The sequence below is a fragment of the Anolis carolinensis genome, chromosome 1, assembly GCF_035594765.1.
Source record: "Anolis carolinensis isolate JA03-04 chromosome 1, rAnoCar3.1.pri, whole genome shotgun sequence".
Classification (NCBI taxonomy): domain Eukaryota; kingdom Metazoa; phylum Chordata; class Lepidosauria; order Squamata; family Dactyloidae; genus Anolis; species Anolis carolinensis.
The window spans coordinates 313,253,998-313,326,086 of NC_085841.1; the positions used below are offsets into that span (position 1 = coordinate 313,253,998).

Genomic DNA, 72,089 nt, shown 5'->3' on the forward strand with positions numbered 1-72,089 from the left:
CACACATACTGTACCATGATTATAACTGGGTGGCAGGAAATTCCCACCATTAGGGGGCTTGTTGATGTCATTTTCTTTGGAAACTGCCACTTACCAATTGCATCATGACCATGTACATGATACCCCAGCCAAACATGGTATATCTTAGCTGGCACTCATTTGTTTCATGAGGAGTATTGTTCCTCTTTTATTTCAATGACTTTTTTGTTGTTTTTTTTTAACATCCTGGACCAATCAAATATCATGGCTGTGGCTGAGCCCAGAGGTCAGACAATAGCTTATTCCGTCTATTCTATTTGCAAGCCTGTAGGAATGGTCAGGCACTTTGTCATGGGGAGACTGGAGGCTGTTTAAAGCAACTTTTCCCACCATTTAGAAAAAGGCGGAATCCTGAGAGGAAAACCCTGTCATAATAATAATCCAGATCCCATTGAAGTTGTCCCCCCCTGCTTTATGATTTTATGGGTGGGGTAGGAATGCAGTGTGCTCACCAGCTTTTGCACTATTGAAATAGAGAGCTACAGTAAGTGCTGGGAGTGCATTTTGTTTTATTTACATACCTTACAAAATGAAATGATTCTTATGGTAAATTTCCTGGAACTAGGAACTTTACTGTGCTGCTTATTTGCATGAGCTCATTTGCTGTCATGTGGATAAATGACAACTTCAGAGAAGAAGAGCAATGATGACTGGGTATATGTTTGGAGGTGTAATGAAGTGTGGCTTTGACTGTTTTGAAGTAGGGTTTTTTTTTACAAACCCTGCAGAGCTGGTTCTCCCAACCGTTTTTTAAATAAAACGTTAGTCAAGAGATACTATTTTTTATTTAGCAGACCTTTGGAAAATGACTTTTTGGCATTACAGCCTTTATAATCCTAGAACTAGAAAAAGCCTCTGTTCTAGTTGGGGGATTCTGTGATCAGTTTAACTTGTAACTTTCCCAAACTCTGCTCAGAAATAGTGAAGAATTAGGTTGATCCTAAAAGAATCAAGTGAATGATCTTCTTCTAAAGCAATTGACACAGTCTCTACTTTTTTGCATTCTCTATTTGGTTCATCCATTTAGTGAAAACATGTGTACATTGCAAGCATGATTTAGCTGTACTCCCCAAAATTGCTATAGTTAAGTCATACTTGCAGCTTAGGTGTTTATGCACAGATTTTGCTTTTGGTAACTGAAGCACATTTGGGGCTTCTCTGCCACCTTTTGTTGGGAATCCTTAAGGGAGGGGTACATTGGCTATACATGCACTATGACCCAAAATGGCACATTTATGTGGTCATTAACAGATTATTTTCATTATGAATATAAAACCACATTTGCAATGACCCTGAAGTGCAGCAATGCCAGGACCATAACAGTTTTGAATGATAAGGCTGCAGCGCGTGGGCCAATGCATTGCTGTGATGGTGTAACAGTATGGTGTGATAATACCCTGAATGGTTTAAACCAGTACTTCTATCTGATGTGGGGCACTGGGAGATCCCCCACCCACCCCCGGCCAATGTTCCACAGACCAGTATCAAATGTGGGTCCAAATCTATGGCTTGCAATCTATGGCTTGCAGACTGGCACCAATTCATAGATCACCACTTTGAGATGCAGTGACATGAAGAATTCAGTTTATAACTCTCAAATGTCTAAGTCAGAATGTGTCTTTCCAATGACTACATTGTCTTAATTTTAACAACTGACATTGTCTTAATTGATAAAATTAAGACAATGCAAGTTTTGGAAAGATGCCTTTTGACTAAGACAGAAGAGGTATAACTGAATTGTTTATGCTACTGCATCTCAAAGTGGTGGTCTATGAACTCATGTCAGTCAGCAAAACATAGATTACTGGTCTCGGGTTAGCGTCCAGGCAAGACAATTAATACAATATTAACTGCAGTCTTCATGTACATACACTTGGAAGTAAAGCCCACAAGACACAGTGGGGCATACTTTTGCATAAGCATATGGTATATGATATTGGGTTGCACATCTACATCTGCATTTCAAAGTTGTAACAAACCCTTAGACAACACTCTGTCCTTTTAACTAGCTGTGTGATATGAATTCACTGTGTGCAGCCACTTCAGAGGTGAATTGGGACTGCTGATTATCTAGTCTACCTGCTGTTAATTGCATAAAGTCCTAATTTGGAGCAAGATCTTGGGAAGGTTATTTGACGTTAACAAAGTGGTTTCTGTATTGACAGGAGCAAAGATCTTGCCCCTGGTTGTTGTGTGCAGAACAGGAAGAAAGGATGGCTCCTCACTAGCAGTTCTCACCAAGGTCTGCAAATCCAAATGTATCCATAGTGGCACTGGCTGCAAGAACCAGTTAGGCAAAGTATGACTGAGGCAACAGATCCCTCTGAATGAGTCAAAAGGATGCCACCATAAAAGTAGCACATTGTTAGCATCTTGATTAGTACAAGGTTTTTTCCCTCCATAGATTCCTGTCATTTTCCTGTGAGTCTAGTTTGCCAGGTCATGTGCTTAGTGGGAACAATGTAAGCGCAAGTCCACAAGGCCACTTGCACCATGGTATAGAGAAGGAGAACAAAGTGGGGGATGAGGTCAGTATCGCAGCACTTGGTGTGGTGGGAAGTGAAACAGGATGGTGACTTAGCCAGAGGATGTGAATGAAACAGTCATGCAGAGCTGGAGATAGGGGTTGGCATTGCTGGGCACCTGCTGAGACATATGTTCCTATAAGTGCCTCACTGTCAGTCTCTACAGACTCCTGGCCCTGGTGCCTGAAGAATCTGGCCATCCGTGCTCATGTAGCTGCAGTCTGAGAATGTTAGTTTAGGGACCACAGCTCCTAGAATCCCTTGCTGGTATATCTTGCTCTCATATCTTGTGTGTCTTGCTTGCCCCATCCATATGCCTGCAGAACTTGGGGAAATTACATTTGGGGCTACAGCTCTCATAATCCTCCATATTGAGGGTGTCCTCTGACTTGTCCTCTTTGAGCAAGCAAGCCACGAGAAGCACACAGCAACTCAAATTACCTATACTTTGTCTTCTCTCAGCATGAGTTGGTCCACATGGCTCCCAGAAGAAGAGACTGGAAAGCAGCAATGATGGTGAGTGGGTGGCCAGACTCAGCTCCATAGTCTAAATATCAACCTAGCACTGGACCACTTTCCAATATGTTGCAGCAGAACTATAGAGATGTTTGCATTGTTAAATAAATGAATAAAGGAACCTTTCGACCCATGGCTTTTCATAGAGTTCATTGTCTCTTGGAGAAGGGGGTAGTGCTCAAAGGCTGAGAGATCAAGGCAAAAAGAAGAAAAACTTCAATCTGGTTTGGAATGAGGTGGCAGGGGATGCTTTTCTTGGTCATTGAATTGCCATGGCAAGATATCTCTTGGTTAGTTTCTGAACGAAATCAGGCTGGTGGGTTTTAACTCTTCAAACCTGAAATGGCCTGGTTTGAAGATATTTGAGAAGATCGTCAACCATGTCTGCCATTTGAATCTTCTGGCACTAGTGGCATCGTGTTTGTATTGTTTATGTTCACTGTTTTTCTGCTTTGGTCAGAGCCTGGAATGTTACTTTGGAAAGTAATTAGCTGCTGCTCCAAGTCCCCCAAAGCAATTAGTTATCCTCATCACTGTGAGTTTTTTTTTTAAAAAAACCTCTTTATCATTATTCAAAACTTAATGACTTGATCACTTTTAGATAAAAAATCAAAAGACATCATATTGCTGCCCAAGAATAGAAAACACATCCAAGTTGCAAGGCTTATCATGATAAAAGCAGCTGAAACAGTTCCAGTTCCACCCAAATAGAAAAAGGTTGTATCAGAGCTTAGAAAAGTTACTTTATTGTACAAAACTTAACATTTCCAAGTACTGTTACAGTCATAATGCATCTTACTTATGATACACTATGGAATTCATTACAAGTAATACTATGACAAATTATTTCTGAGCTTTTGGGGAACCATGAGTCAAAAAAGAGGCGGTATATAAAGGCTTTAACATTGTTCTTATTCCTGTATGAGCTGGATCTTTGGAAGCTGGCCTGGGCCATTCACAGCCAGTGTTTATCTTGCATCTTTTACGACGGATGTCAGAACATTTCCCTCCTTATTTGTGCTCCATCTTTTTCTCACAGTCCGGTCCCTTATGACATCACCGGCCTTCCCTTCTCAGCCCGAGACACAGAGTGTTTCTGGAGCTAACTGCTTCCTGACCGAGAATTTCTAATTCAGGACAGTGATTGCAGGAGGAACAGAGAACATGGAGTACATGGAGAATTTGTTTCATGCGGAACATTAAATGAGAAATGCAGCCCTGGAAAAAAACACACACACTCACTTGCGCATAGCAACCATCAGCACCAAGGTTGTGGTAATTAATTTCAAATCTGTTTAGAAAGGGTTCCTTTTATGTGAGGTTGGTGCTTTAAGTGGCTCAAGAAGTACAGAAAAACAGGAAATCAAACGGCTTCATTAGGAATTGACTCTGGTCTGTAATTAGTGGCTAGGAAAGAAAACAAGGAAAAGCAGGTGGTGAGTGAACTGAAGGCGGCCATGGAGCTTGGGCTAGAAATGCTCATTAGGGCAACCAACCATGTTGGAGATAGAGAAGAAGCGGGTGGGGTGGGTGGGCAGGAGAGCATTTTTCATGTAAGATCACAAGAACCAGACGGAGTAGACTTAACACATGCTTAGCAAGAAAACAGAGACTGTTGGATGTTACCAGCATGAGATTTAATGAATAATAATGAGGCAGTGGACTGGGATACTTTAAAAGGCATCTTTGTTCTGTTCCGTCCAGGTTCCCCTTCATAAAATCATGTTAAAAGTAATTAGCAAGTGAGGCTGCATTTTGCCAGGACATCCAGAAGAGATGACACCAGTCATTGATATCAATTACATTTAATTAGGCTGAACTAAATTGGGTTGCTGATGCCAGACTGTACAATCTGTGGTGGTAACCAGAGGCGAAAGAAGATGAGGCTCCTTGAACTGTCAATGGTTGGGGAGAAGATGGAATCTCAGTAGAGGCTTCAGAAAGCTGCTTTCTTGCTGAAACAAGAGCGAATTTTCAGCACGAATTCCTTGTCATGCAACTGTGTAACAAGCAACATGCTCTCTACTGTTGTTGTTGTTTCTGAGTTATGGTGATCCTATGGGGTTGTCTGTGTCTGACAGTATGTGACTCACCCAAAGTCACCCACTGGATTTCCATGGCTGAGCGGGAATTGGATCTTGGTCTTCAGGGGCAACACTTAAACAATTGAAGATACAGAAGCCATCCCCAGGTTTCACTCTGGCGACCCTACACCCCAGACAGACATATCAAATTCCATATACTGAAGCCAACCACGGTGGCTATTGAGTTTTATTTTAAAATTAGCCTTGGGTCACTTCCAAAGAGATTCCACCATCCTTGGGGGACCTCTTCACACTTATTTTTGACAGCTTGATGGTATTTTAGGACTTCAGCCACTGAGTCCGATGGCTCACATCACACATCAGATAACTACTTCTGGGGTAGGTCTGTGGCTGAAGTGCTGCTGCCAAAAAAATGGTGACAGTAGACAACAGCAGGTTCCCTGTCTTTCCATAAGGAAAGATGGGTCAAGCTATTGAAAAGGACTTCCCCCCATGTGATGAGAAAGAGAGAATATGCAACGGAGCAGGGCATGGGGTGACAGGTCACCATGATCCAGGACATCTTCGGTGGCAGGTGTGACAAGGTTGCTATCAAAGCCAATGCTGGGGAATTATGGGGTTGCAGTTCACCTAACATCAGGAGTGCCACACAGTTCCCACCCCTATTGTGTAAAGGCAAAGAGCAACTGTACACTTCTGAATCCAATGTTGTGACGGTTCAGTAACTATGTAGAGGAAACACTTAAATAGGGCTCTTCTAGAAGCGCTTTATATTTGTATGCATTTAGAAATGTTTTGTTTTGCTTTTCTGAAAGACACGTGCTTCCATTTGGGCTGTGGGGTTTATATTAACAAATGCATTTGTCCTTGGTGATACAGACTGAAAGTGAATTAAGGCAGAGTGCTAGGGTTTAAACATATACATTGACTAATGAGGATGCAATTTTCAACAACTGCTTGACTAATCAAAATTAAATGCAGTAAGGTCCCTGTATCCACAGAGTGGGATATATTTCTGGATACCCAAAGTCAGCACAATAGTGAAACCCTATTGAAACAGGGGATTTCTGGCCCAACAATATCATAGAGTCATGCCTGGGGACCTAGAAAATCCTAAGAGAGGACAGGGTTTTTAGTATTTGAATAAATGTATTGGTGGATACTGGTCACATGGATACTGGGACTTTCTTGTATATCATAAATTTGGATTGGGAACATAAAGACAAGGGGATTGATGTTGGGCCATGGTATTCCTTTGCCTTATGCAGTCTGTCATTACAACTTTGCAGAATTGGGTTGACAACCTTCAGTTTGTGGGAAAACTTTGCTAGCATTCTTTCCTGCAACAAGTTTCCCTTCAAGCACATCTAGAGAATCCGGCTGAATGGTTTGAAACCTTTGCTCTTGCATCCATGGGGATAAGGGGCAATGTCACCCTTATAAGTGTATGCCACTGTTCTCCCTACCTGTTAGTTTTCTCGATACACTTTGCTGCTGTCATCACAGATGCAGCAACAAAGTTTATCTCTTTAGATGTAGGTAGATCAGGAGGTAGCTAATCTATACACATCTAAATAAACAAACTCTGTAAGCCAGTGGTTCCCAACCTTTTTTGACCATGGACCACTCCAAAATTAGTATCAGAAGGGTTACAAATCTGTTTTTGGTCAACTTTAGATTTGGTTTGGCTATTTGGGGTTCTGGTTCAGAATATTGCATTGGATAGATCACATCAGCTCTAGTTTCTGACACAGAACATATGCCATCCAGTAGTCGCCATCTGCTCACCCACAGAAAACCATATTTAATAATCTAGAGCTGATGTGGTCTATCCAATGCAATGGTCAGCTTTGCAGAAAGGAGTGGAAATAAAATAACTAAAATTAATTAAATAAATAAAGAGGAAAGAAGTTAATGGGGTTGATTTTCGTTCTCATAGTCCACTGCTGGGCCACGGCCCACAAGTTGGGAACCACTGCTGTAAGCAGTTGACATTTAGAAGTTGTATTAGGCAGCAAAAAAGGAGGACAAACAAAGTTACCAGGGACATGGAAACACGGTAAATCCTAGATTTTAGTGATTTTCAGCATCTCAGTCTCGGCAATGCTAGAAATTTGGGGACGTAGGACAAATTTCATTGGGGGAGGCAGAATCTCATTTGCAGGAATAATGCCCTCAATTTGCATCGCCTTCATAGCACCATATCTGATGAACATATATTATGTGTACACATATATTATGTGTGTTGCCAACTAACCAAAAATAGGAAAAAAACCCTAACAAACATGGACTGCCCTTTTTGTCTTTAAAACCAACTTCATGTGCAGCAAGCAGATGGGCAACGCTTGTATTTCTTGAAGATAAACATGATCAGCCAGCTCATAAAGTTGCTGCCATAGCTACAATTGGCCAACAAAAAATTGGCAACCTGGACAGATGTACAGGTACTAAGATAAATAGCACAAAGGAATGATTAAATAGTATAAGTGGTACAATGCTATAAGGCTTTGAAAGAAGTTGGAGCAGAATGCAACCAGATCTTTTCTTAACAAACAGTTTCTGAGGGTTGGATTTAAAATCTAGATTTGCTGGATGTGGCACACCACCCCCTTGTCGGGCAATGGGTGTTTTCCAGGCCCTATTCTTATGCCTTTAACATTAGCTCAACCAGTGGAAATTAAACAAGGCAAATGTTTTCTGATCACTTAGGGCCCTTCCACACATCCATATAACCCGGAATATCAAGGCTGATAATCAACAATATCTGCTTTGAACTAGATTATCTGAGTCCACACTGCCATATAATTCAGTTCAATGTGGATTTTATGCAACTGTGTGGAAGAGGCCTTCTTCCCAAAGCCTACAAAAGCTTTGCCGTGACTACAGCCTACCTGACAGGCTACTAAACTGAACACTGAAACACAGACAAAATAAACAAACTTGGCACTACATTACACAAAACACCAACCAGGAATAATTTGAAAACAGTTTGTAGATTTTTTTTTAAACCCACAGAATGAATAAAATACCTTCTCTGTCCAAGGAAAAACAACGACTCCTCTTTAGTGGGAAAAGTGATTTTGTTCACGGATATCCCCTGGGTAGATAAAGAGAATTAAATTGTTGTGTATTTTTTCTGCAGAGAATTTCTTTTGCGCATCCCAAGCAATAACAAATAATATCTGATCATAAAGGGTGATTATTTACATGCTCTGTATTGTCACGTATCCTCTCAGGATATTGTGCCTTTTGGTAAACAACATTTTTGATTCATTTAGCATGGGGTGACCTTGCAGGACACGAAAGCACATTCTCATAGGCCTTTTTCCTGCTAACGGGAAATAGTTTCACCTGAGGATAGCCATGAAATTGTTATTCCCAATCAGCAATGTGTTTATTTTCAGGGATGTTTCCAGGTTTGTGGAAGATCTTGTGGAGAACTTGGGATTCTGCTGGCGCTTTCCCTGATGGACTTATTGCAGCAGAGTTCTGTATGTCTTTTACTGGGAACAGAAAAACTTACAAATTGTTATGGGAAGCTGTTCCAGCCCAATATTTGGACAGAGCCAGGTTGCAGGAACAGTCCTTCACTGTTCTTACATTCTCCTTTTCACACACAGAAGTTCACTGCTCTTCCCATTCAATGCTTTCCCATTTATTTTTTAGTGCAGATCATGGGATACTATTTTTCATCAATCACACCTGAATATAACAGTTAATGTCAGGGTTCAAGACATGGGCTGCACATGGTTCTGCATCTACACTGCAGAATTAATGCAATTTGACAGCAATTTAACTGATATGGTTTAATGGTATGGAATCATGGGAGTTATAATTTTACATGGTCCACAACCTTCTCTGACAAAAATGTTGGTGACCCACCGAGCTACAAATCCCAGGATTTCATAGCATTGAGCCATGGCAGTTAAAGTAACATCAAACTGTATTAATTCTGCAGTGTTGCTACATCCTTTCTAGACAGAACCATATGTAGCCCAAGTCTTGAACTATGAAATGAACTGTTATATTCAGGCACGATGGATGGAAAATAGTATTCCGTGACCTCAAATTAGGAGACTAGTGAATTTCTATGTATGAAAAGGGGAAATGACACCATCTAGGCAGCCTAATGTTGTGGGTCAACCCTGGTGAGAAGTTAAATAGCAGGCTTGTGGTAGATGGTTCTTGTAGCTTTATTGCTTGTGTAGAAGGAATTTCAGCAGATGTCGCTGGTCGTAAGTAAAAACTGCTGGATATTTTTCCTTTACAGAAGCATTAATGATACAGGACCCACCTCTGGTTTTCATTCTAATTTTAATACATTTTGTACCATGGGTGTCACAAGAAGATGAGTGATGATGAAATAGTGACATGAAGAATGCAACACATTCACACATCATCTATATCAGTGGTTCCCAACCTTTTTTGACCAGGTCCCACTTGACTAGGGACAGGGCCGTAGCCAGAAAAAAATTTTTTGGGGGGGTTTGAAAATTTGGGGGGGGGGAGGGTTGAACCCCTAACACCTCCCTCTGGCTACAGACCTGTCAATATCTGCTTGAGATAGTGCCTGGAGGGACTCTTAATTTTTTGTGTCTCATAGACTTAGCATGGGGATTTGGTTAACCAGTTAAAATTCATGAATAAACCAGGTTTTTTTCGTAACCTGAAAAATTTGGGTTTTTTTGAACCCTTAACCCCCCCCCCCCCCCCCCCCCCCGGCTACAGGCCTGACCAGGGACCACTTTGACCAGGGATCACTTTGACAAAGGACCACTTGAATGGGGACCACTTTGACCAGGGACCACTCTCCAACATTAGTACCAAAAGGGTTACGAATCAGTTTTTGGTCAACTGTAGATTCTGTTTGGTTATTTTGGGTTCTGGTTCAGAAAATGGCATTGGATAGACCATATCAGCTCTAGTTTTTGATACAGAACATATGCCATCCAGTAGTCGCCATCTGCTCGCCTACAGAAAACCATATTTAATAATCTAGAGCTGATGTGGTCTATCCAATGCAATGGGCAGCTTTGCAGAAAGGAGCAGAAATAAAATTAATGAAATAAAGAAGAAGGAGGTTTGCGAACCAGATTTTCGTTCTCACGGCCCACTGCTGGGCTATGGCCCACAGGCTGAGAACCACTGATCTATATGAACAACACCAAAGTTCTTGCTATAGTTTGCACAGAAAACCCAGTGATGAAGGTCAAGTTTCTTCCATAGCAGTCTTATTAACCTAGGTCTCCTCTTTTCTATTGTGTGAGGAACATAGAAGGCCCTTCGCCAGAAGTGGGGAAAGTTACTTTTCGCACTATAACTCCGCAAATTACTCTCTACAACATTGGAAAATCTATGAGACCTAGTACTCCAGCTCTTTTGTGGGCATAGGATCAGAATAGTCTACCAGGTATCTCCAGAAATGTAGCGCTATAATTCCCATCATTTCACAGTCTGGAGGACCACAAGTTGGGGCAGGTGGGTTAAGCTCTGGGTTTTTTAGAAGCTTAGATTGGCTATTCTGGTTACACAATGCGACTCCTGAGGTAATTGAGTCCCCATGTGAAAGATCCCCATGTTCTTTTAAGCCTGGGAAAAGAGAGCTACGCAATATTTCAAGGTTAAAAACAACACATGCTGCCTCCCCTCCCCACCCCTTCCTCATTCCCATGTTTGCATGTTTCTTCCTCCTTGTGTTCCTGACAACCTGAAGAAAACTGGAAGGGATCCCTGTGCTTACTGTGCATACTTAACACACACACACACACTGCTGCACACACAAATAGCTGCATGAAACGTTCTTGATCTCTCCCCCCCCCCTTTTTTTTTTTCTTCTTCTTTCAATTTCAGGAAGTCCCTTGATGCCCTTTGCTTGATTTTGTTTTCCTTGTTATCGGGACAACTAATATTTTTTCCTGTTAGGGGAGAAAAAGATTTTCCCAAGCAGATTAAAGTTTTTTTTAAGAGTATGAATGGTGACATGGTTCACTTTCATTGCTCTGTTTACTTTTCAGAAGAGATGGGGGAGATGGAGGGAACCAGCCACCTTGGTTTGTTGTAATGTTAGAAGATGTCCATCCGTAGATGAAATGCTCTGAATGCAATGGTCTCTGCCTTCATATTTTTTGAAAATTCTATTGTGGTTTCTTATCTAGTAAAATTCTATGGGTTAGTGATGTGGAGGGAAGGAGAATAAGTGATAAATTTATTCTACAGCGTGCACTGATGGCTTTGGGAGGGGGAGGGAGAAGGAACAATAGAGTTCACAGAGAAAAAAAATCCCTGTTAAGTTGTGATAATTGGGACAATGGTCTGCTTGGAACAAAAGCTGAGCAAAACAGTTACTCAGGACATGATTGATGCATCCAAGTCTCCTGCAGAGGACCACTGAAAAATCTCTCTTCTTTACCCAGGTCCTGCTTCTATTATTTTTATTTTGAATGCAATCTGTTAGAAAATGGTAATCATTAAGATTTTGTGGTTTCAATAAAGCAGAATAGCAATTGGCCAGGTCAAAGCTTTTGAGGAAGATAATTTTTACTAGCATTTTTCAGTTCCTGGTTGACCTAGTTTTCCCATTTCTGTCCTGCCTGCAGGACCTATGGGAGGAAAAGACCCACAAAAGTTGTTATAGTTTTATTGTGACTTGTTTTATGCTTATGTACAATTTTACCTGTTGTATGTTGTATGTGGCTTTGTAGGCTGCCCCAGTCCCTTCGGGGAGATGGTGGCAGGATATAAATAAAGATTATTATTATTATTATTATTATTATTATTATTATTATTATTATTATTATTATTATTATTATTACAGTGGGTAGAATAATTTATTAAGAAGTAGTGGTGCTAGGTGTCAGATTAGAAGCCATGGCAATTAAAGTGGATTAAAGTGTTCCAACTGTGTAGTGTGAATGGTCTCTTAGGCAGGTAAAATAAATATTGTATTAATTATTATTAAAAATATTATTGTCAAAGGCTTTCATTGCCGACATCACTGGGTTGCTGTGAGTCTTTTGGGTTGTATGCCCATGTTCCAGAAGCTTTCTCTCTTGACGTTTCATCCACATTTGTGGCAGGTTGTGAGGTATATTAGAAACATACCTCATAACCTCTGAGGATGCCTGCCACAGATGTGAGCGAAACGTCAAGAGAGAAAGCTTCTGGAACATGGCCATACAGCCCGAAAGGCTCACAGTAATCCAAAAATATTATTGTTGATTGTTGGTTATTTCCAAGTAGAGTAGACCTCCTAAATGATTTTTGAATGGTGACTTAACATATTGATTCAACAGTTCTACACTTGAGTAACAAGAGGACATAATCCTTTATGTGTAACTGCTGCCTTCTCTTCCACTTGCAATACATGTCTTCTTATAGTTTCTTCTTCTTGTAGCACTATGATTCCATTTCTACTGCCATGGAAAGGTCCCATTAATTTGAAATTCACGGCCGTAGAGCAATAATGGCCATCATTGTCACTATCGGTAATGGTGCACATGTTCGCCAACATTTACAGATGAAAACTGGGACATGTGTGGCCAGGCAACATCAGAGTGGCATCAAGATACCAAAAGCTATTAATGAAGAGGAACACACAAGGCAGGAAAGTCTGTAGCAATTTGCTTTTCTCTGAGGGCCCTTCCAGACAGGCCCCATATCCCAGGATCTGATCCCAGGTTTTTTATTTATTCCAGATTATCTGACAGTGCGGACTCATATAATCCAGTTTAAAGCAGAAAACCTGGGATCAGATCCTGGGATATAGGGCCTGTCTGCAAGAGCCCTGAGCGTACTGGGAAAGGCAAGATTCTCTTTGCTTCTCTCTTCTGCTCCTTGCTAAGTTGAGCGTAAACTCCTTTGTATATTGAACTCAGTTCGCAAATGTATTCAATTGCTGGGAAGAATTGAGGTAAGCTTAATATAGAGGGGGGAAATGTGTGGAACAGGGAAAAACTGGGACATGCTGAAAAAGTAGGGCCGTAGAAGATTAATTGGGACTGTTCCCAACAAACCATAGTATTGTTGAAGGCTTTCATATCCGGAATCACTGTGTTGTTGTGAGTTTTCCGGGCTATATGGTCATGTTCTTGAAGCATTCTCTCCTGATGTTTCATCCACATCTATGGCAGGCATCCTCAGAGGTTGAGAGGTCTCCTCAATCTCTAAGGATGCCTGCCATAGATGTGGGCAAAATGTCAGGAGAGAATGCTTCTGGGACATGGCCATATAGCCCAGAAAACTCACAACTCAAATCATAGTAATTAGACATGAGAATTATAATTGTATGACGAATAAGTGCCCCTAATCAATCCATCCATCCATCCGTCAATCAACCAATCTCTTTCCTTCACCACATTAATCTCTGATGCACCATGCCTTTTCTGCTTAGCCTCTTTTCTTCCCTTAAAGAATTTTTGAGATGAGGAAGAGCCACAGCTTGAAACAAAAATCCACACAGAGTTGGACGCGAGACAGCAACTATCCCACTTGTCTACTCACTGGTTTGTTGAGAGGAAATGCTTGGAGTTGTCCTGGCCTGCTGGCCTTGCACTGTGGATGAAGCTACAAGGAAATGTTTTTCTTGGCACCGGCCCTGGCATCTAAGAGACTTGCACGTGCCACCTGCTCCCTCTCATCTGCTTCACCAGTTAAGCAGCACACACTTCCTCTTCTTCAGAAGCAGAGTCTGATTCAGTGGGTCTTCAGGGACAGCTTGGTTTGTAGTTTCTTGTTTTCACAGAGAGAAAGAGATTGCTGTTGTGTTAATAAATGTCTTCCCCATCCTACGCCTTTGCTTGGAAGCACGTTGCAGGGGGAGCTATGGGAATTCTTCTGTATATATAGGATAAAGAAATCTGATCCATGCCTTGCAGCTGAAGGCTAAAAGAACAAAAGACAATAGGTAAAATCTCCACAATTCCGATGTACCCTGTTTCCCCTAAAATAAGATATCCCCAAAAAATAAAGACCTAGTAGAGGTTTTGCTGAATTGCTAAATATAAGGCCTCCCCCGAAAGTAAGACCTAGCAAAGGTTTTGTTTGGAAGCATGCCCGGCGCCCACCAAACAAAACACTATAGCATGCAGGATTGGTAAATGTACATATCAGTTGTATATGGAAATAATGGTAGTAACAAGAAATTCTTGACAGAAGTCACAGTTTGTCTGGTTTGGTTATGTTGGTTTGTGATGACAACTACTGTACAGTATAGAATAAATGTTCATTTTTTTGTTCAACAATAAATGTGAATTCTTCTTCATGGAAAAATAAGACATCCCCTGAAAATAAGACCTAGCGCATCTTTGGGATTAAAAAATAATATAAGACACTGTCTTATTTTCAGGGAAACATGGTAGGTCCTTTCTGCAGATTCTGAGGTTGTCTACACCAGAAAAATAATACAGCTGCAATTCAGGATATTCTGCCCTCTTAGCACTACACCTTGTAATACATCACACTGACATTGTTTTGTTCACCACATATTTCCCTCGCCCAAATTCAGATCTGGATCACTTTTCCCCTCTTTCTCCTCAGGGCTGCCACTTGCTCTCCAGCAGAGCCCAGCCGTGAATGAGACCAACAATGATGAGCAGATAGATTGGGACAATCACTGTTGAGAGACAAAGAGTGGCTTGGATAAAGGAGTGGAAGAGGCGCCCAGCAGGTTTTTGGATGGCACCAGACTTGGTGGAGTTGCCAATATAGGGACAAATAGATAGAGAATTCTAGATTCAGTAATTCATTTTAGAACAGAGGTACAGAGTGGAATTGTAGTGTTGTGTGAAGGGGCACTTGATGAAATGGGCTTAAGTTCCAAGAAGACTCTTTCTTGTTACAGAAGCAGAGAAGGAAGAGGGTAATTTTATTTTACTGTTTTTAATCTGTAATTTCTCAGCAGAGGGTTCCTTCTGTACACAAATTGTGATGTAATTATAATATAATAATAACTTTATTCTTACACCCAACCACCATCTTCCCAAAGGGACTTGGGGTTACTTACATATGTGGTGAAATGCCCACAAAACACTAAAAGCAATACAAGCAATCCATTAGAGCCAAAACAGAATTAAAATAAGAACATGATCAAATATAACGATCTAGATAAAACAAAATCAGATAAAACAACAGAATATAAAACAGCAGAAAAAGGTCAATCAAAACAATATTCAACAAACCAATTGCCAGTAGTACAATGGGCATGACCAGGCTATAAAAAGGGCCAGGCATGGGGTAGTGCAAATGAAATGAAATGCAATACATAACATATATGTACAAATGAAATACATGACATATATGTTGGATCTTCCTTTTCATATATTTCTGTGCTCTAGATGAGCTACTGAGGTTTCCATACACTGAGCCAGAAGGTTTCATATTATGTGCTTTGACAGCAGTTCTCAACATTTCAGTCCAGAGTCATTACCAGCCCTAATATCTAAAATTCATTTCATCAACTGAAACCTAGGATCTACTTTGCCTATAACCTACAGCTCCTCCATTGATTTTGATCAGAACTGAAGCATGTTGCTTATGACTGGAAAATACAAAGATGTACTGTATTGAGAAAGAAGTGAGTGAAAAAATGGCAACGTGAAATTAGCATCTTCACAATATGCCCACCAGGTTGTCCTGTTTCATACACTGTGGGGTCTGGCAACATGAACCAATAGAACAAAGTGGAGAAAAGGCACAAGTGGAAAATCTTTTCTCCAGCCTTCACTGGAAAAACAATATGCAAAATAAGAAACACACCTGCGGAAAATTCCATAAAGCCTTGCGTTCCTGTTGCATGATTTCTTGGTCCTAGTAGAGGTTTGGGCAGCTTCGACATGGGAGATAAGAGGTGAGATAAAGCTTTTCGTATTCACTCTCCCTCTCGCCCCCCTCCCAAAGACAAACGTGCCAGATCTCAAGGCCTCTGTCCATAGAATGTCGGCTCTATTGTAAGATGCCCTCCTGGCATCCCTCCTTGTTGGCAGATTGACTCCTGCAGCTGCTGTGAAAAACCCAGGCACAGTTGAGAGAAGAATAGGGCATAATCATTGAAACAACAACCCCCAGCCATGGCTCTGTCTTGAGTGGCGGCTTGAAAGGATGGCATTGCTGCTTCCCTGGGCAACCGCAGGACTGCCAAGGCAGGTGACCTGGTCTGGGGAGAAGAGCTGCCAGGGTGTGTGGAGAGACCGTGGTGTTTGTTTACAATCAACAGAGCAGCCATAAAGGGAAAGGGAGGGAGGCACAGAGGGGGAAAAGAAGGGCTGGAGTCTCCATGGAGACATTTAACCTGCTGCAATGGATGCCTTTGGGGGATTGGCACTGGTCAGGCCCTTAGAAAGAACGCCTGGCACAAGACATGCAGGAGCCTCATTATTACCCACAGGGCACCAACAGAGAAGCAAATGTGTGTGGGAGGCTGCCTCTTGTTTGGCCCACGAGACAAAGGGAGTCGAACACCACAGAATTAATGCAGTTTGACACCACTTTAACGGCCGTGGCTCAATGCCATAAGTTCTGGGATTTGTAGTTCTGTGTGATATTTGGCCTTCTCTTTCAGAGAGTATTGATCTATCTCTTCCAGCAGGCCTATCCAGTCAATTTTAACTTGTGAATTTTAATCTGCATTTTATTGGGAATTTTAATCAGCACTTTACCTGTGTATGTTTGTTATATGTATTTTAATAGTGTTCTGTTTTAACATGCTGTACCTTGCCTCCAGCCATGAGGAGAGGAAGGTAATAAATAAATTATTTAGATAGTATTATTTTTAAACTGCTATAATTATGCAATGTGACTACACTCAGACAGGGCTGGTGTAATGTTTAGATAGGACAATCACTACCTTTAAATGACCAGTGATAGTTACAAAATCTTAGGTGACATACACAAAAAGGGGAGACTTGTGGGACTTCATCCCACTGGTGCAGGGCTCTGTTTCCCTGCACTTTGAAAATGGAGTCCCATGGGAAAACAGAATCCCATGGAGGCCATCACATGATGTAAAGACACTTCTGGTGGGACTCCATGGGGTTCTGGTTCCACAGCGCATGGAAATGGAGCCCTGAACTTACCTGACCCCAAATGGAGAAAAATGGGAGAAAGTGGGGGAAATCTGAGCATTGACAAGAGAAGGAAGTGCTATGGCTGGACATCCCAGAGGATCAGAAAAGATGGGCAGGAAAGGGGTAAGATGGTTCCCTCTGCTTTATCCTGCCCCCCCCCCCCAACTCTATAGATGAAGTTGATAGATACCAGACAGGGTGGTAAGGGAGTAGAAATCTCGGGGTGTCAGATTTAGCCTAAGATCCAGATAGGGCTATTATATGAACAGGAGGACATGGTACATCTGACTGTAATGATAGTACAGAAGTGGGACTTTTAGCTTGCCATGCTGCTGGAATTTGCTCATCTACACATTAAATTAGAACAGGAACAAAAACTCCACCCACATCTCATGGTACAACCTGGCCCCACTTCTCAATTCAGGGTTTTAAAAATGTAAGTTTTTCAAGCTCTTCAATATTCTGGATACAATAGAAAGCCTGGATGTTTGCTCTTGCTGGGGAGTACTGAGTATTGAAAGGACACTTCTAGGAAAGAGAAAATAATAGCAGATCTTTACAATGAAAGCATCTATTGCATACATTTTTTAAATGGGTGTGGAGATTTCTTTCTTTTCCCATTCTGTTGATAAGAAAATTAAGTTGAGAGAACATAACTTGACAGGATGCCAGCTTTAAATTCAGATGGGATTGAAGCAAGTGGCTGGTTTGTATTACTTTCTGGTGTTCAGAAAGAAATTGAAGACCTAGCTCTGCAACCAGGGATTTGAGAAGTGTATTATAAGATCAGCACAATGTCAGCTCCAGCTCCCCATGTGGAGACATGAGAGAAGCCTCTCACAATGATGGTAAAACATCAAACATCTGGGCGTCCTCTGGGCAACGTCCTTACAGACAGCCAATTCTCTCAAACCAGAAGCGACTTGCAGTTTCTCAAGTCGCTCCTGACATGAATAAAAGCACAATGTAGCATGCAAATGATGACCTCAGGACTGGATAATTGTTTTAATGGTTTTATGATATTTACATGTTTTAATTGTTTATTATATTGATGTATTGTTTATTATGTTGTTACATGTGTGGCATTGAATCATTGCCATTTGTACACCGCTCTGAGTCCCCTGCAAGGGTGAGAAGAGCGAAATAGAAATAAAGCTTAATAATAATAATAATAATAATTACATGCTTACCACTTTTGCCCATTTACACTGTTTTGATACAGTGCAAACATCTGCCAGTGAATTTATGCTACACAAACACAAACTCTATGGATCATAGAATCATAGAATCATAGAGATGGAAGAGACCTCGTGGGCCATCCAGTCCAACCCCCTGCCAAGAAGCTGGAAAATCTCATTCAAAGCACCCCTGACAGATGGCCATCCAGCCTCTGTTTAAAAGCCTCCAAAGAAGGGCCTCCACCACACTCTGGGGCAGAGAGTTCCACTGCTGAACAACTCTCACAGTTAAGAGGTTCTTTTATTTATTTTTATTTTATTTGCATCATTTATATTCCACCCTTTTCACCCCGAAGGGGACTCAGGGCGGATCACATTGCACACATAAAGGCAAACATTCAATGCCATAACATAGAACAGAGACAGAGACAAGACGCAGGCACGGGCTGGCCTTGAACTCATGACCTCTTGGTCAGAGTGATTTGTTGCAGCTGGCTGCTAACCAGCCTGCGCCACAGCCTGGCTTCCTAATATTCAGGTTGAATCTCCTTTCCTGTAATTTGTTGGTGGTTTGGAAGTTCATGTTGATGAACTTAAGTACCCAATCTTTAGGATGAAATGCTAAACATGAACAGAGATAAGCAATGGTGTAAATCTTCTGCCAGAATGTGTACACCATGGGAATAAGGTAGAGTTTGATTCCGTTCACAATTTGATATGGCCTTACCAGGTCTGCATGTCCTGGAATATCGCCTTATGGATGGTCTATGAAAAGCTGATGTTAAATTTATTCTTTTAGGATCCAGTGTTATTATTGTAATCTGTTCATGTACATGGGTTAAACAGTGTCAGCTTATTTTAAATTACATGGGTCTAAAGAGACAAAATGCCACCCAACAAGATGACGGACAAGCAAGGTCCTATAGTCAAGGGATGGATCCATCAATTTTGCTTTCTCCCATATTTGCATTTTCTGAATGCTTGTGCATTTAAGTTTTATAAAACTAAATGGAAGAAAATTGTCGCTAATTCCTAGGGATCACAGATTTGCCCCATTCTGTGGCTTATCATGGAATGTACACAGCTAGCACCTCATGCACAAACTATGCAAACTTTTAAGACTATTACTGAAAGGAAAGAAAAAGTAATAAAGTAGAAATTAAGAAGTTATATATTAATATGATTGTGGGATGGTAACTAAATTAGCACTTAAATGTCTTTGAATAGAAAAAGTTGAAAGTTATTTTATTTTTATTTGTTTTAATTAGAGAATGGTAATTTTAGAGGGTAAGTGTAGTAGATTCTCAATTCACCGGAACTCAAGCACTTGGAATTCTCAATAAACTGGCAAAAACTTTAAACAAAAAAGCTGTTTTTATAATATAGTAAAACAGAAAAATTGTGCTCCATATACAACTTCATCAGACAGGTAGTTTTCACCATCTCAGTGCGCTGTCGACATTTATTTATTTATTTATTTATTTATTTATTTATTTACAGCATTATAACATTACTATCAGCATTACAATATAGAGTTTATGGGATGATGTAGTATGGGGTATAGTATTAGTAATCTTATTTTAATAGTAACTCTCAAGCAACCAGAAACTATATTAATCTGCTGTCTACCAAATCCCATGGGTGCTGGTTAACTGAGAGTCTATTTTAATACTAGATACATATACTATAATTGTGAAGAATGTATTATGTAATATGAAATTTATGTTGTAATAAAATAAAAAGAATTAAAAATAAAATAAAATAGCATATGCTGGTTGGGGGATTCTGGGACTACAGACCAAAACACAAACATTTCCAATCTCTTAATTCCTCTGACCTCTCCCATTCTTCTGTAGCTCCTGTTTGTTAAGGGAAGGAAGCTGTTATTTGAGCTGATAATGGAAGCTAGTGTATTGAAAAGTGAAAATATCCCCGATGAAGCCCAGGTCTGATTTCCTGACAACTGGACTACAATAACCCTCTTACTGAAACTGTAATACACATTCCTGTTCTGGTGGTAAACTCTGCATTACTTGTATGTGGAAATCACCGAATCCACCTACAGTAAACAAAGGAAATGAGGAAGTGATTTATTGTAAAATGACATGAACCAATGCATACATCTTAGAAGAAAATGAGTGCCAATAGGATTAAGGACTGGCAACACCGACCAAAAGGAAATCATGTCCAAGGAGAATAGCTTGAGTTGCTCTTCATTGCAGTTTCACTTTCCTGTTGCAGAACTATAGCCTGTAGACATTAACTTCTCCAGGGATAAGGTTATGCAACAACACAGTTTCTTATCTTTTATGGTCTGGTTCTTCGTGTTCATCCTTTACTGCAGGATTAGCTGGAGGCATTAGTATCTCTTGGCAGGTTATAATGCATCTGGGGGTGGCTATGTATGATAACAAATTAATTAAACTCTATTAAACTATCTTATCTTTGCAACTGAATGTAAAGGGGATCTTTGAAAAGTGGAGGATGAAGATCTGCATTATTTCCTAACTGCTGAAAGCATGGAGGGGGGATAGATACATGGCAGACCCTATACGAAAACTGTGGAACTATTGACTCTCCAGACATTTGGATTTCAACTCCCAAAAGTCCTAGGCGCCATGGCTTTTGTGGTCTAAAATATCTGGAGAGGGTTGAAGCTTCCTTACCCTATTGTGGAGCATAGTCAACACAAAAGTTCAATGCACTGAACATCTACCCAAGGGAGCTATTAATAGTTGAAAAATGGTTTTTCAGTCTGGCTGTTAAAAATGTTTTGTTGCAACTGAAGGAAAGATAGATTAAGAACCAATGAGATGGAAAAGGTCTTTATTGTGCATATCTGAGCTTGGCGTGTTATTACAACTCAGCAAATTTAAGCTGCAATCCTTTATCTGGGAGTAAACCTGATGAAACTCAAGGAGGCATAAATAGTCATGAATCCACGCTGAACACAGTAGAACCTACTTCCAATTTAGCTTACATAGTAGTATTTCACTATAGATCATTTATGTAGCTGAACTCTGATTTACGGTGGAGTGTGATAGAAATATGAATGAAGGAACAAATTGTCTACAGTTGATAACTTGAGCTCATACATTTAATGAAAAACCACAAAAGACCACAATGAAGCTGTATTTGTGTAGGCACAATCTATAACTCCATTTCTTCTGAACAGGAAGTTTGTATTTCTCGGTGCTCCACAAATGTGAACCTTGTGCCTTCAAAACTTCCTTCCTGTTCGCAAAATTGTGCTGGCAAACAGAACAATGTTGGTAAGTACTTCTCTACAAACTTTTCAGTATGAAAACAACACTCACTTTAAAAGAAGTGTATGGTATTTTATATATTGCTTAGTAAAAGTAAGTAAAACCTTATTTATATACCGCTCTATCTCCCCGAAGGGACTCAGGGTGGTTTCCAACCATAAATACAAACAGCATACACTACATAAACAGCACAACAAACACATTATTAAAACAAAATAAAACTATACAACTAAGATAATCAATAAATAACAGTTACAACAACCCTTCGATCGAGGAGACGGTGATCATTAACCAAATAGATTAACATGATCCATTTTAGGGATAGATGAGTCTTGTACAGTATATTTTAGGGCCATGAGTCAGCGGTGTACCAGAGTGGATTATTCAAAGACCTGCCAGAACCAGGTCTTACGGAAGGTGGACAGAGTAGGGGCTTGCCTGATTTCCTTTGGGAGGACATTCCAGAGCCGGGGGGCCACTACCAAGAAGGCCCGTTCCCTCGTCTCCACCAATCGCACTTGGGACGGTGGTGGGAGTGACAGGAGGGCCTTCCCTGCTGATCTCAAGGCCCGCACCAGTTCATAGGGAGAGATGCGATCATGGAGATAGGCAGGGCCTGAGCCGTATAGGGCTTTATAGGTCAATACCTGCACCTTGAATTGGGCCCGGCAGTTTATCGGCAGCCAGTGGATGACTGATGTCTCATGTTTTGTATATGGCATCTTCCAAGGCCAGTGGGACTCAAGTTAGGCACACTGGACATACAACACACAAAAGAACAAAAATGTCATGGAAGAACAGTCCCATAACTCAAGTACCACCTCTGAGAAGGGCTTTACACTGTGCAGCATAATGTGTGTGGTGGCTCTGTAAACCATGCTACTCTGAGCCATCACATGAACACATTCAAGCACATGGGCATGCTGTTAAACTTGACCCAAAAATATTTAATACTAATTTATCATATCAGATGGACCCCTTATTGAAATGAGTTTAAAATGTGTAAAGCATTTTTATATCTAATTAAAACTTTTTTCGTGATGGCTCAATGCGTATCTATATATATATAAAAGAGTGATGGCATCACGGCAATTCACAAAACAACAAATGTACAGGCCCCCCAACCTCAAAATTTGACAACACAACCCATCATCCACGTCTCAAGGTTGATACAACAAAAAGAAAAGAAAAATAAAGTCCTAATTAGAGGGAGAGCAATAATTTTTTTTATCCAGTTGCTGCCAGTTTAGAGGGCTAATCTCTGCCCACTCGGTTGCCTAGCAACCAAGGGACAGCCAGGTTTCAGTTAGGGGACAGGCAGATTTAGGCCTCACTTAGACTTCTTCCACAGATTATCTAATTTGCACTGGATTATATGGCAGTGTAAACTCAAGGCCCTTCAACACAGCTATATAACCCATTTATAATCTTATATTATCTGCTTGGCACTGGATTATCTTGACTCCACACTGCCATATAATCCACTTCAGTGTGCATTTTATACAGCTGTGAAGAAGGGGCCTCAGATAATCCAGTTCTAAGCAGATAATTTAAGATTATCAATATACAGTAGACTCTCACTTATCCAACGTAAACAGGCCGGCAGGATAAGTGAATATGTTGGATAATAAGAAGGGATTCAGGAAAAGCCAATTAAACATCAAATTAGGTAATCGTTATACAAATTAAGCACCAAAACATCATGTTATACAACAAATTTGACAGAAAAAGTAGTTCCATGTGTAGTAATGCTATGTAGTATTTACAGTAGAGTCTCACTTATCCAACACTCGCTTATCCAACGTTCTGGATTATCCAACACATTTTTGTAGTCAATGCTTTCAATATATCGTGATATTTTGGTGCTAAATTCATAAATACAGTAATTACTATATAGCATTACTGTGTACTGAACTACTTTTTCTGACAAATTTGTTGTATAACATGATGTTTTGGTGCTTAATTTGTAAAATCATAACTTAATTTGATGTTTAATAGGGTTATCCTTAATTCCTCATTATCCAACATATTCGCTTATCCAACGTTCTGCCGGCCCGTTTATGTTGAATAAGTGAGACTCTACTGTACTGTATTTACAAATTTACCACTAAAATATCACAATGAATTTAAAACACTGACTACAAAAACATTGATTATGAAAAGGCAGACTGCGTTGGATAATCCAGAACATTGTATAAGCGAATGTTGGATAAGTGAGATTCTTCTTTAATATGAAATAATTACTGGGATAGAATAATGCAGAACAATATAATCTCTAAAACCAGGACAGTAAATAAACAGGGGAATTCCACACAGGAAACAATCGGGGCCAGCTAACACCTCCCAACAAAGTATTCCCATCATCAAAGTCTGGCAAATCCTGTTTTCTCAGGGCCACAGACAGTAGAAGCACATAAAATATCGCAAACAACATCACTCTGAAAACAAGGGTATTCCAGACAGGAAACAATCAGGGCCAGCTAACACCTCCCAACAAAGTATTCCCATCATCAAAGTCTGGAAAATCCTCTGTTTTCTCAGGGCCACAGACAGTAGAAGCACATAAAATATCGCAAACAACACCACTCTGAAAACAAGAGAATTCCAGACAGGAAACAATCGGGGCCAGCTAACACCTCCCAACAAAAAATTCACTCAGGGAGGAAACAGCCAGGCTTTAAAGCTGCAAGGCCATTACATCCTAATCATTTTTCCTAATTGCAGCATTCATACTTGCCTCCAACAAACAAAAAAAACCAATCAGAAATATTGTATATTCACAACCTTTAGGAAATAATATCCCCTGATGGCGCAGCGTGTTAAAGCGCTGAGCTGCTGAACTTCTGGACCGAAAGGCCACAGGTTTGAATTGGGGGAGCGGAGAGAGCCCCCACTGTTAGCCCCAGCTTCTGCCAACCCAGAAGTTCGAAAACATGCAAATGTGAGTGCATCAATAGGTACTGCTCCGGCGGGAAGGTAACGCCGCTCCATGTAGTCATCCCACATGACCTTGGAGGAGTCTACGGACAACGCCGGCTCTTCGGCTTAGAAATGGAGATGAGCACCAACCCCCAGAGAAAGACACGACTGAACTTAATGTCTGGGGAAAACCTTTACCCTTGACCTTAACTACCACCAATTCCTCAATACTTTATTTCCCATGCCACCAGACTTCGCCACAGCAACGCGTGGCCGGGCACAGCTAGTAAAATATAGAATACTAGATTTAATTTCTATGAACAGTACTCACAATTTACTCATGTTTGGAAGGTATTCTCGAGAATTTCCAGGAGAAACTTGCGATGCTATGGTAATATTGTGTATGAATAAATATTTGCTTGGCCTTTGATGAAATGGCATATTTTGTATGCCAAGAAGGAAGGCTTCAGATCGTTTCCCAGAAACAAAACTTATGTTCTGGCATGTTTGGGGAAAACCTTGCATTGGTCTCTGGTCACTGTCTGGGTGTTTCTCTCTAATCCTAATTCTCTCACAGTGTGGAAGTTCTTCCTAATGTTCAGGTGGAATCTCCTTTCCTTTAGTTTGAAGCCATTGTTCCATGTCCTAGTCTGCAGGGCAGCAGAAAACAAGCTTGCTCTCTCCTCCCTATGACTTCCCCATATCAGATGAAATTGGTATCCTATGACCAAGGACAAACAACTTCTTGGATTTCTGAATTAGTTGTCAGAAGCACACCTTTGACCATTAATAATATTTATTTATAATTGTGACGGGCAGAACATCAAACATGTGTGATGTTATATATAACATGTATAGAATCAAAGACAAAGATAATAAACCACAACATTATAAATATATGTAGAATTCCAAATGAACCTGGACAAAATGAAGCATCAGAGATAAATAGTTTCTTTGGTGGAACATATATTTTGTGTGCAGGAAGTCACAATATAAAAAACCAATCCTGCACTCTCCTTGAATCCAGCCTTGGCTGTCTTCATGAGGCACTGAAACCTCCAGTAAGTATCCTGGGTTTTTTGCCCTTAAGCTGATTTTTCTCCATTTGCTCCGGAGTATGGACAGCTGGATCACGTCCATTTCAGCCCAATCCCCTGACCAGAAAGATACCACCAGCAGCATCTTTTTTTTTCTGAGCTGTCCAAGCACAGGGGAATGGGCTGGCTTATCCCCATGTCACCACCGCTCGTCTCTGCCAACCACTAAGCTCCTTGTGAACGTCTCACTCCCTGTGAGCACCTGCTGGTGTCAGAATAGCACAACAATGTGACCCCCTCCTTGTCGGGTGTGCGGGCGCCCCATTATTAACAGATCTGACTGACATGGCTAGGAACTCACAGAGAGTTCCATTAATAATGTTGACACAGATTACAAGTGGGGCCAATATGGCCTGACTGGACAGGTTGGATGGCAATGTGGTACTGCAGCATCACAGTCACTCTGTGGTCAGTCTGGAGCACAATGCCGGTTTAGCACCTCTGGGCAGAGGCCCAAATGCCACTCCCTCTCTGTCCCTGTCACTGCCAGTTGCAGTGGCAATAGGGGCACCTACTTACCTCCTTTTGAGCCATGATGTGACTGACAAAGGAATGTGAGAGGAACAAAGGGAAAAGCACCCCTATTCCTTCTCCAAAGCTCCTTTGACAGTTGCATGGCATGGAAGAAGGTAGAGCCATTGTCAGTCATAACTTAGGTGGCCCTGCCTTCCTGTCACTGGTAGTGAAAGGAAGAGTGAGGGTGCGAGAGATAGCCAGCCCACATCCCCAAGCTGCCTGAGCCCAGGGAGTGGGGGATGACTGTAGGGACATCTGCAGACAGTTCTTCATAGGAACTGGTTGTGTGTCTGAACTGCCAGAATTCAGGGGTGCAGGATTCAGGCTTTCCCCTGTCAGGACCCAGGCTGCAGAGCACCAATAACCATACACAGAGGCCAGAATCTATCTAATATCTTTATTGTAGGAGTATATAAAGTTAATAAAAACAAGTGTAGAAAATAGTCCAGAAGTAGACCTTTCAGGAAAGGTCAAAATTAGTCCAAAGAAACAATGTCCAATATGAAATATTAAGGTCCAAAGTTGTAATCCAGTAACCGAAACACTCACTTTGCCAAGCAAAGTGAGGGGAGATGACAAGGTCCTTTAGTCCATGAAACTTAAGCAAGGCTAGGAAGTAAACTTGATTCTTGGAACACTAGGCTTAATTCAAGGCAACAAGAAACGAGGAGCAAGAACAGGATCCGTGGTAAATTCGTGGCGAGGTCCGGGAAGCAAGGCAAGGTCCGTGGAGCAAGACAAGGTCCTGGGAAGCAAGGCAAGGCTGGAAACGGGAACAAAGGGCTTGGATGCGGGAGTAGCGTAGTCCACACACAACCTACTCCCGAAGCTGACGAATTGACTCCGCAAGATTCCTACGTGGGCAAAACACCTAAATAGGGTCTCGTTTTCCCGCCAAAGAACAATTCTCTGGGGAACCAGAACCGAAAGCCATTCTCTGTGTCCAGATGCATGACTCCCTAAAGTTTCCCATGGGAAGCAGGCTTAATCAGCTGAATGCCTGGCAGCAATTCTAGCGCTCCTGCGAGACGCCTCCTGAGCGCCTTTCTGTTGTTTATAATAATCACGGTGAGAAAATGGGGGAGATTTTGGCTCAAGGCTTGTTTGGCAGACTTCTGGAAGGCAAATCTCCTGCAGGTGCAAGGGCTCCAATTCTGGCTGAAAAAGCTCCAATTCTGGCTGAAACGGTGGGAAACCTAAGTTTTCCTCTTCATTTGTCACAACAGTGCTAGGAACGGGACTACATGGCCCATGAGTCATCACACTATCCCCCTCCTCAAGGCCCCTCTCCAAAATGGGCTCTCTTCCCGAGGTGCGGGGCCGCGGCTTGGCGGGGTAGGCCTGGTGGAAGCGGCGGGCTAAATCGGGGGCATGGACTGTGGAAGCGTCTTCCCAAGAGCGTTCTTCGGGGCCAAAACCTACCCAGTCAATGAGATACTGAAGGCGGCGGCGATGAAAGCGAGAATCCAAAATGTCCTGAACCTCAAATTCCTCCTCCCCATCCACCAAAACAGGAGTGGGGGCCGGCCGGTCTGCATCAGGGCGCACACCATCCGCCGGAAGGAGCAGGGAGCGATGAAACACTGGATGAATGCGCATAGAGCGCGGAAGTTGAAGTTTGAAAGTCACGGGGTTAAGTTGCGCCACCACTGGATAGGGACCAATGAAACGGGCATCTAGCTTCCGACAAGGGCGGTGGGAGGGCAAAAAGCGAGTGGACAGAAGAACCCGGTCTCCTACCTTGATTTCGGGGCCCGGCTGGCGATGATTGTCAGCGTGGCGTTTATAGTCCTCCTTGGCTTGGTCTAGTTGCTGGAGCAAAAGTTGTTGCACCGCTGTGAGTTCTTGCAGCCAGTCCTCTGCTGCGGGAACTTCTGAGGTTTCAATGACAGAAGGAAAGAAACGTGGATGGAAGCCGTAGTTTGCAAAGAACGGGGTTTCTTTAGTTGAAGCCTGGACACCATTGTTGTAGGCAAACTCCGACAGCGGCAACAGGGAAGCCCAATTGTCCTGTTGGTAGTTTACATAACAGCGAAGGTATTGTTCCAAAGTGGCATTGGTGCGCTCAGTTTGCCCATCCGTTTGGGGATGGTGAGCCGAAGATAAACGAGAGTCTATGCCCAATAGTTTTTGTAGTGCTTTCCAGAAACGAGAGGTGAATTGAGACCCACGGTCTGTGACCAAACTCTTGGGCAAACCATGTAATCTGAAAACATGCTGAAGGAATAAATCTGCAGTCTCTTTGGCCGTGGGGAGGCCATCGCAGGGAATGAAATGGGCTAACTTGGTAAAAAGGTCCACCACCACTAGGATCGTGGTGAATCCAAGGGAAGGTGGTAGGTCAGTGATAAAATCCGCAGAAATTATTTCCCATGGACGAGATGGAGTAGGAAGGGGATGCAGTAGCCCTGAGGGCTTCTCCCTTCTTGTCTTGGAACGCTGGCATACCGGGCAGATATTGACATATTTTTCTACATCCTTGCGGATCTTGGGCCACCAGAAATCTCTTAGGATCAAATGCATGGTTTTAAATAGTCCGAAATGCCCTGCTGGCTTGCAGTCATGACACAGACAAAGTGCCTTTTCCCTGCCCGGTCCTGGAGGGATGTAGACGTGATTTCTATAGCAAAGCAACCCATCCTTAAGCGAGAAGGGAAAATGTAGTCCTTGGCGAAGTTGATCTTGAGCCCAGGCATCCGCCTGTTGACTGGCCCTGATTTCCTGAGCACAAAGGGGCCCTGGAGTAGAGGAAGTAGATTCAATTGGAGTGGATTCGGTGTTCCCCACTGTGAGCGTGGCAAAGTTCTCGGGCTGCAGCAATTGGGATTCAAAGGTCTCTCTGCGCCCTGCAGCATATTCTGGTTTCCGTGATAGAGCATCTGCTTGCTTGGTCTGAGCTGGGGTTACATAATGGATCTGGAAGTCAAAACGCTCAAAGAATAAAGCCCAGCGCTGCTGCCTCTGATTTAACTTGCGGGCAGTTCTTAGATGTTCTAGATTCCGATGATCAGTATGGACCTCAATGGGAAATTTGGCCCCTTCTAACCAATGTCTCCAAGTTTCAAAGGCTGCCTTTATGGCCAAAAGTTCTTTTTCCCAAATAGTGTAATTTCTCTCTGGGGCTGTTAGTTGACGGGAGTAAAAAGCACAAGGGTGAAGATGATCTCCCACTGGTTGCAAGAGTACAGCCCCAATTGCCACATCGGAGGCGTCAGCCTGCACAACAAAAGGGGTTTTAGGATCTGGGTGCTGAAGGATTGGCTGGGACGTGAATAATTTCTTTAGTTGCTGGAACCCTTTCTCTGCTTGCTCCGTCCAACGGAAAGGCTGTTTCCCACGGATGCAGCTGGTGATTGGATCAGACCAGCGGGCAAAGTCTGGAATGAACTTGCGGTGATAGTTCGTGAACCCCAAGAAACGCTGCACCTCTTTCTTGTTGGTTGGCGCCCGCCATTCCAATACTGCTGAAACCTTTGCCGGGTCCATGGAGAGCCCTAGTGGCGAGACACGGTATCCCAGGAAATCTACCTCTTGTAGATCAAAAGCGCATTTTTCCAGCTTGGCATAAAGTCCATGATCCCGCAATCGTTGTAACACCATTCTGACGTGGTTCTCATGTTCTGATTGTGATCTAGAAAACACCAAAAAATCGTCCAAGTAGATGATCAAGAACCGATCTAGATAATCCTGAAAGATATCATTGACAAAATGCTGGAACGTTGCGGGAGCTCCACATAAACCGAAATTCATGACCAGGGACTCGAATAATCCGAATTTAGTCTGGAAGGCGGTTTTCCACTCGTCCCCCTCCCTGATGCGAACTAGATTATAAGCCCCCCGACGATCCAGCTTGGTGTAAACCTTGGCCCCTCGAAGCCGGTCTAATAGGTCCGAGATCAAAGGCAGGGGATAGCGGTTCCGCTTAGTGATATTGTTCAATGCTCTATAGTCCACCACCAAGCGTAGGTCCCCTGACTTCTTTTTCACAAACATCACTGGGGAAGCGGCTGGGGATTGAGAGGGTCTGATGAACCCCTTGCGGAGGTTTGACTCTATGAACTCCCTGAGAGCTTCTTGCTCTGGTTCAGTCAGGGAGTAGAGGTGTCCTCGCGGGATCGGGGCCCCCTCCACCAAGTCAATGGCACAATCATAAGGTCTATGCGGGGGCAGTTTCTCGGCTTCCTTCTCATTGAAAACATCCCAAAAGTCTGAGTATTTCTTGGGCAAGGTGATGATGGATTCAGCGTCTGTGGCATGGCAGACCTTGGCTACAAGACAATGGTTTTGGCAATATTTAGAAGCAAACTGCAGTTCTCTGTTGGTCCAAGAGATGCTGGGGTCGTGGAGTGTCAGCCATGGGATCCCTAGAATCACAGGGAAGTGAGGAACCTCGGTAACAAAGAAGGAAATCTCTTCCATATGTTCCCTTATCCACATTCTGGTGGGTTCAGTCCATTGGCTTACTGGACCTGTCTTTAGGGGGCGGCCATCTATGGCTTGCACCACCCAGGCGTTCTTGAAATCGTGATATTGTAATCCCAGAGAGTCGGCATACTCTCTATCAATGAAATTGTTTGTTGCTCCTGAGTCTATCATGGCATGGATCATGACGGGTCTTTTTTTCGCTGACCACAAGGTGACCACTAGGAGAAATAGGACCCCGGTTGGTGGCTCTTGAGTGGGGTTTTTGACCGGGTTGGCGAGCCTCTCTACGCCCGGTCGTTGGCTTCCCCTGCCGGCTTCGCGCCAGCCGCCTCGGCCGTCTCCGACTCCACGGAGGACGCCGCCGCCAAACGAGCGGCGGGCTTTCTTTTGGCTGGGCACTCTCTGGCAAAGTGGCCCCCGTCTCCGCAGTACCAACAGAGGTTTAAACGTTGGCGGCGGGCCTTCTCGGCAACGTCTAACCTGGGGCGCACATTGCCCAATTGCATTGGCACCTCCCCGCTTTCTCTGGGGTGTGGGGCTGGTGGCGGGGGTCTCCACACTGGACGTGGTTGGACGCCGGCGGGAGCGGGAGGTTTTGCCCCAGCTCTCCCACTCTGGCCTCGGAGCCATTGTTTCCTGTTGGCAAGCATGACTTCGGCTCGTAAACATTGGTCAATAAGTCTTTCAAGAGAGTTCGGAGGATCCACCTTGGAGATTTCTTCCAACATCTCGATATTGAGACCCTCCCGAAACTGTCCTCTGAGGGCTATGTCATTCCAACCGGTGCTTTGAGCCAGCACTCGGAACTCGGCTATGTACTGGGACAAGGGCCTGTCCCCTTGAGAAAGGCGCCGGAGTTTGTGGCCGGCCGCCTCTAATTGTCCTCGATCCCCCAAGTCGCCTTAAGGTGATTTAGGAAGTTCTGCGCGGAACTTAGGTGTGGGGAGGCTTCATCGTACAGCGCCGTGGCCCAATTGGCCGCGGGGCCGTCCAGGAGACTGTAAATCCATGCCACCTTGATGTCTTCTTGGGGAAACTCGGCATGACGGGCTTCTAGGTATGCCTGGCATTGACGACGGAAAACGTGAACCTTGGAAGCTTCTCCAGAAAACTTGGTTGGCAATGCCAGGGCAGGGAGACGGATTCCGCGTTCCTTCAAGCCCCGTATTTCTCCCTCCTGCGCATGGATCATATCACGGATTCTGTCCACTTCATCCTTGGCGATGGTGTAGCTGAGTGGCTGGTCTCCCGGCCCGGCTCCAGTAGACATTCTGGCCTAGGTTGATTGGTGCTTAAGGTGGCGGAGTCAAACTGTCAGGACCCAGGCTGCAGAGCACCAATAACCATACACAGAGGCCAGAATCTATCTAATATCTTTATTGTAGGAGTATATAAAGTTAATAAAAACAAGTGTAGAAAATAGTCCAGAAGTAGACCTTTCAGGAAAGGTCAAAATTAGTCCAAAGAAACAATGTCCAATATGAAATATTAAGGTCCAAAGTTGTAATCCAGTAACCGAAACACTCACTTTGCCAAGCAAAGTGAGGGGAGATGACAAGGTCCTTTAGTCCATGAAACTTAAGCAAGGCTAGGAAGTAAACTTGATTCTTGGAACACTAGGCTTAATTCAAGGCAACAAGAAACGAGGAGCAAGAACAGGATCCGTGGTAAATTCGTGGCGAGGTCCGGGAAGCAAGGCAAGGTCCGTGGAGCAAGACAAGGTCCTGGGAAGCAAGGCAAGGCTGGAAACGGGAACAAAGGGCTTGGATGCGGGAGTAGCGTAGTCCACACACAACCTACTCCCGAAGCTGACGAATTGACTCCGCAAGATTCCTACGTGGGCAAAACACCTAAATAGGGTCTCGTTTTCCCGCCAAAGAACAATTCTCTGGGGAACCAGAACCGAAAGCCATTCTCTGTGTCCAGATGCATGACTCCCTAAAGTTTCCCATGGGAAGCAGGCTTAATCAGCTGAATGCCTGGCAGCAATTCTAGCGCTCCTGCGAGACGCCTCCTGAGTTCCTTTCTGTTGTTTATAATAATCACGGCGAGAAAATGGGGGAGATTTCGGCTCAAGGCTTGTTTGGCAGACTTCTGGAAGGCAAATCTCCTGCAGGTGCAAGGGCTCCAATTCTGGCTGAAAAAGCTCCAATTCTGGCTGAAACGGTGGGAAACCTAAGTTTTCCTCTTCATCTGTCACAACAGTGCTAGGAACGGGACTACATGGCCCATGAGTCATCACATCCCCTGAGTTATTTTAACTTGGGGTATAGCCATATTAAGTGGCTTTACCTGGGTTAAATCAGATCAACTCACATGTGTTTTGTGGGCACCTGCAAACTGATCGTGTTGAGTGATTTCAGCTAACTGCTAAATGCGGGTTCAGAGCCCAGCACCCTTCGATTCACGAGCCAGGTTTGAAAGCAACAAACAAAAGTTGTCAGTATAGAGTCTGCACTCAAAAGAACTGACATAAAGCATACAGGGAAGTATAGAGCATTTTATCCACTTTGACAGCCATTCAAAATACTTGCACCCTCCCCTGATTGGCAGGAAAGCCATCCTGGTTTGGATCCAGGCTCCTGTTGACTGGGGATTCCTCATGACATCACTGGCTGGAGGAGTTCCCCCCGTAGCAGGAACAAGGAACAGCTGCGGTTGGTTAGTTTAAAGTCCAAGTCCGTTTAAAGGTCCACCCCATGAGTGGTGTGAGTCCAGGAATGTTAAATGCAAATAGTCCTCAGTCGAGGTAAACAGAAAAGAGTGATTGGGATTAGTATTTGATGAAATAATGGACTGGCCTCGCCTGGAGCAAGTCTGCTGATGCTTATCAGCTATCGGCTTTGATATCATTAATGGAAGCCAGGCAGATTTCCAACACTCAATGATCGGTGTGGTTAGGGCCTAAGTGGTCAGTGTAGACACAGCCACAGTCGAAATCCATGTCAATTCTACTTAGGGCTGAAGCCCTCGATAGCTGATGCCATAGATCAGGGGTGGGGAATTTGAAGAGGCTGTTTTTCCCCAACCAGTTCTTCTGGATAGGAGTCTGGAAGGAACTGGGCCTTTCTTTTATTATTTAATCATAAGGTTTCTGGTTTTAAAAACATGTAGAGAGTTTGCTTGAAAGTAAGTTCAACAGCTTCCCTGAGATCTCCAGCAGAGTGATTCTTCCATGGGTGGTGTGAGGAGGATGGCAAAAATGGGCTTGTGCCATTGTATGTAGTTCACATGATTCCCATGCCTGGTACAGAGAGCACTGAGCTAAATGGGTCAATGGTCTGAGCTGAAACCCTTTCACACCGCAATTATAGTGCTATGGTTCCTCGTTAACTAATATAGCAACATGCTATGTCATGCTGGGATATGTTGTTTATGGAAGGTTATTCAGCCAGAAAGTCCTGGTGCCTCATTAAACTGCAGACACCAAGATTCTGAAGGAAATTATTATGGCAGTCAAAACAGAATCATGGTGATATACATGATTGTGTAGTGTGAAAGCATCCATGCTATAAGCCAAATTTCGATACCCTATGGTCCTAATAAAGAAAAGAAATGTCAGTGTCCTCCCAATTGTGTTACACAGGAATCCCCTTACACTCCATGCACTCCAGGAGCCAATGCGAGAAGCCTTCTGAATGGACCATGCTGAACATGTAGTCAGGGTGGGCGGGGGTCTAAGGGTTCAACTGGTTTAACTTGTTAACCAATTTATGAGTAAACCACGTTTTTTTAACCTGAAACATTATGAAAGGGGTTGAACTCTTAAACCCTCACATCCCACCCCACCCCCTGGCTACAGGCCTGCATGTAGTCAACACAGAGTGTGCATACTCTAACCATTCTGCATTATAGGTTGGTTTCTTATCTCAAAAGGAAAGCTAAATATGCAAATCATGCAAAATCTGGCAAGATTATATATAACTAAAACATAAGAAATTGTAAAAGAACCGTCATAGCAGTCTGTTATAGGAAAAATTCCTAAGAAGCATGACAAGTTAGTCACAATTTGTTAGGGTGTTTCCAGCCAGATGGTTCCTAGTGTTGTCAATCAAAAGACACAATGCAGCTATTAACGCCACCCCCCACCCCCCGCCACTGACGATTTTTGTGTACTTTTTTCAGTGGTAAAGACAAAAAGACAGAAGTAGTGATGGAAAAATATGGGAAGGATACAAATGGAAGACAATGGCATTGCAATATCTTATACAATTTCATGCTTTGAGACAGAGCAACTGTACAAGTATCCTTAAGCCTTGAAGATGCCATAGGACTTGGTTGTTAAGGTTACAAAAAGTCTCACTCTCCCATGGCAGGAAAGGGATAGTTTTGATCACTGTTTTCTCAGAGTCCTTCCATCTTTGAGTTTTTGTCTTCTCTTATGTAATTTTCTTTCCTCTTTTCCCCTGCACTCCACTGAATGTTACTTCAGTGAATAACATAAGAAAAAGAAACACTCAAAGGTTCAGAAATTAACAAGTACTATGAGAGGGAACATAGTCCTGCCCCTCACTACAAATAGAGAAGCTTTGTAGCTGTTGCCAAAAATCCTCTTAGCACTGTATAATGCAGAGCAAGTGTGTTTTCTCACACATATGACAATTGTCAAATATGAGTGACAAATGGACTATGACAAATCATATTCTAACACAAGTGTGGGAGTCATGTGGTCCTCCAAGTATTGTTGGACTCCAGCTCCCAACACTCCTTATGACTGGCTATATCAGCTAATAACTGAAATCTAAAGAGATCCGTAGGGTTCTGTAATCTCTGCTCTTGTTCTAAAGTGGCCTTCAGCTAAGAGGCAATTCTTTTGAATTTCCCAAAATGTATACAGGTCAACAGTTTCCTGGGCCTAGCAGCACCAGGTCCAACATCATTGTGAGCATATCAAGCTGATGGCACAATGTTTTGCTATGATCCCGGGACTCAAGTTGTGTTTGTGTCTGTGTGTCTGTGTCTGTCTGTCTGTCTGTCTGTGTGTATGTACCTTCAAATTCTGTGCCGACTTATGATTTGTTGGTGGTCTCCTATCTAATGACCAAGACCAGACAAAATCTGGTACCATTGGAAAGGATATGATCATGTACATGGCTACAAGGTTGGGATAAAAAAAGATGAACCTTGAGAGAAGTTTTAGACATGTTTTGATTTAATTCTGAATCAAGGAAATTCTGTCTATTATCAATGTGCACTGTTCTTAACAGAAAATAAAAACTGAATCTTAACACATGGCACATGCTTATGCAATGGCCAGAATTAGGACCACACAGGTGTTTCTGTAGGATTGATAGAAGAAGTAAAATCTTAACCCTGCAATATTTTACACAAATACCTGAGAATTAGCCCATAGGGGGACATCTACAAGGCTTAGTTCTGATGTTTTTGCATTTTAGTTGTATTTTCCTATGGTCATATAAATGAGTTAGCATAGTTGGCCGCTAAGGAGAAGATAGATATTTGATGGTACCGTGGTTGTAGAATGGTCTCCTTAGATAGACAGGTCTAGTGCTCACATTTGTACCACCTGTCAGAGGTCTTTCTACATTTCTAAGCTTTTACATTTTTTACTTCTTGCTAGACTTCGGACAGTACTACCTCTGATTTTATTCTAATGCTGTTTTGAATTATGTGTGTTTTCTATTTATTATATTTTATGGCTAATATTTTCTTCTAATATCACCCAAAGAACTGCTTTGGAAACACAGTTCCAAAGGAAACACAAAAGCAAACAGTAAATAAAATAAAATAATTATAGTTAATTACTAAACATAATTATAAATTACCATATATTTTTTTAAATCTCATAATAATTAAAAATGATTTAAGAACCATAAGGATCAAACATAAATAGCTTACTGGATTTGAGCTCAACTTTGTTTCCATTGGACTTTATTTCCATTCTTCATGTCTAAGTTTATTGAATAATCTTGACTCAGTTACTCTTCCTGACCCTGGCCTTATCTGACAAGTGTGTTATCATAAAGAGAAAATGTGCTGGGGGCAAAGTCATAATAACTCTGGAATGTGAACGGGATATAAATCTAATTAAGAAAAAACAATTTACATAGCCACTGGTTGTATGGGGCAGTTTGGTCTTTGAGTATTAAAAGCACCAGATCCTGACAAAGATTGGAAGCTAAGCAAGATTAGTTCTGCCAATGAATATAAGGGACCGTAGGCTATATTGACTAAGAAAACCTATGGAATTCATGAGGTCACCATTAAGTTGATAGTGAACTCGAAGACACACACACAGCAGCAAACTAATTTTGTGTTCTTGGCTTCTGTTTCCTTTAGCACTACACAAATTACCTGCACATAGCACCCATATGATAGCGCAGGCATACCGTGGATGAAGAATCTGAATGTTCTTTAAGTGGAAAAGTTGTCACTAACCATCTGCAACCCTGAGACTGTCTTATTATGATGCATCAAGTATCAAATGCCATCTGTATACTTAAACAAGAGGTGACAGTAACTGTTCTAAACTCTGAGTTATATTTACAAGGTATTGACTGAAATGCAACCACAATGTTCATTACTACAATTTTCATTCTGTACTGTTGTTTAATGTCACTAGTTTGCATATGGCATATTTTGTCATGGAAATCCCATGGCAAGGGAATGTAGTTGCCCGAGGAGGGGAATACACAGAATAAACAAATGGCACAAGCATATGTTTCAACTTCATTTGCCTAAACTTTCATAATTTACAAAACCAGCTTTGTTTTTCTAATCTCTGGAGCCAGAAGAAAGTTATACATGGCAGGAAATCAAAAATCTTTCTGTTGATGTCCTCCTGAATATAGTCCTTAGTCTTACTAAAATTTAGTTGCGTTGTTGCCCCACTAGAATGATGATTTCTTGATATGGAAAAATCTAAGCATTTCACTTCTGAGAAAGGTTAAAGTAGTGAACATGAATTTACTTTTTTGGCAGAAACTGATCTGTAAATTATTTGTGGGACAAAGGAAGGTGGGAGGGAAATGCAACATGTGTTAATATTATATTAGCTTAAAATTATAGGGAAATTCAGGGACATGAAATACCAAAACTAGTATAGTCATACCAATAGAGTTCAAACTAACTGATTGTTAGGATTGTGTGTATATATATATATGTATATATATATAGAATTAAAGCATCATAATGTATGCTTTATTACAATCATGGGGGAAATACCAGTTAAATGGTAGCATCAGATGAATCACACATCTGAGCAAAATGATGATTTTTAATTTACAAATAATTACATTAGGACTACTAAAATATAAATGCAATAGTTAATCCTAAACAGAGTTTATCAATGAATAAATTGAACTTTCAAAGATATGAATTTACTAAGTTTGTATTGATTCAGTGGATTTACTCTAGTTGAAACAAATTGTTGGATTTAGACTATTATTTTATCATATGGTGATATAATAATTAATTACCTTATTTTATCTCCTCCAAACTAGACATCCTAAAATGCATTCTGAATACTATAAGAGCACTTAGCAATTTTGAAACTTTAGCAATTTTTCATTTGGAAATTATTGCACCCTTTCACGCAAGCACATTGACCAATATCAACTGTGAATGGTGAAATGGGTGAGGAGGAGGGACTGATGGAAATATATTCTGTTATGTGACACTTGTAATTCTTGAAAGACCACTTATATACAGTTTGGTTAGTGGTTCCGAACCCATGGGCCAAGGCCCAGCAGTGGGTCAAGAGAACGAAAATCCAATTCACGAACCTGCTTCCTCTTTATTTTATTTTATTTCTGCTCCTTTCTGCAGAGCTGACCATTGCATTGAATTGACCACATCAGCTCTAGATTATTTTATATGATTTTCTGTGTGCGAGTAGATGGCAACTACTGGATGGCATATGTTCTGTATCAGAAACTAGAGTTGATGTGGTCTATCTAATGCAGTTTTTTGAATCAGCACCCCAAATAACCAAACTGAATCTAAAGTTGACCAAAAACTGATTCGTAACCCTTTTGGTACTAATGTTGGAGAGTAATCCCTGGTCAAAGTGGTCCCTGGTCAAAAAAAGATTGGGAACCACTGGGCTAGTAGGATGAATTTTCTAAAGCAAGCCATGCAATTGCACTTAATTTTGCAAAACAGATGTGGCACAGCTTGTAAAATTCTTAAGGTAACTCTTTTCTTCCATGTGTGACAGTTGAAAAATACTTAACAGGTCTCAAAAGTTTTACCTTTTGAGCTGGCTGGTTTCCTCACCTTCTCCCATGTAAATTTGATCTCTTCAATAACCTTACACAATCCAATATTGTATTCATTGATTGAGGCATGGTTAATATTTGTAAAATATCAGAACGAGACTCCTGTACATAATCAAATCCCGTGGTTTCTTTTTCTAAAATTACAGTGTAATTGTAAATTACAGGTATGTAGTTTACTATCAGGTATGTAAGTTCAGTCTCATTGCAGTCAAGTGTGACTAATCTGACTGGGCTTGGTCCATTATTACTTGGGTCACTGTACTGATAAGCTAAAATGCTGAGACATGGAAGAGATAATAAGACGCGTGATTCACATTTTTGATTGAAAATTCCTACTATAGTTGCAAACATAAGTTGTTTCATGTTCAGTTTCGTTTTAGGTTTGTATCAGCTCTTGCCGGTAAGACAGCCCTGTGAATGCCCTCAGAAAAGAGCAATGTAAACAAAAGATAGAAAATGAATTAAAAATGAATGTAAACTCTTGCAGAATTTTATGCCACATAGATCTGTTTAAAACAGGAACTTCGTGAAGGTTTAAAGCACTGGGTGTTAGCATTTTCTTCTTGGAATTTTATGTTGTGAATTCAATATTTTTATTTTCCTAGAAAAAGTCAAACTTCTTTTACACAATGAAACTTGACAAACTATGAGGTTTTTTTTTTAGGCTTTAGATATGATGATTCTGCAATCTTTAATTATGATTAATGACCTCATCAGACAAGAGGAATTTAGCATCCTAGGACACTTTCACCCTATTTTCTGGACGGTGCCCCACGCTGGCCATCACACAACATCATGTGACTTTCGGCAGAGGCCCCGTCCCCAACCGGGGTGAATGTGTCACCAAAGACTTTCCCCACAACACGGGAGGCTTGCCGTGTTGTTCCCCTGTGTAATTGGAAAAGTGTCACCAAGAGGGAGCTGCACGCGGGGTGATAGATTTGCCCCGCTGCCCCTCTCCTTTTGCTGCGATGTAAGGCAAAGCGGGATACTTCGCCTGGCCTTTGTGATGAGGCCCTAAGAGATAGGGAAAGGCCTCGACATTGCAAGGATTCCTTTCCTTTCTCCGTTCCTCAATGCTCTTATTCAACCTTCTGGTCAGTAAGGTTAACTAAACTCCTTAAGCAGAGTTTGCAAACTACTCTTAAAATCCAGAAATGTCAAAACTGGGATATAATCATGATGCTCTAAATGCTACATTGTCAGAAATTTGGTAACTTCTGTCCACAGACCGCTACAAAGTGTTCACAAACTGACAATCTCGAGTTACAACAACTAAATGAGTCATGTCCCTGCATCATCTGTCGAGTTGAGTGGGTTCCAAGTGTAGCCCTACAGTTGTTTTTGGCCTACAACACCTATCAGCCCTAGTGAGCATAGTAAATGGTAAACTAGGATGGGAGACACAATTCCAGAACATCTGGAGAATCACAGATTTCTACCCCAATTCTATTTTGTTCAATTCAGGAAGGACTGGTAAGACTAGATCCAAATAAGATTTATACTCATGTAGAAGTTCTAAAAATGTTAACCAAAAAAATCAACCCCCACACCCAAAACTAGGTCAGTGTGAATACTTTACCTTAAATTCTGTCAAAAAAGGAACCAACCCCTTCTCTTAGGGCCTCACAAAGGCCAGGGAGAAAAGAGAGGGGCAGTGGGACAAATTGGTCACCCCACACGCAGCTCCCTTTCAGCAATGCTTTCCGCATCACATGGGGGAAGTGTCGCCCTTCCGCGGAGGATCTATGTTGGCTCTGTTGGAGCCAGCACAACAGGGAAAGCCTCACGTGTTGTGGGGATGCCTCCGGTGACACTTTCACCAGTTGGGGACAGGGCCTCCTCCAGAAGTCACATGACATGGTGTGATGGCCAGCATGGGGCTCCATCCAGAAGATAGGGTGAAAGTGTCCTAGGAAACTAACCCACCCCCCTTCCAGGTCTGCGGTTCTTAGCAAATGTTCTCAAGTAGCTCCCAAGCAATGCTGGCAGTGTAGAGGGAGGGGAATTACAACTTTGGTGGTTCATTTGCACTACAAAATTCATGCAGCTTGAACCTACCTTAACTGCCATAGCTCAATACTATGGAATTGTGGGAGTTGTAGTTTTACAATGTCTTTAGCCTTTTCTGCCAAACTGTTTCACCAAAATACAAACTCCAAGGTTCTGTAGCATTGAGCCATGGGCATTAAAGTGGTGTCAGGCTGCATTAATTATTATACTGTGTAGAATTAGCCCCAGAGATTCCCAATTACTAGAGGAATTTTTGGAGTTGAAGTTCAAACAAGGAACATTGCTAGCTCTGCTCCACAGCTATTTATAAAACTCCCACTTTTGAGCAGCAACCAGCAGGCAAATGAAGAACGTTTAAAAAAGAAAATTCTCCTAATCTTAAGGGAAGCATGTGAAAGCAATGGCACTGTCTCCTCCTTTCCTGAGTTAAGTTTTTATATGAAGTGTGGCAGTATAAGTTGGAATCTTTTTGTGCCATAGATCTTCTGGCCCCATGCCCCCCTCCCTCAACCCACTGCCAAAACCTCAGATTTTGCCATGCTGTATATAAAATTGATCAGGACAACTTTCATGACTTCCTGGATCACTACAGAATTATGAAGACCTCTGAGTTCATTGTATAAATTAAATGTGTTTCCTCCCTCTTTTTCCTATATGGAAACCACAGCTTCCCCATATGGCTTTGGCAAACCCGCCACCCGCTTTTTGTCTAAATTAAATTTCCTTAATTGAATTTGTGTCCATTTTATCAGCTGCCGCTTCACAGCATTCGCTCAACTCCCAGGGGCTCAAGGCACGCTTAGTAAGTGAAGAGCTGCCTCCATCCAATCTCTCATTTATCATAGTGGCAGCATGTGGTAAATGAAGGGTGAGGAAGCGAGCTGGATTGTGATGATGGACACTTTACCCTTCAGAAGCATCTCCAGGACATCCCCAGGCATCCTAACAACTGAACCTGATTAAAAGCACAGCTCTGTCTCCATTGTAGGCATTTTCTCCTTTGTTGGAACTTCCTCTCAAAAGAACTGCCTTGGGTTCAAAGAGATGGGGCTAGCTGAGTGCAGACGCATGTTGAACAGGGAAACCTCCAAGACAGCCAGGATCTCCCCTCTGATTTCAGATTCCATATGCTGAGGGATTACAACTTCCACAGGCCGGGACTCTGGGGATGGTGCCATCCGTGCTGGCTAGCAGGTGGAGGGGAACCCACAGGGAAGAGGGCAGGCCTGCATCTGGCAGCAAAGCGTGGCTCCGCTTTTGTTCTCTGGAAGGATTTACAATTGTTGCATCTCCACCTCCCTTTGCACTGACATTCTGGGGCATCGCTGCATCGGAGTCTGCAGCTGCCAGAATAGGTTCTCTGGATAGTATAACAGCAGGTGGCTCACCCCCCCCCCCAGTCCCGACTTCCACAAAATGCAAGCATTTTTAATAAGTCCATTGTTGTGACAGAAGCTCGTCTCTAATTAAGGGCATCTTCAGATATCTCAGATATACACATCCTTCTCTAACACAGGCTTTATGCTTTGTTAGAATTTCCTTTCATTCCTCACTGATAAAAATTGTGAAGAAGAAGAAAATGGCAATAATGAGGAAAATTAATAACTGAGACTAAAATAAATAAATAATAAAGTATAGTTATGGATGATGATGATGATGATGATAATAATAATAATAATAATAATAATAATACCAAGTGAGAGTCAAATTTAGAAAAACAACAGGAAAAACCCAACCATTATCAGGACTTCAAAATCGAAATCCGAAGGCTCTGGCATAAACCAGTACAGGTGGTCCCAATGATAATCGGCACACTGGGTGCCGTGGCAAAAGATCTCAGCCAGCATTTGAAAACAATAAACATTGACACAATCTCAATCTGTCAACTGCAAAAGGCCACCTTACTTGGATCTGCGCATATCATTCGAAAATACATTACACAGTCCTAAACGCTTGGGAAGTGTTCAACTTATGATTTTGTGATACAAAATCCAGCACACACATCTCATTTGCTGTGTCATACTGTGTTTTTGTGTCAGTAAAAGAATAATAATAATAATAATAATAATAATAATAATAATAATAATAATAACAACAACAACAACTTTATTTATATCCCACCCTATCTCCCCAAGGGAACTTAGGGTGGTTTATCTTGTTGGAATTCTGGTGGATCTGAATTAAATAATTGAGAAAAAGAAAGCTATAGTTATAGTCATCAGAATCCTGGTTGACAATAGAATCAATAAGAGAGAAAGGAAAAAGACTATGAACTATCAAAATCTACAAAGTAAGATTCGGTGCCTCCAGGAAAAAACAAAACAAAACAAAACAAAAACAGCCATGACTCTAGTGATGGTAGATGGTTTGAAAGAAATTCCAAATGGACTGACAAAGCCTCTGAATGAAATTGGCATACCGGTAGATAGACTGGATCACAAAGCACAATGACAAAAAGGGACACTATTTAGGAAATACAATATTATCGAATGACATCTTCCTAATTCGCAAACTTCTTGGATAAAATTTGAATCAGTGATGGTCTAAAACTCCATTTAGTAGCACTCATTAGATTATGAAATCAATATAAGGAGAATCCTAGATTCATTATCACAGCCTTCTTTCTCTCATCCTTCCAAATCTTCGTGCCTTGTGAAAACTGGTGGGTTTGGATATATCTGGAGCAGGTTGTATATGTGGGAGTGGGGTACAATTTAGAAGACTGGACAACATGTGTGATACATATAGCTCTATCCTCCAACAAAGGACACACAAAGGGTTTCCATGCCATGGCTGCCACCCAAGTATCTGCTTCATGAGGCAGTTATTTCCCTGTACCTAATCCACTCCTAATATTAACAAACTTATTAAGTGGGAAATCAGAACAGAAAGCAACAGGTAGCTCCTTAAGAAACAGCTATGCATGTCACTGTTCTCCAAGGTAAGGAGTATCTTAGAGTGTGCTGAACTTGAGAATTTATGTAACACAGTTATGAGAGTTTTCAGAAGTGCGATTGTGAAATGGTGAATTGTTGCCATTCTGCTAATGAAGAAAGGTGCTCAACACAGTTTATATCCACTACCTACACTAACACAATTGTAGTGGAAGAGCAGACAGGTGTGATAAAGTCCTTAAATGTGCTTATGACACTTTTCTTCTTAAAGATTTATTTAGAATGAACTGTGCAATGAAATCCTGAAATTTGTATTTCAGAGAGGCAAAAGATATTGTGCAATTATTATGTCCTTTCACCATTATGGTTTTTGTTTGTTTGTTTTTTTTGCAAAAAGGAAATAGAGCAGGGGAAAACATGGGAAGATTATACATGTATAAGATGAAACTATCTGAATCTCTCATGTAAATTCCCTGACTGAAGAGTAACTGTTCAATCATGCAGAGGAAAGAACCAAGTCATTGTGAATCTTTATCAATTTCCCCTCCTGACACTGAATGAAGAATAAGGGAAACAGCAGTAATCTGTAGCCATCACTGTACCTTTTGCCACTTAAATGCTATTGTGAAACACTCCTCCAACAGTTTCAAAATTTTAAAAACATTACAGACAGGATGGAGTTCAAAGGATGGGAAACATATTTTACAAGATTAAAACAGAAAAATTAACCTGAAAATAAAACAAAGGTTGTGTTTCCCCATGCCAACATAACCCATGATGAGGGATGCATTGCAATCTAATATGAGCAGAGCCACATATTGCTCACTCCTGCTCAGTTATGCAAATTTGGAATATATTTGTCAGTTTTTATTATGGGATAGGTAGCCAAAATCTTTGGCATATAATGCAAGTGGTACTCTATATACAGGCAGTTCCCAAGTTACAAGCATCTGACTTACAAACAATGCATAGTTAAGAACGGGGCTGAGACAACAGGAAGTGAGAGAAACGTACACCTCGGAAGGGACATTCACTCTCAAAAGAGTTATCATGTGGAAAAGGTGGCTCCACTGAGACTTTATCCCCTATCCTTATTTCCACAACAAGCCAAATTTTTCAAGATCCAATGATCACAGGGACATAAAGTGAGCTGAAATCTTCTGAACAGGGGCACAGACAGCAAAACAAACACCACAGGGGTGTTAACTCTTCCCTATGCTATCCAAAGCTACAAAATGTGAATTTTTGGTTGGAACTACACTTTTAAAAGTAAGTTCCAACTTACATACAAATTCAACTTAAGAACAAACCTACAGAACTTATCTTGTTCATAGCTTGGGGACTACCTGTTCTCATATATACGTTTAGAAATTTTAGTCAAAAAGCAATTCTTCCAAAACTGGGTAAACCTATCCATGGGGCGATGTGAGTGCTGTACTGTTATCAAAAAAAGAACAATTCCCTTCTCTGAGTAGAGCAGCGAAAGGCAAGAGCTTAGTTCATCCAGGAAAACCTAAATGAAGCACCAACTCCCCCTACATTCTTCTCATGGCACCACTTCTGACTTATCCATGGGCCATATCAAAATCCATATTTTTTTTATCTCAGACCTGCCTTCAACTTATACATGAGATTGAATTATACATGTGTATATATGTTAATAAGGCTTCTTCTGGGAGGAGCTGAGATATTATATTTAGTTAAGTGTAGAAGGAACCTCATACAATCCAGTTCAAAGCAGATAATCTTTGATCAGATACTGGGATATAGGGCAGTCTAGATCCAGCCTAAGTTCCAAGTGTGAAATTAGTTTGCTTTCAGTTAACACAGCAGAGGGAAGACAAAAGGAGCAGGAGAAGGAATCCCATGCTTCCCAATTGACTCAGGCAAAACAAAACGGTTGCATTCTCTTCTATCTTATCCGTTTCTCCCCATTAATAACCCCCATGACAATGACTGTTGTTGGAGGGTCTGTTAAACCTTTTCAGGTCATCTATACTTGTGTTATGCACATATACATATTCCCAACCTTATTTGACTAGGGGACCACTTTGACCAGGGATCATTCTCCAACATTAGTACCAAAAGGATTACGAATCAGTTTTTGATCAACTTTAGATTTGGCTTGGTAATTTGGGGTGCTGATTCAGAAAACTGCATTGGCTAGACCACATCACCTCTAGTTTCTGATACAGAATATATGCCATCCAGTAGTTGCCATCTGTTTGCCCACAGAAAACCATATTTAATAATCTAAAGCTGATGTGGTCTATCCAATGAAACGGTCAGTGCTGAGGAAAGGAGCAGAAATAAAATAAATAAAATAAATAAATAACTAAAGAGGAAGAAGTTTCGCAGAGCGGATTTTCATTCTCGCGGCCCAATTCTGGGCCACAGCCCACAGGTTGGAACCACTGGCCTAGGATGATCTTTCTGAAGATCACCACCATTAATAGCTGAAAATCTGCATGGCTAAACTTACTTGACAGGCTCAGTCTATTCCAGCATTTTTCTTCACAATTATCAACTAACATGGTTGATGAGAATCACTGTAAGATCATTCATATCACACACATCCCTTTCTAATATTTGCATGAAAACAATGTGATTATCAGTTATCTCGTGTAGACAATCTTGATTACAGGCATTTTCCCATAAGGATTTGCAGGAAGCAGGGGAGTCATTTTTTTCACAAGTAAAATTGCTTCTTTTTAATTGCAAAATACAAATTCTTCCTGCCTCCTTTTAGAAATTCAATTTGGAATGTTATTGTGTGAGCATCTTGGGCATGATATCCCAGGTGACAAATGAGACCATCTTCTCTCCCTTCCATTGGAATAAAATCTGCATATAAAGCGTTCCAAAATTCCAATGTTTTGACTGTGTGGCTTATGGGCTGGGTATGGCTTAGCTCCCTGATAGTGTTATAAATTGGCTGTCAAAATGCAGCAAATAACTGATTTCCCTTTTATCTCTCCCCATCTGTAATCTTGGAATAATTTGAGTGATCCAGTCTATGCAATTGTGTGCTATACTCTTCAGACTGTCCTGTAACACAGAAGAAGGCACAGAACAGGCAACAAATTGCTCTGGCTTGACAGCTGAAACTGGGCTAGAACTGCACCCAATTCCTTACTGGGGCAATTTCCATGTGCCCAAAGGGGAGGCACAAAATACATGGGTCTGCAAATGCTTTGATTTTTGTTGGTTAAAATTGTTTGCTCCTAAGCAGACTGTATCTGATCCCACTGATCACCTACTTAAAGGATGTGCATGGAGGAGGGAGATTGAATTTAAACCCTCTTTGTATTTTCCTGATTCCAAAAGGTGGTCAAAGTTGTCACTAACCATCTTCTGCTTTATTAAAGGCTTTGCCCAAGAATAGGATACACAAAATGCATAATTTATACATCCAGTCAATTGGACGTTAATAAAGGTGCTGGATTTGTATGCATATGTAGATCTTTCAACAGAGAAACTTAGGCCCCATCTACACTGTCATATAATCCAGTTTGGACTACATTATAATGGTTGGTATAGACTCATATAATGCAGATTAAATTGCATTGAACTGGTTATATGAGTTTACACTGCCATAAAATCCAGTTCAATACAGTTAGTCTGCATTCTGAAACTGGTTTATATGACAATGTAGATGGGAATCATGGGAATTGTAGTTGCGTAAGGCTCCAGTATTCTTAGGCAGAGAAGCTAAAAACTTTGCAAATGATTGCATAGCATTAGAGTAGTGTCAAACTGCATTAATTCTATGGTGCAGATGCACCCATAGACAGCAGATAACTTAAGATGTGTTGAGACAAAGATGGCAATGAATGGTATGACTTTAGGTAACCAGAGATAAGCAATTTTTAAGCAATGGCTTTTAGAAAATGTTTTAGCAAACTGTTTGCTCATTTCACTTTAAATGCCAAAGTTTTTTTAATTATCTGCTTTAATAAACGTCTTGAAGAGAAAACAGAATTTGTTTTGACTCTTGTGCCTAATCTGAGTTGGCTTCCACGTGCTGGCCATGCAAACCTGATTGGTACAGAAACTTTGAAACGAAGTCCCTCCTAGACAAGATGCCATCTGGAGCCCCTTCTGCACTGTTGTTCAATTTCTCCGGGTGCTCCATTGTTCAGCTTCTTGGCTCTCCGTCTTGCCCCACATTGTTCAAGCTTTGTTGATGTGTGTCTTCAAACCATTATAGCAACCCTATCACATGATCTTCTGGGGCTGAGAGTGTGTGGCTTGCTTAGGGTGACCCAATAGCTGGACGAGGATTTGAACCCCATTAAGGCTACTGCACTGTACATGATTATTTTTTTCTCCCTTCTTTCTTATCTTGTGATAGGAATAAAGAAAACATATAGGTTGGCCCCTTTTCCCTCTTTCAGTATAACTTTTTACAAAGTTTGTATGATGAGCTGAGCAGTCCCAAGACCATTTTTGAAAGTTAAAAGAAGGACCAGATATATTACTGTATAGTACAGTAGAGCACATTTCTCTCCCCACCTCCAGCCCTTCAAAGTAGGTACTTCTGGTATCAAGCAAAGTACATTGCTTAAAGTACCTCTTATTTTAATTGGGACTGCAGAGTAAAGTTCCAGTGATGCCTCTACCATCTTCATCACTACAGTGCTGCTACCCTGTAGAATTAATACCATTTGACATCACTTTAACTGCTATGACATAATGCTATGGGAATACTGAGATTTATTACGGATTGATGATGATAAATGGAAGCTCTTACGTGTGCCTACGATCCTGAGTCACCCGCAGAACAATAACATGCCACTCAGGTTTGCAGAACAAAAATACAGGAATCTTATGGATTCCAAGAGATCAGAAGAAAAGTAGTATTTACAATGGTCCCTCTGATCACTGACAGAAATCCACAGTCACAAACAATCCTTTCTTAGTCCACAAATCTGCTTCAGAGAAGAATACAATCCTGGTTCTTCACCTTTTTTTCTCATCAGCAAACAGGCCTCAAAATATCAAGGCCTCTTTGAGTACATTGCTCTCTTCACCAGCAGTACTCAGTCAGCACTGAAAACTTGACCAAACTGGTTCTGCAGCAGCAGAACAGAAACGGTATCAAATCAACCCCCAGGTCTTTGCAGGCTCAGCCAATGGCTTCATGCACTTCATTTTCCAGTTAACACACACAGCACAGTGCCTTTGCAAACCATGACAAGATTTGTAGTTTGGTGAGGGTACCAGCACTTTTTGACAGAGAAGGTTAAATACCTTGCAAAGTTACAACTCCCTAAATACATGTGGGCCACAATCTTGTCAGTGAGCTATTAATGTTGCCAAGCTTTCAAAATAGCAACAAGGGACAGTGTAAATTCATGACATGCATGGTTCATTATCAGGAAGTAGCCATGAACAAATGTGTGTTCTCCCTAAACATCAAATGAAAGTGCTGATTGCAAATGTTAGCCATGCATTTCTCTATAAAATTAATATACTGTCCTCATTCATAAACTACATGAGGCACACATTTTTGTCTTTATTAAGGGCCTACACTCCAAAAAGGTGGGATGTTTTTGGACATTTTGTTCAGTCCAGTAAACAGGAAAGCTTTCTAACCTTCCAATAGGGGATTCCTGCACCAGCGTTTCTCAACCTTCCTAATGCTGCGACCCCTTAATACAATTCCTTATGTTGTTGTGATCCCCAACAACAAAATTATTTTCATTGCTACTTCATAACTGTTTTGCTACTGTTTTGCTTCCATAACATAATTTTGCTACTGTTACGAATTGTCATGCAAATAGCTGATATGCAGGATATATTTTCATTCACTGGACCAAATTTGCCACAAATACCCAATACGCCCAAATTTGAATACTGTTGGGGTAGGGTGGAGGTATTGATTTGGCATTTGGGAGTTGTAGTTGCTGGGATTTATAGTTAACCTACAATCAAAGAGCATTCTGTACTCCACCAGCGATGCAATTGAACCAAACTTGGCACACAGAACTCCTATGACCAACAGAAAATACTGGAAGGGTTTGGTGGGTATTGACCATGAGTTTTGGAGTTGTAGTTCACCTACATCCAGAGAGCACTGTGGACTCAAACAATGATGGATCTGGACCAAACTTGGCACGGATACTCAATATACCCAAATGTGAACACTGGTGGAGTTTGGGGAAAATAGACCTTGACATTTGGGAGTTGTAGTTGCTGGGATTTATAGTTCACCTACAATCAAAGAGCCCTTTGAACCCCACCTATGATAGAATTGAGCCAAACTTCCCACACAGAACCCCCATGATCAATAGAAAATACTGGAGAGATTTGAGTTCCTAAGACCATCAGAGGTGCTTTGCAGTCTCTTCCTTTGGCTCTTGAGGAGATGGAGGCTTAGCAAAACAAAGGCAAAGTTCCTTTCCTCCCCTTAACCTCGGGGCTTTCTCTTTCCTTAGAGCTAAAGGCACTGAGGATTGAATGGCTTAGAAATTTTGTATCATGCTTTAACTCTGAGGGTATCACCAATCGTGTCCTACAGGTATCTTCTCCTATGGCCACCCCTTGTTTTGACATCTTTCCTGTTATTACGACAACTGTGGCTTCTTCCATCACTGCTAGCCTTACATCTGTTGGTATTATGATCCAACAGCATCATTTTCTTTATCTGCAGCTCTATGCATGCTTAACTGAAAAAAGCCAGCCTTGTTCCTGAGTAAATATATATATAGGAGTAAACTGAGTAAAACTTATCTTTGAATAAACAAGGCACTGCATAACCCTCAGGGGAAAGAGGTTTAAGCATATGTTTCATTCCCATTTAAACCAATGGGATTTGTGCATCTTTATGATTCCATAAAACTTCCCTTTTGGGAATGGTATCTACTGCCGAGTTTGCTGCAGTATGTACAACACATTTTTGCTATACAAATATAGTAGAACACATTTTGACCTACTTGGGCATGTGGGTGGCTGCATGGGTGGATATAGTCAGAGGGAGAGACTGAAGTTTTTGAAATGATGTTTGGCAACGTGTTCACCCTTCAGTTTTGTCCCTTTGACATACTTTAAAGCGAAGAAACAACACAGAGTCTTTCATTGCAAAGTCTGTTTACAAAACACTCCCCCCGCCCCCCAAATTGACAGCATAAGCAACAAGCTGCTTTTAGCGTGATCCAGCATAAACAAGAGCATTTCCTAGGCTGACCAGCTTTCAAAAGAATAGACATGGTGATTACTCTTCAGACTTTAATTATTTTCGTAATATCCAAAAATCATACAACCATAGCAATAAAACAACACAGCTGTGCGTCTGGTGAGCTGCAATACATGGGAGAGGTTGGTGCTGCAGAAGTGTTTATATGGTGAAGTCTGGTGTGGAAGAGAATACAGCTAATGACCAGTGCAAGTGGTTGCTGCTGCTGTGTAAAGTACAAAGGGCTATCTTATACCATTTCAGATCATTGATCCAACTACTGTTTACTTGGAGAAGCCCAGGCTTTCTAGCACAGCTGTGGCATTTTATTGCCCCTGTGTGTGGGTTGTGTATGTCGTGTGTGAAAGCAAACATATTGAAATCTACAAGAGGTCAGCAATGTTTACTTGGACTGTTAGCAGAGGCTTTATAAGGTCTCAGGTGGAAGTCCAGTTCTGCCCAGTCACTCATTCTTTTTTTCAGGTGGAAGCAGGTATAGTGAATCAGGAACACAATCCATATAAGGGATGTGGCCTACTATTGAACACTCCTCTTAATCCAGTCTGAGAGATGGGTGTGTGAAACACCATTGCATCCATGGGCTGGACCAAGCTATTTTTGTGCCTGTGGAAAAGCAGCAGGTGTCATACACCCATCTCTCAGGCCCCTTCTGCACTGCCATATAAAATCCAGATTATCTGCTTTGAACTGGATTGTATTACAGTGTAGATTTATATAATCCAGAACTGGACTATATGGCAGTGTAGACTCATATAATCCAGTTCAATGAAGATAATGTAGATTATCCACTTTGATAAACTGGATTATGTGGCAGTGTAGAAGGGGCCTCAGACTGGATTAGGAGAGGTGTAATTCAGTAGTAGGACACCTCCCGTACATGAATAGTGTTCCTATTCAATCTACCTGCACACCATGGCTCTAAATTTGGTTACAGATCAGCATCCTCAAGAAGTGTGAATGCCACCAGGATTCTTCTGGTGGCAATTGTAGGTGCTTACTTATATAATCCAGATTGCTTTTGCAAACCCTTTCCTAGCCTGTGAGGACAAAATTATATGTGAAATACAGTTGTGGAAAGCAAACATATTATATAATGTTTCATAATGCAGTGTCTTAAGTAGGTGTATTTTGGGGCCTTGGGCAATGCTTCCAGCATGATGTGGCATTATTTTCCCTAAAGACTAGGCTAACTGGGAGAGAGAAGGGGATGCTCACACCATATGGCAAACTCCTACCTCCTTCCTGATAATTCAGCTGCCTTCAACCCCTCCCTCCTTGTTTATGAAAAAAAATATGAGAATGGTTCTCTACATTACTACAGAGGAACAGGTTTTGAAGGTACAGACTAGAATCCTGTAAATGATTGGCCAATTTTGCAAATGTTTCAAACTTATACTACCTTGAGTAAGGAGATCTCCAAGGATTTCATCAGATGGAGAATCCCCCACTCCCATTCCTTTACAATTTATAAACAGATTAAAGATGGAGTCCCACAGAGCCCATCATATGATGCAAAACTCATTCTGTGTGAGGACTCATGGGCCTTGTAGTCCTGTTCCTAGTACTATTGTGGCAGACAAAGAGGAAAACATGGGGTTTTCGCCGGTTCAGCAAGACCCGGAGTCTCTTCACCTGCAGGATGTTGATGTTTGCCCTCAAGAATTCAGCCAAACAGGCCTTGGGCAGAACTCCCCACCGTTTCCCAGAAAAGAATCTTATTCCAGAGAAAGGGGAGTCAGAGAGGCCCAACGGAGGAGTTTACGCTTAGCTGCCAAACATCAAGCTGATTAGGCCTGCTTCCCTTGGGAAATTCAAAAGAGTCACACATCTGGACAGAGTTGGGTTTCGCTTCTCGTTCTCTAGGGAAAGAGTTCTGTTGGCGGGAAAACGAGACCCAATATAGGTGTTTGACGCGGGAGATTCTTTGCGGAGTCAATTGATCAGCTTCAGGAGTGAGACCGTGTGTGGACTTCGTAATCCCAGTTCCTTGCTTCCCGGATCAAGCTTCAAGCCTTGCCCTGCCTCGCGGTTTTACCACAAACCCTGCTTCATGCTTCATGTTTGCCTTGTCTCCAGTCACGGATCTAGTCAAGAATCAAGTTTATTTCCAGCCTTGTTGTCAAGCTTCATTGGACTCTAAGACTCTACTATTTCCCCACACTATTGCTTGGCAAAGTGTGTGTTTCGGTCAAGTGGATTAAAACTTTGAACTCTAATATCTTATATTGGACAATACATTTCTGGACTATATTTGACCTCATCTGAAAGGTCTGCTTCTGAACTATATTCTTCACTTGTTTTTATTGATTTTATGTATTTCTTTAATAAAGATATTAGATAGAGACTGGCCTCTGTGTAAGGTTATTGGTGCTCTGCAGCCAGGGACCTGACATTCTGTCTGTTCCCCGTGGGACTCCATCTTATAATGTGTTTAAAGTGTGTAGAAACTGAGGTTTTAAGAGTCAAATAGCAATCATTGTCAGAGTTCTCAATTCACACAGGAATGGGTAAAGGTGCTTATTTACACATGGGATGGGAACTGTCAGATTCCACCATGTTGGATTATTATAATGACATTAAAGAGTGGGCGTTCCTGTGGGTGGTCTTGAAACGACCCTTGATGCTTCTTTTCTCCTCAGTGCTCCTCTTGCATGAAATGTTTACGGTGATTTTTAAAAATAATTTATTCTTCAGGAATTGTGTAATTTTGATATATCACCACTTTACTATGGCTATATTTCCTCCCTTTTTTAGACCTAGAGTTCAGATTTCCACGATTGCAAAGTTTTCCTTTTTCTCTCATGCTTTTTCTCTCAAGAGTCCACACTTCCCCAGGAAAGAAATATAGGCACCACTTTGTTTCCCCCCAACTAGTTCTCTCACAATCTCGTGGTTTTAAGTCAACATAGCATTATGCAATGCTTGCTCTCTGTAGCTTCTCAGCCAAAAGAAGCAGCCCTTCATTAAATTTTAGGTCTCATTGCAACATGGATGCCTCTGTGTTTCCTAATGATGCCATAACATGCTTCTTGCAAGACTGTGCTGAGAAATAAGCACATCCATTGCTGTGTAAAGGTGACTGTACAAATATTCTGATGAAGAACTCCACTCAGCCTAGTCCAACATGGTCAGTATAAGGCGTTGTAGAAATGGTCCACCAATGCCTCTGTAGGTCATTGGGTCCTAATTCCTGACATATATGCACCAGAACATATCGTGATATTTTGGTGGCCATGTGTCTTTACTAAGGACAGTTCTCTATTTGAAAGGCTCTCAGAGACCAGTCCTTTCTTTGAAGTCATCCTCTTTTCTGGGAACTGCATGAGGCAAGACAAGTTTTAATGAATGCACCACATGAAGGGAGAGCAGGAGCTTTGAAAACTGACCACCAGTAAACAGAAATTGGCCAGCACAGTGAACAGGAAGCATCTAGTTTTGGTTAGTATTCTCAACTATGGTAAGATCAGAGCTTCTGGACTACAGTTCCCCAAATCCCTTAATTTATTTGACCAAATTTAGAATTAGATGGACTGCATTCCTATTTTAAATCATTGTATTTATTTCCAGACTTGCATTATAAATCAGCATGTGCACTTCTTGTGGGTACAGCTCTGGAAATAGTGCAGCTTGTTTGCTGCAAATATTTTCATACCTGAAACAAATATTATTTCCTCGATGGCAAATAGATATTTGATTCAGAAAAAGGTGACACTTTTAGAAATTGCTGCATGATAGAACTATTTCACATCATTATACAATAAAGCTGTCCTTGTTGCCAGAGTCCAAGAGACGCAGGGCATAACTTGTGGGTTATCATACTTATTTCCATGATACTCCTTTTGATTAGGTTACACAGAAATGAAGACGCTTGTTCAAAGTCATCCAAAATATATCACAGATAAACAAGTATTGTAGTGTTAACTCTGTCTCAGGAGTACGAATTCTGTGGTCAGTGATGCCATCTTTTTATGTGGTGTCTCCAAGTTGGTTTTGCAGCCCTAAGCTACCCTGCACACCAAAACAACCATTTGCGTGTGTGAAAAACTGAACTGCTGTTCTGGGAAGCCTTTAAATAAAGTGCACACCTCATCACACACATGGTTTAAAAAAATCAGAATAACCACACAAATTTAACCAACCAGAAATGGTCTTTTGGGGCACCTTTGTTTTTTTTTTCCTCTTACGGAGACTGTTTAGATTTGGCCCCAAGTGTGCACTGTGCAGGAAATTGGACTCTAGCCCTGTTTTTTCTCCACCACATGAATCTGATTATTTCACATAGTGGAATCAGCACTAGAGATAGTGTGAAGTGTCTTGTCCAGTTGCCTTCATTGCTCTCCAAAGATGCCTGAGCACGAGTCTTCCTATTCACCTCCAACCACTAGGCCTTTATGTGTTACAGCCACCATCCTGATTAATTTTTAATCGAATGTTCATAATTTTATTGTTAATTTTGTTGCTTGATTGTGCTGTATTTTGTGTTTTATATCAACTGGATGTATTATTGTTTATTTTACGTTATGTATTTCACTGTATTGCACTTATTGTATTACTTATGTTGTAAGCCACCCCGAGTCCTCTGTGGAGAGGATGTGGGACATAAATAAACTTTATAACTATTATTAATAGTTTTATTTTTTGCCTGCCTCCTTCATGGCTCAAGGCAGGTTACAGATTACTAAAACATAATCAAACACATAAGCATTTTAAAACACTCTGTAAAATGCACATATTAAAATATACCTTCATAAAATACATATCAATATACGCAAAACAAAAACAAGGCATACAGTGGTGTTTAAAATTCACCATTAAAACTGAAGTTTAGCATAGGAATAAATCTGCTATTCTGAAAATTTGTGTTGCTCATAGCATTATATTCTATGGTAACTTCACACTGTGGGAAGGGCAGGGGTGGGCAACTGTAGAAGGAAAATATTTTCTCTCAGAGCAGCACTGACTGAGGGTGCATCTACACTGTGAAATTAAAGCACTTTGACGCCACTTTGGCTGCCATGGGCCAGTGCTATGGAATCATGGGAGTTGTAGTGTTACAAGGTATTTAGTCTTCTCTGCCAAAGAGTGCTAGTGACTCACCAGACTGCAACTCCCATGAGCCATGGCAGTTAAAGTAATTTCAAATTGCATCAGTTCTACAATGTAGATGCACTCTGAGCCTGGGAAACAATCTTCACCCATGCTTCTGGAAATTCATAACCATTTGCAGCTGGCAGCATTTTCTGTAGTCTGGACATGCATCACCAAAAAGGTGACGAGAGGGGATACAGATTTGTGCTAAATTTGCATGCATTCATTTATATGTTGAGATGCCCATTTAGGAGCAGCCACTCGATGAGGCACATTGGGGAACTGAAGATGCCAAATGTAACCACAGCTTTTCTCTACCATGTGCCCGAATTAATAGCAAAAAAAGCAGAGATAAGAGGAAGGAAGACTGAGCAGGGGCAGAGGAAGTGCCAGGGTGGAGGAAAGGAAGAGCAGAGAAAGAGGGAGGAGGATGGAGAGAATGCCAGGATGGGAGTGGAGAAGGAAGGGGGAAAGCGAGGGGAAAGAGCAGAGGGGGTGGGGAAACCAGCGAACATGGATAAGGGGGAAGAGTGACAGAAGGGAGAAAGACCACGGAGAAAGAAAACAGCAAGCAGGGAACATTCTGGAGTGGGTGCCCCTGGCATCACTGTTTTTGTCCCTCAATCCTGGCAATGCCTGATATTTCTTTCTAAAGACAGCCTTTTGTAAAGTGGGCACAAGCTCCCCACTCTCCAGATGACTGCCTCAATGAAGAAAAGAAACACACCTCTTTAATCTATGCCACTTCCAGGTGAAGGAATTTGTGCAACAGAATTATCGGGTTGCTGTGAGTTTTCTGGGCTGTATGGCCATGTTCCAGAAGCATTATTTGTAGCACCCAGTTGCTGATCTTTCCTTGCCCCTTTCTTACAAAGTCTTCCCCCAAGGAATGAGAGGGTTGTGGAGGTGCTGTATGCACAAAGCCAGCTTACCCCTCAGCCTCAGCTTCACTAGCTCCTGACACTGCTGGCCCAAGGTGTTTTCTTCTTATTTAATAATCAAGGCTTTGCCAATGCAGCACCCAGGTCCCCTCCAAAGAGGTCTGTACAGGTCGAGAGCATCCTAATGCTCTTTCTCCTCCACCTGTGTCCTCCTTACCTTGCAGTTGCCTGGCAACCTCCTCCTCTTCGCAGCATGTACCACAAGCCCATCGCTCTCCCTTCCAGCTCCTATTTTGCTCAGAGCAGGTGCATTGTGTCATCTGTGTTTACCTTATGGAAAAGATCTCAAAGGCTAAACAGGGTCAGATTTCATATATTTGATTGTGGGTTGAGGAGGGGAGGAAGTCCATGGAGGAGCCAAGGCAGCAACCTGGCTGACAAATTCAATATGTGGTAAGTTAGAAGCATAGAGCTGAAAGGCCATCTAGGGTTCATCTATTCTATATCCCTAACTGCCATAGCTCAATGCTACAGAACCATGGGGATCTTTAGCCTTCCCTGCCAAAGTGTACTGGTGCCCCACCAAACTAAAAATCACATGATTCTACAAGCATTAAGCCATGACAGTTAAAGTGTCCAACTGCATTCACTCTACAGTGTCGATGCAGCTCTAGTTAGAACCCCTCTCTGATCTTATGGAATATACAACAAAAGCTCTTTCAACACAAGGCCATTCAATGCCAATCAAGGTGCCCAATTGCAACATTCACATTTGCCTCAAACAGACAAAAGTTCTTTCTCCCACCCAGGGCATTCCACAGATATATAAACTTCACTTGCCTCGTTTCCAACAGACCTCACAACCTCTGAGGATGCCTGCAATAGATGTGGGTGGAAGTCTGGAGAGAATGCTTCTGGAACATGGCCATACAGCCTGGAAAACTCACAGCAATAACAGTGATTCTGACCATGAAAGCCTTCAACAACACAACTAAAGGTCTCCTGAGAAATATGAATTCATTATTTTTTTTTAATTGGATTTATTAAAATCCATTTTCCCCCAGGTAATTTAAAACCAGATTAAATTAAAATCTTTATTGTTTTTACAAAAGTTAAAAAAAGAATTCAATAACAGTATTATTTTAAAAAATATGGTTTTAAACAGTTAAAACACATTTAAAGCAATTACGAACAAAAAAGAATAATACAGCACAGCATACCACTTTATACACATTACTGCTACATAATTAAAGGCTTAGAGTCCTGCCAGAATAAAAAAGGACTTACTAGCAGAAAGAGAGGAGGAGGGCCAACAAGACCTCACATGATAGGGAATTCCATGGCTTGAAGGCAATTATGGAGAACATAGTCTCCCATGTCCTCACTAAACATGCCTGTGAAGGTGGTGGGACTGAGAGACCCCCTCCCATGTAGATCTTAAATCTTGAGCTAGTTTGTAGAGGGAGATATTCAACCTGTTTAAAGGCTTCCAAAAAGGGAAAGTCCACCAAGCTCTAGGGGGCATCTATACCACAAAATTAATGTAGTTTGAAACCACTTTAGGTGCAATGGCTCAATGCTATGGAATCACAGGAATTGCAGTTTTACAGGGTTTTTAGTCTCTCCTGCTAAAGGGTTCTGGTGCATCACCAAACTGGATTTCATGCACTGAGCCATGGCAGTTAAAGTGGAAGGAGCCCCCAGTGGGTTAAACCCTTGTGGCGGCAGGACAGCTGACTTGAAGGTTGGGTTGCTGACCTGAAGGTTTCTAGTTCAAATCCAACCTGGGGAAAGCACGGATGAGCTCCCTCTATCAGATCCAGCTCCACGCGGAGACAGCAAAACATCCAGGCATTCCCTGGGCAACGTCCTTGCGGGCAGCCACTTCTCTCACACCAGAAGTAACTTGCAGTTTCTCAAATTGCTCCTGACACACACACACAAAAAGTTAAAGTGGCGTCAGGTTACATTAATTCTAGTGTATAAGGCAGTCTATACTGGTGCTGAAAAGTTCTTGCAGTAAAAAAAACACCTTCTCCCTAATATTTAGGCGTGATTTGAACTCACTGGTTTGGGTTCTAGTATTGGGAGCAGCGGAAAATAAATAAGCTTATTCCATCTTTTACATGATATTTCTTCTGATATTTAAAGATGGGCATCATATCAGTTTGAGAGAGCTTCCTTGTAATATGCCAGAGTCATTGACTTTGAGGAGTTCTTATCAATGGCTGGTCTGCAATATCCATGTTGATAGTTTGTTTGCTCAGTTGTTTTTGTTCAAATTGCTGTAAAAAGCACATGAGCTCAGCCAAAAGAAAAGAATGTGACATAGTGGCCATGTTGGCTGAGAATTCTGGGAGATGTATTCTTTTCAAGCCTTGATTGCATCCTCTATGACCTATGTGCACAAAGTTCAAGCAACAGGCAACTATCCCCAGATAATCTGTTCCTGCTGCTGTCATTCCTGTCATAGATAAGCCTGGAAGTAGAAATCCAGAATTAACCCCTGATTCATACTAAATGCCCTTGTATTTTGACACATTATTGGTATCAGAAATGGTTTCAGTGCTACCTGGAGATGCTTCACACTGACCCTGGTAACCTCACATTGAACTTGAGCTATTCATATCTTTTTACAGCTACCTTCAGCCTTCACCATAGCTATGTAATATATTGAAATAGCATACGTTGACTGAGCTATGTCCTCATTAACCTTTCCCCTACTTTCCTTTTCATTTTTAAAAACTTTTCAAAAGCTAAAACAGTATAGTAATGGGTGTGACTAAACATGTGAGTTGGAAAGTCCCTGGCTCGTGAGTTCATCAGGACATCTCAACCTTAAGCTTGTTGTTGTTTCTTAGCTTCAACTCGTTGTATCCTCATCAACAACAATAACAACAATATTTCAAATAGTTGTTGACAATGGTAAAAAGTAAAATGCTTTAAGATTCAAACTAATAAAAAATAGAATATAATATGTCAGGTGCACATAACTGCGACTGAGAAAAAGAAAGTTTGGCTAGCCGTAGCAGTCCCTTAGGATAGGAGAAGAAGCAACAAGGGGATGAGCTATTTTAGATCTGACCCTAACCAACAGTGGTGACCTGATAAATGGGATGGAAGTGGCAGTTTCCTTAGGTGTGAGTGACCATGTTCTTCTAGAGTTTGTTATACAGTGGAATGGGGAAGTCAAGCATAATAAGACACGTATTTTATATTTTAGGAAAGCTGACTTCAGTAAACTTAGGGGAAAAAACTGAGTGTGACCCCAGGGTCAGGTATACTAAAAGAGAAAGAAGTTCATGATGGATGGAAGTTTCTGAGGTACTGTTTGATTATCCAGACGGAGGCCACAAGGGGGTGTTAGACTGAGAAGGATAAGTCCATTTTACAGGTGTTAAGTGTGGGTTAAAGGACGAAAACCATTTCCCCCTGTTTTCCTGTTATTACCCCCACCCATGTCCCCATTGTGGAAACAACCCTTGTTTATGACATGGGAAGGGGAGGTGGGATAACCAGGGAAAATGGGGAAAATCAACTCCCCCCTCCCCCTGGAAAATAGACTATCTTTCTCTCTCCAGCGCCCTCTCCTGGCCTCCACCCAGATAATGGAACAGTACCGTTTCTGAAAAGTGGGGTATTGGAGGTACAATTACAAATAGCTCCAGTGAAGAGGAAAAATAGAAGGTGTCCAAAGAAACCAGAATAAATGTCTAAAGAACTTTCAACTGAGCTAAGATTTAAATGGGAAACATACAAAAAATGGAAAAAAGAGAAATTACCAAAGAAGAATTCAAACAAATAGCCAGAGTTTGTAGGAAGAAAGTTAGAAAAACCGAAGTACAGAATGAGCTCAAGCTTGCTAAAGAGGTTAAAAATAATTAAAAGGGTTGTTGTTGTTTTTGTCATGTCTATAGCAAATGGGATGAACAAGGAAATGATGGAGAAATGCTAAAATGATACAGGGAAAAAGAAGATTTACTTAACACCTTTGTCACAGTCTTCTCCAAAAAATAAACAGAATAATAATAATGAAGCAGAGGAACCAGAAGGGGAAATGTAGAACAGAATAGGGAAAGAAGCAGTACAGGAATATTTGGCAATTCTAAAAGAATTCAAGTGTCCAGGTCAGATGAATTCCATTCAGTGGTATTAAAAGAACCAGCAGAAGTAATTTCAGAGTCACTGGCAATTGTCTTTGAGAATTCCTGGAGAACAGGAGAAGTTCCAGTAGAGTCAAGGAGCGCATTTCATGCATTTTAAATGCAAGAGAGGGCTGTGTTTAGAGGTCTTGTCCCGGGTTAGAGCAGATGAACCCTGTGCATCATGTGGATGCTACGGAGACCATTCACCCCTGCCTGGACTCATTTGACTGTATAGCCCTTGCTTAAAATCTATCCACTAGCATCATTCTGTGTTATGTTAATTACTTAGTGTTAAAGGGGAGTGTTAAGCACCCTGCTGGGTCACACAACATTTAATCCATTGTTATTTTGCCCTTCCTGCCAGGAGTTTATGATGTATGAGAAATATCTCCCTTCTCTATTAGTTAGCACAGTGGTTCTCAACCTGTGGTTCCCCAGATGTTTTGGCCTTCAACTCCTAGAAATCCTAACAGCTTGTAAACTGGCTGGGATTTCTAGGAGTTGTAGGCCAAAACATCTGGGGAACCACAGGTTGAGAACCACTGAGTTAGCAGATTCTAGAGTTATAATCCCCAACCAGATATTCAGTCATGACATTCAGATGTATTGGACTACATCACATCTGGGGATGATGGATTCTGTTGCTCAATATATCTGGACAGTACTAGGTTAAAGAAAAATGTCCTAAACCAAATAGGTGATCTTTGAATACCATATGATCTCAATTTCCCCTGTTGCCATTTCTGTGAACCTTATAGTAACACTCCCGAGCTGTTACAGATGAAGAGCCTCTCTTAAAGCATGTTTGTCAAACCAAGAAGAGGTATTATTAACATGTCCCTCCTAATGGTGCTTTAAAGTATTTTAGCAATAGTATGCTAAAAAGGTTTCTGGGCTAAATTTTGCATATAACACATGATCTTTCAGTGGACATATGTGCGGGTACACACAACATGGACTAAGCATATTTGAATATCAACTGCTTTTCACCCTGAGACACTTCTTCAAAGTAAACAGAATACACGAAGAGCCCCACAAGAGTCATCAAGATGTTACTTGCTCAGGTCAGCCTTCCATCCAACAAAGTGAGGTGTTCAGCTCAGACAGCAGATTTTGCATCCCATAAAAGAGCATTAAATGGGATAAAGTGAATTCGTTATTACTGTATTTTACTCTAGGGCGCAAGGATGTTGGATTTTCATGTTTCAAACAAATTAGGTTTGGGTGCAACACATCTTGATTTGGGCAAGTGTGTGCATGATTTCACACTTTCAATTATTGGTGTTTTAACATAAAGCTAATTTAGTTGGCAGGGAAATGGCTCTGGGTGATATGTATATGTATCATGTAGCTTCATCTCTTGATGTTGTCCCTCAAAATCCAGAACAGCCCTTTCAACATTGTATTTTTACACTGTTGAGGATCAGGAAGACAAGCAAGGCTACAGGCATCTACAGAAACATCCAGAGTCTCCATGAATGATCTCTGCAGATGACATTCTGTCTAGCTATAGAGAAACAAAAAACTCTCCAAAAAACACAGAAATGGTTATGTTGCCAACTGCACTGCTTTTGGGGGGGATATTGCGAGTGCTGTAAGATGTATGCCAGAGGAAAGTAATAGAAAACCACCTTCAGAGAAATCTTTGCCTTAAAACCTTGCGAAATTCATGGGGCCCTCTTAAGTTGATAGGTGACTTGAAGGCACATACACATATACAGTATTCTGAGCTCTGCAGTGACCAAAACAATGCAAGGGCATAATAATCCTAATAATCCTAATTCAACAGCAAGATTTTGGCCATTGCCTTTTCACTTTTATAATAGCCAGTTTTTAGTTTTATAATTAGCCCTCTGTATTCACAGATTTTGCATCCACGGGTTCAATCGTTCATGGATTGAAAATAATTTTTAAAATTATAAAAAGCAAACCATGATTTTGCAATTCTATATAAGGGACTCCATTTTGCTATCCCATTGTGTATAATGGGACTTGAGTATGTATGGATTTTGGTATCCACAGGGGGCCCTGGAATCAAACCTCAGCAGATATCAAACCCCCATTGCATCTTGCTTTACCCCTGTTGTAAGTTGCCTTGGTTAGAAGAAAGGCAGGATGTCAATAAAGAAAAGAAAGGCAAGTATGGATGAAGTGCCCTTGGCTAGTCTGCCTCAGACTGCAAACATCTTTTGAAGTGATATTTGGTTTCCTGCTCAGCTCTAGGATGTGGAACACCAGCTTCAAACTACAGGAAAGGAAATTCCACCTGAAAATTGGACAGAACTTCCTAACTGTGAGAGCTGTTCAGCAGTGGAACTCACTGCCCCAGAGTATGGTGGAGGCTCCTTCTTTGGAGGCTTTTAAACAGAGGCTGGATGGCAATCTGTTGGGGGTGTTTTGAATGCTTCTTGGGCAGGGGCTTGGACTGGATGGCCCATGAGGTCTCTTCCAACTCTATGATTCTCCTAAAAGTTTTGGTTCTAGGACATCCTTGTTCTAATTGTGGAAATTATGTATTTTCTCAAATCTAGATCAGTGTGGACAAAATCAGCATGTACAGCTCTGAGACTGCCAGCTACCTTCCATTACTCTGACATATACTTTATAGAATGAGCAGGAGCAAAACCCACACCACAGGACAAGGGTGCAAGGTGGCGCCTGTTCTTGTTGAGGGATCACAGTGTGTTAATTTGGGGATCACGTTCTTGGAGCCCTCTGGGTTTGTTTTCCTTTGACTCATTAATCTAACCAGAGCTTTGCTTGCTGCAGATAATGCCAGGATTAACTGGACAGCAAAACAAACAGAAGCCTGAATAACTGCCCAGGTTATCGCCTTTTCCTTTCCACCAATAAAATTCAGAAGATTAATAAAGGGGCATACTAAATCTTACTCTCACTACCTGACTGCTTTATCACTAAAATTCCTTGCAGGATTTCATTGTAGAGAATATTGATCAGACTGTCACAAAATACACATAAATGAGCACAAATCATTATCCTGAGCCTGGTCTCTTATCTGTTTTGAACAAAATGCATGGAAGTTTTGAAGATAGTATGTAGGGCTGAATATGTATCTAGAACAAGGTAAAAACAACAAAGTATTGTGCTTAGCAGACAATACAAGACTCTTTTCCCCAAGATTAAATCATGTGGTTACCAGGACATGAATTGCCATGACAATGTAAATCTGAGACAAACATGGGCCTAACATGTCTGCACACTTGCCAAATAGCATCAAATATATAAGACATTATAGGGCAAGTCTACATGGGCAAGAAAGAGCTAATACATCTGAAATTAACTTCTGACAGTGGCTATACCCACAATATTTGCTGATGTCTGGTGAATATCTTGGGTCTTTTAGGGTTAAACCAGCTTTGCTCTGCTTTGGGTAAAGTTGGGGGATATTACAGAGTCTGTTGGAATTTTGGAATATCCTTCAGTTCTGGGCCAATCTGAACAGTGGGATTGGGTCCCTAAATGCTCTACACTGGTTCCAGATTTAGCAGCCAGTGTAGCAAAAATGACTTAAGATGCTTAGCTATTTCATGACTGCTGTTTTTTCTTTCATTTGTTGCTGATATATGGTGAGCATAAGGTTGGTAATGTTATCAACATTAATCTACTGAAGTTTAAATCAGAAAATGATATATGTTTTCCAGACTTACAGCCCAATTTTACACTCTGTGCATACATATGTGCAGACTGGTGGGACAATCGAGGACATGGAAGAAACAACAGGTACAGGTGATGCTCAAAGAGAAAGCAAGGCTAAGAAGGGAAACATGTGAGTGAGGGCTGGTACATAAGAGAAGTCCCATTGCTCAGTGATGAAGCATGTGTTCTTCATGAAAATGGTCCTAAGTATAGTATCTGGCATTTCCAGGTACTTTTGCATGTTCAAAAGCTAGGAAAATTACTGCAAATCAGTTAGGACCATGGGCAAAAGGGTCTGCAGTCACCAATCATGCAAGCAAGAATGCAATGGCAAGGGTTACAGCCCTGACATTCCTGCTGATGGTACTTCCTGGAAGTGAGGAAATAGTGCTGACTTGAAACCTGGTCATGGCATGACACTTCTGTATAAGTGACTATCCCACTCTGTGGTCTTTGAACTGTTTTCACACTCCAATTCTTTTGGAAAATAGCATTTATAACCTTTTGGAAAATATCTTTTGGAGATCATAACTTTTAAGAAAAGCATGACCATTTAGAGAAGAGCAAAAAAAAACCCTTTAGGAAATAATCTTCTTTTGTGGTATACAACCAGATATAATTATGTTAGGCATTGGTTTCAGTTGTTAGACTGAATAACTTATCTCTAATCTGTTAGGAAAACAGATTTTGCCAGTGCATAAAAAAACAGCAGGGCTTCAGAAATGTTTTTCAGTGCCCAAAAAATATACTCTCCCATAAAACAATTTGTTTTATATCATGCACGCAAGAGACAAAAATGAAGTAGACACTGATAAACAATAACAAGTTTGATTTACTCACAACCTTCATGTGTTCAGTATACACAGGTACAAAACATATTAGTACATTTTCAAATAGCATTGAGATGATTCCCTGTGCCAGCCAGCCAGTGTATCTCTTATAACAAAACAGTTATAAACAGGTCACATAGTCAAAATGAGAGAGAGAGAGAGAGAGAGAGAGAGAGAGAGAGAGAGAGAGAGAGCACGCGCATGTGATCTGCAGCTTCTTTTATAACTTAGTAGAAAACATAGAGTAAAGGAAGCTGCATGCCAGAACATATATACAGGAAACAAGATCATAGACAAACAGATTGCTAGAGAAGGCTTAATGAAGGTTGTCATTTCCAACAAATTCTGAAGGCTATTTTGTATAGTATGTTCCAGTTCACAGCTGCAACAGAATGAAACCACTTGAATCTTTTAAAATGTCTCTTCCAGGTGACTCTGCTATATGCTCCTTTTAGACACATTTAACCACATAGGTTCTTCTCATGTTCTCTGTCCAGGCAGCTATCGATCACTGCTGTAATATTTTAAATATCCTGTTTCCCTTTTGAGTTTTCCCAACATGGGTACATTTTAAAATGAAGCTTGGCTCTCAGGAAATACTTTACAGCTCTACTCCTGCTGGCCACTACAGGTTTGGTGAGCACTCTTTCCACAGGCTAAGGTCTTCAGGAAAATATTTCAAAGTATCCTGACCTCATAGGACTTTACCACACAAATTCACTACTCCACTACAGTGGCATTATTGTTGATAGTAGATACCTACTACATCAAACACCCTGGATACCACCTTTCTTCAATGCTGCAATTGCACCAATTCACCAGTTCATAGACCTGTGATCTACTTCCACACACCTTCATAATGATGCTTTCACACACTACTGTTATTTTTTAAACAATGGTGCAATTCTAGCATTAAAAGACAAATATAAATATAAGATATAAATGGACAATTGTCAGCTTGGCCGTAGCAAAGGGGAGAGAGGAAAGGGGGAGAATCCTGCCTCTGACATCAGTTTACTCTGCCAGAATGCCAACACAGAAATGGAAGAGGCCTATTGCACCAACGTAGGTGAAGGGAACATTGTGGGATTAGAAGCTATTGATGGGATACCCACAAGTGACAGGCAGACACAGCATTATATAATAATAATAATAATAATAATAATAATAATAAGAATAAGAAGAAGAAGAAGAAGAAGAAGAAGAAGAAGAAGAAGAAGAAGAACAATAACAACAACAACTCAGCTGCTATCAGGACCTCAAGATTGAACTTCGAAGACTCTGGCAGAAACCAGTGCAGGTGGTCCCGGTGGTGATGGGCACACTGGGTGCCATGCCAAAAGATCTCAGCCAGCATTTGGAAACAGTAGACATTGACAAAATTACGATCTGCCAACTGCAAAAGGCCACCCTACTGGGATCTGCGCGCATCATCCGAAAATACATCACACAGTCCTTGACACTTGGGAAGTGTTCGACTTGTGATTTTGTGATATGAAATCCAGCATATCTATCTTGTTTGCTGTGTCATACAATGAAATAATAATAATAATAATAATAATAATAATAATAATAATAATAATAATAATACATTTTGTAGACTACCCTAGCTCCCTGAAGATGACGGTCCAGCTGCAATTCTGGTTTGCCTGCCTTGTGTGATAAAGTCCATAGCCTGCATAACCATACTTCCCCATTTCTCCAGTTTTGAAGGGGGAGACTGCGGGTCATCACATACTTTAAAGGTTAGAATATTCAGTTTCAAGTACTGAGTTATTTTGTTACCCTTGCAGAATATTTAGAAAAGAAAACAACTCCTTTTTCTTTATCAGTGGTTTCAATAAGAGACTATTCTAGAGAGTAGGAAATAATATCCAAAGAGTCTATAATAGTGGGATTGAGTTAAATTTTATATTGTACATGTCTGCTGTATTTTAGACATGTCCCAAATGTTTTATGTATAGGCTTTCCACAATCCTACACAGTAACATAGTTACTACTTCTTCCTTATTTCCCCACCCAAATGAGAACAAGAGAGGAGAAAGAGGAGAATAAGTGAAGAATGTATATTGATATAACCTCCATAACATCCTGAAGACCATACTGGATTTAGGAAGCTAAACAGGATTGACCCTGGTTATTACTTGGATGGCAGATGGCCAGAGAATACCAGTGATCACCAGGAAGGGGTAGGAAAGAATCTTATCTGAACTCTCAGAGAGCCATTGGCAGGCAGATTTGGCAATACTAGCTAGGGTGAACCAATGGCTCCATTTAGTATGTTACAATGAAACTATGGAAGGATGAATGTTGCAATGAAACTGTGGCTGATATATCTTCCCAAGATGAATGTTATAATGAAACTATGGTAAGATGTAGCATCTCAAACAGAATGTTACAATAAAACTATAGCTAGATATATCTTCCCAAGCTAATGTTACAATGACATTATGGAATGTATCTTCCCAAGTTGAATGTTAACAATGAAACTACAGTTAGATGTACTGGTAACTTCCAAACCAGCCAAGGAACACTGATCATAACACTGCTGATATTTCCCTGGCTTGCTCCCTCTCTCTTTTACCAAGACCGGAAAGAGAAAGATTTAGATGACATTTCCAGCTGCTATAAAACTACAACGGCAGAGATTGGAAAATTAGAAAGGCTGTAAGTGATAGTGGAGAGCCAGTGAAGTGAGGAGCAATTGTGAGCTACATTTTATTAAGAACTCTTCCTGAATCTGCTAGATTTGTTGATTAACATATGTGCTCTTACACTCCAATAAATTTTGGAGAATGACTTAGGCCATCATTATTGTTGACTCTTCCCATGTTGCCCACAAGCAACATAAGAGGAAATGCACTGGGGAAATCAGTGACGAACCTAGACTGGCAAAGCGGGAAAAGTCTAGCCTTTCAGACTCCTTAACGGTGGTTAACGGTTATGTCCTGGACACCCAAATGCAGGATGAGACAAAGTCAGAAGGGACGCAAAGCAGAGGCCAAAAGAAACATGCAACTTAGTGAGAAACCAAGAATAAGGCTTCTTGACCTAATTCACTCTGGAAATAAAGCTGCATCAGTAGTTTACATCACTTCAGACGGGAAATGATAACTAGCCTCAACTTGCTCAGATCAATGTGCAAACTTTAACAACAACAACAACAACAACAACAACTTTATTCTTATAATAACTTGATTCCCCACCACCATCTCCCAAATGGGACTCAGGGCGGCTTACATATGGGACAAATGCCCATAGATACAAATACAAATGCAAACAATCCAACTAACTTTACTCTGATCATTTTATAGCAGTAAAGGAGGACTTCAAGGAGGATTAACTGGACACTAGCCCTGCAGTTCTTTCCTTTGTTCTGAACTGGATGCAGGTCATTCAAATCAGTTTTGGACTTCAGAATATATATATATGGATTTTGGAGTATGCATATACTCAATGAGATGGCTTAGAGATTGCACCTAGGTCTAAACATGAAATTCATTTTTGTTTTCCAGACATCATGTACACATTGCCAGAAGGCAATTTTGTACAACATTTTAAATAGTTTTGTGCACCCTGAGCTATCAGAAAGCAAAGGTCTCTGTAATCATTGGATTTTGAAAAAAAAAAGTTTGTTGTGGAAATAAGGATTGGTGAGAAGACCTACTGCAGGTCCTGACACTGAAATGCAAGTCCTGGCACTGAGATTCATTTCCACATGACCTGCTAAAACTGGAATCCTACACAAATCTAATAGGAAGTCCCATTCAAAACAATGTGTGCCCCAACTTCCTTGTGGAAGCAATGACAAGAAGTTGTACAATGTGTTTCCAATGAATGGTCCAAGGAGCTGTAGGTAACGTCCTTAGCATTGATTAGTCCTGTCTCTGGTTTGCAGGGAGATACCACATTTATGGCAACTGCTTCCTGCTACTAGATCTCTCACGGGTCATGGAGCTCTCCTTCCTCTCAGGATGGAGTTTAGAGGACAGCACCTTATTTGAGGGTCTCTACTTGATTGCATCTTTTTGGTTGCAGAGGACATGCTGGGTAGCCAATTTTCTCTATATGAAACAGGCTACACTCCATAACCATCAATGCAGCTATAGTGCCAAGGTGGTAGTAGTAGGAGTACTGCTGTGGTGGCAACTACAAAGTAACAAAAGTTTCTTTTAAAATGAATTGATGCTTGTTTCAAACAACCTTAATTAGTTTTTTGGCCAAATTCAGCGGCATGATTGTTAAAGGAGGGGTCTAAGACATAAAATGGAGTTATGGGGTCCTTGAGGATCACATGTTATCTACTGCTGCTCTGTTGGATCTCAGATCCAGTTTAAAGAGTTGCGTCTCCTAAGCCATTTTGAGTCTCTTTGTGGAGAGAAAAACCAGAATAATAATAATAATAATAATAATAGTGATGATGATGATAAAGAACCACAGAAGTCATCATCAATGGCCTTAATGTTGTCTATCAGTACAAGCATAGCTTGATTGTGTTCTAGGCCTTTCTTCTTTAATAGGGGATTTGATATCAGAGGCCTCCAAGTAACCCTATTCTCAACAGAGTTTTTAGATTCAGGACTGTGGCTTCCTTGAGTGAGTCTATCCATCTGTAAGATGGTCTTCTACTTTTCCTTCTGCCTTCCCAAGCATAATTGTGTTTTTTAGTGGGTTGTGTCTTCTCACAATATGGCCAAAGCTCATATGTCTCTGTTTAAGTTCCTAACGGAATTCCAACCTCATTCTGTGTCTTTTCTCATCTTTTGTCTGACTGCAATTGAATTATCTGTTCCTATATACGCTTTAGTTCCAAATCATATCAGTTGAGGTTATGTGAATGTCTTCTTGTACAGGTAAGAAGATGAAATGTGAAGCACTTTTATTACTCTTATCTTAGTTCAACTAGTTCCTGCATAAATGCTATTACTTTCTCATAGTCTTTTAGGTACTTCCACTTCTGATGCCAGCTGAAATCAGGAAGTGCCACAACTGGTGGAAATGTGTAAATCTCGTATATCCCTCAAGATGAAAGCTGCAAGAGGAAGCATATGCCTGAATTGGGTTTGTTTCATGACCTGTTTGAGCAATGCCACTCTAAGCTATTCCCAAAGAGGCTAAGCTCCCTCCTTCACTAACTTCATAAGTGATGCTCAACCACACATGAGGAAGTAAACAAAAGGGACTCATGAGGGCTTTAGCTTTATTTTAAAAAATCGGAAAGGAAAAATGCAGAGGTTGCCAAATGGAAAAGGACTGGGGAAGGAAACCTTATTGTGAATCATCCAGTACAAATGTTACAAACAACACAGAATAGAAACTGGAAAAGTAGCCTAAACACAGAATCACTACACTTCCAAAAATGCAACTTATCATAAAGCATTATCTTAACAATACATCTAAGCGCACAAGCAAATAGTTTCAAAGTAGTATTCTATCAATTGTGGACTATCAATAGCATTTTCACTTAAACGTTTATTTAGGTGATCTAATGTAACAGTGTGGGTCTAAATATCTTAAAGGCACCAGATCCTGTCTGACCTTGGAAACTAAGCAGAGCCAGCCCTGGTTAGTACTTGGATGAAAGACCACTAATTAATCTGGGTTGCTGTGAGTTTTTCGTGCTGTATGACCACGTTTCAGTAGCATTCTCTCCTAAGAGAGAAGAGAAAATGCTACTGGAACATGGCCATACAGCCTGAAAAACTCACAGCAACCCAGTGATTCTGGCCATGAAAGCCTTCGACACTAATGAATCTCCAAATAGTGAGGGTCTTCCAAGGAAGTACTCTCCACTTTAAAGTAGGGCACATTTATTCAATCCTTTGAGATTGCCTTTCTCCCAGGAAAGGATCCAAAGTGGCTTTCTGACTATTTTTCACTCTTGCTGCCTTAGGTAATACATGATGGTTTTGAATTTGATGTTGAAGACGCCTGGAACAATAGTTGCAGGCAATTATCCATACAAAAAGACCACTTCATCTTAGGCAGTAAAAGACTTCATGGCCAACCTGCCAAATGTGGGGATGTTGTAACTAATGATCAGCCTGACATATGCAGCAGGAACTAATTTTATTTACTAGATAAAGGAAAATAGTCTAAAATTATGGTATCTCTTTTATCAACCCATTTCCTGTTGAGATTTCAATTTACAGTTCCTGTTTCACTCAGCAGAGATGGATCCATAGGATGGCCTGCTATTAAAGGCTCTATCTAGGTAGCATTCTGGTGGTCCTATCAAAAGTCTTTTCAATCCACAGAGCAAGGAAGGATTGAGCAAAGTACATCCTAGAGCTATCTTTTTGCATCCCCAGGTATCTTTATGATATCAAAAAGGAGGACTGAGACTGTTAAATTGTAGCTCTCAGCATTCATTCGCCTGTTACTCCAGTATCATGAGAAAAACAAAATATCAAAATACAAGGTTTATGCAAATCTTAAAATCAAACAAATGTCAACAGTGAGAGGTGGTGGGGAAAAATTAAGTCAGGAATTTATATTTGCAATATTGACCTTATTTTAGGGAAATTAGACTCAAGAGGGGAAAATCCATGTCTCTGT

At 41.2% G+C, this 72,089-nt stretch overlaps 1 long non-coding RNA gene across 3 annotated transcripts; it reads right to left on the minus strand.

Annotated features, from left to right (window-relative positions):
* Positions 1 to 3,798: 3,798 nt before the first annotated feature.
* LOC103279849 (uncharacterized) lies at positions 3,799 to 57,326 on the minus strand. Of its 3 annotated transcripts, none has more exons than XR_507010.3 (4): positions 57,117 to 57,326; positions 13,625 to 14,005; positions 8,155 to 8,222; positions 3,799 to 5,035 (listed from the first exon to the last, which is right to left on the minus strand). It is a non-coding gene; the product is annotated as an uncharacterized LOC103279849 (long non-coding RNA). The 3 variants fall into 3 exon arrangements; XR_010002052.1 differs by lacking the exon at positions 57,117 to 57,326 and adding an exon at positions 56,951 to 57,077; XR_010002051.1 differs by lacking the exon at positions 57,117 to 57,326 and adding an exon at positions 15,878 to 16,212.
* Between the last annotated feature and the right edge of the window lie 14,763 nt (positions 57,327 to 72,089).